Below are 70877 nucleotides of genomic sequence, written 5' to 3'. Positions count from 1 at the left end.
CAAGGGGTATGAAGATTCATTCTGCATTGCCAAAGACATTCTAGGCAGATTGCTATACATACAGCAACCTACTTGATCAATAGAGGGTCACAATACCCTTGGGGTTCAAATTGCCAGAAAAGGTAGGGATAGAAAAAGAACTCAAGTACTCTCACTTGAGAACTTTTGGTTACACGGCGTATGTTCGTGTTAATCCAGAGAAGGGTGACAAGCTTGACACTGAGGCTGTGAATTGCTACTTCATAGGATATGATTCTGACATGTTTGAGTACACGTTTTGGGATGTTAAGAACAAAAAAATTCTAAGACATTGTGACAAGACTTTTGATAAAAAAAAATCATGTACAAGGACAAAGAGAAGAAAGTTTCAAGATAACGAAGCAATTGGAAGTTGTGGTTGAGCTGTGGAACAATTCACATAGTGATGTTGTAGTAAATACTCGAGAAACATTTGAGGTTGTTGCTAAGGAACCAAATGTGGAGCAAGTGACACCTGAGCGGGTATTGGGAGGATCATCCAGAACTATTAGAGTACCATATAGATGTACCTTTATTACACTATCTATTGCTGGCTAATGAAGGGGAAACCAGAGCCCTTTGAGATGGCCTACAGTGGGAGGATACAACCAAGTAGGAGCAAGCTATGGATGATGAGATGAGTTGGATGTCTAGGCTTCAGAATTATGTTGCTTCTTCATCTACTAAGGCTAAGTACATGGCAATTGCTGAACCTGGAAAGAAAATGATATGGATTACTACTATCTTGAAGAATTAGGCAAGAAGCCGTGCGAGAAGATTCTTCATATAGATAGTCCGGGTGTCATACATTTGGTGAAGAACACGGTCTATCAAAGACAAAACACATCAAAAGGCGATACCATTTCACTCGTAGGTTAGTGGAAGATGGTGATGTGTTTGGAGAAGATAGAGGGTGCAAAGAATTTAGCAAACATGTTGACAACATGTGTTGATGTTGGAAAAATGAGGTTGTGCAAAGCTCAATTGGTATGGTTCAGTGAAGATGCTGTGTTACGGAGCCTGCTTATTTATATCTCACTCAATGGTTATACATAGTGAAGCTATATGATAAATGACATATGGTCATATATAGTAAACAACTATGTATAATAAAAGACTATATCTCGTAAAGCTATATATGGTATATAGTTACATATAGTAATAGTTATATATGGTAAAGTTATATATACTCAACTGAACCATATATACCCGTTTAAGCCGTGCATGAAAATACACTATCTGCATTCTCTGTATTATCTCTTATTGTACATACCTGAAGTCACCAATATAAACCTTTAGTCAATATTCTCCTTGCATTTTCTCTCTCATGTTTTTTGTGTTCATCTATATGAGTGTGTGCATTGTTGTATGATCCTAACAGAACACTGAGAAAAGGTTGTTGTCACATGCTGATCATCTTCATGGTGACATGACATCGTGAAACACTTGAAAGAGGTCGCTAGAAAGTCATCGGGTAAACCTCTGGAATGGCAGTATAGGGATGTTGAAGAAGAAGTAGAAAGTCAGGTTGAATCGAGCCAACCCAATGATGTACGGATTATTGGGATTTATGTCCAACATTTTTAAGTCTATCTCCCTTCGATTTCTTCTACAAAGTTGTAAATTCTTCTCCTTTGAACGCATAAAAATCAAATTCAAGTCGCTACTATATGCATGATATGATGGTTAGTGCAGAAATGTTCATTTAAAATATTTCAAAAAACGATGTCACGGAATTAAACACTTGTAATAGAAGTTCTAAAATAAAATATGTAACGACTCTAAATTTCACGTACTCAGATGGTTACTAACGTCTCATGCTCATCTATAATGCGGAAATATAACTCTTACATGAACATCATTTGTAACGTAAACTTTGAAAAATGCTTAAAACAACTTCTTCTCTAGAAAACACAGTCATGGTTTTACGTGATTAAATACGAAATACTGAACTTTAGAGAAAATAAAAATAAATACAAAATAGTTTAAAACAATGAAATGCAATACAACCTATTCTACCTTAAGACTAGAAATTTAAATATGAGTCTACCCTATGCATGTGCCACAGTCTATGCTCGCGATGTCGCCGTCCTCCGTACAAGTGCGCCTTGCTTTTACCTGAAAAATGATGTGGCACACGGCTGAGTATTTCAAAGAATACTCAGTAAGTGGCCCCACTATAGGGGTCATGCAAATGCAAACACATGCAATCATGATATAGGGACCTATCTCTAATCATCATAAGGGTGGCCTCCAGTCTCGGACAAATTGGATGTGTAGTACTTCCCTACACATGACTCACACGTGCAAGTGTGAATCTCCAGGGCGCTCGCACACTCCATGGACCCTCTGGCCAAGCTAATCTGTAGCGACGTCCAGAGGTCAGCGGAACCCCATAGTGTCATGCGCCTCATGAACACCCTCATCTGTGCGCATTCGCACTCGTGCACATTCGAACTCATTATCGTACTGTGCATGTCCGCATTCATCATCTCCAGAGGAAGTAGCCCTATGCTTATGAACATTCAATATGCATGAGGTCCCTCTAAATCCATCATAACGTCTCTTCTGACACAACCCCCTAGTCTCATCTCTTTGTTAGTCTAGGTAACACGTACTCGTGGATATTTATATTAATATCATTTTCATGCTCTTAGGGTTGTGTCCTATGTCGACCTAACGACATGATGCAATATGGCACTCATCATCATATAGCATGCTCAATATGGAAAACATCATCATATTAAGGTAAATGTCACGCAATAATCATACTCATAAAGTGCATCAAGGATACCAAGTACGTCATTCAGATAACATCATCACATCATTATCTAAAGTCATCATATCACATCATCACATTATCATCTAACGTCATCACGTCATCACATAACATTATCATATCCTCATATAACATCATCACATCATCATCTAACGTCATCACGTCATCACATAACAATATCACATCATCATATAACATCACTGCATCACTATCTAACGTCATCACATCATCATACAACAGCAACACATCATCATCTAACGGCATCACGTCATCACATCATCAGATAACATAAAGCATAATGACACGTGCAAGGGCCACTGAGCACGTGTCCTCATACATAAGACAAGTCTTTCGATCGAGCCGATAGTAAGGCCACTTACCTGATTAACTTAAGTTGTTGTCACGAATTTATCCTCAATGAAAGTTCGATTTTGTTATTTGAAATCCAAGTCAACCTATCTGAGTTCATGACATCAGTTTCAAGTTCGAACTTCTATAAAATTATTTCTCTAATTTACATTGGCTCATGTGTTAAACATCATTCGAACATTAGAGGCTTTGCATGAATAAAGTTTTAAATGTTTATTTATGTTTATTATAATTTCATTTTCATGCCATCCATTTAAAACTCTTTAACATTTACCATATATTTTCTTTTCTCTTACTGCCTGCACAGATAATTACTTCCTATCTTCTTTTTTTTTCTCGGTTATATATTTACTTTTTTTTCTTTTAATTTTGTTGACAAATATTGGCCTCGTTAATTCTAGGTATTTCTATAGTCTAACATGCTAATAAAAATCTAAATAAGTCATAGATCAAATCTGATTCCTAACTTGATTGGATATATGAAAAAGATATCTAAAAAATGACTTACTCTAATAACAAAGCAAGATCTCTCTCCAATTAAATCTACAAGATCTGTCTCTCTAATTAAATCTCTAAGAAAGAAATCTTCATCTCTCTCTATAAATCTTGTTGTTGGCTCTATAAATCTTGTTGTTGGTATTTTTTTTTTTTTTTTTAATTGTTGCAGGAACTACTTATGCATCCTGTATTATGAATTTGTTCTTAGGGGTGCCTTACCTTTGCCTTAAAAACAAGAGTAGTACGTGGCTTGAGTATTTCAAGAAATACTTAGTAAATAACCGTACTGTTGGGGTCGAAAAATGCAAGCACATGCAATATGATGAGACTTATAATTTTTAAAACATCATAGCATGGTCTTAGGCAGCTTTCCCGTCCAGGCAATGTTTGATGTGTAGTACTTCTCTACACGTGTCCCACGCATGCAAACATAGGCCCACTATGCGGCCTTGCATACCTCATAGGCCTTGCTCGTCGGGCCAACACTCGCAATGGACTACCGAACACACAAGAATGCATGAGACCCCCATAGTTTAAAGTCATGGCATAAATTGATGATGCAAGTCAAACCTCCATTCATCTATAACATAATGTGTTTATGAATTATGAGTACACAATTCCGATCAATTCTTTCGTACGTAGCATAGTATACATGGTATGTTCTGTGGAGGTTTATGCATCATAGATTATCATCAACATAACATATTGCCACAATAAGGCATAACACAACATAGTATAAGATGACGTGACATGGCATAGCATAGCATGACATAACATAATATAGTACAACTTAGCATAACATGGCATAATACAACTTGGCAGACAATGGCATAACATAGCACAACACAGTACAACACAGCACGGCAATCATAATTATGATGCGTGAAAGAGACATGGGGCACGCGTCATCATACATAATACAATGCATCCAACTAAGCCAACAATACAGCCACTTACTTGATTGGCTAGATCTAGAGTTACCAAATAATCCTAAAACTGGCTCAAAATCGTTCCTTGAAGTTCAATTCCACCTATGTAATCCCACGTCCTCGAGTTAGGGCATAATATACAATTTAGTTCATCCAACGGTGTCAACTACTTCAACCTTTTAGCCAAAAAGTATCTTAAATTGACCAAAACGAGGTCATACTGACTGTAATTGCTCTCGAAAACATCGATAGCAGCTCATGAATGGTCCAAAATATTAGGAAAAAGTCTAGGAACAGTTCACCGTATTTCTCCCTCATCTCATCCTCTCACTCCCATGCGACTTCCTCTGTTTGTTGGTTTTGTCATAGTACTTTAAAAAAGGTGATGCCCCTAGTGTGTAGAGCTTTCACCTCACAAGCCATGATCCGTACTGTCCTCTTTTCATAACTCAGATCCTCATCTAACTTAGTGGTTTGTAATGCTATCATGTGGGTTGCGTCAATCGTATATTAACAAAGCGTTGATACATGGAATACGTTGTGCACTATTAAAAAGGATGGTAGAAGGACTAGTCTGTAATCGAGGAAATCATCCTACTGACAGTTCGAACTTTCAAGTCCCCTCCTCTCGTTTTAGGGCTTCCTTGTCTTCTCTCCTCTCGATTCCTCATACAAAAATGTGTTGAAATCCCTTGTGCATAGATCTTAAGCATTCAGTACAAACTCAAACTTCTCAATCAAGCTTACATTATTTTGATTTTTTTTTTTTTTTATTTATTTATTGAGGCAAAAGAATCAACTTATTGATTAGCTCGATCTTGAGCTCCTAACTCTTGTCTCTTTACTAAACTTGTTCATTTTCTTCTTGACTCTTTACTAAACTTATTCATTTTCTTCCAATGAAGTTGTTTCATCCAACGAGATTAGATGTGGAAGGTGTTGGATGAAAGTCTCACATCGGCTAATTTAGGAAATGATCATGGGTTTATAATCAAAGAATACTATCTCTATTGGAACGAGGTCTTTTGGGGAAGCCCAAAGCAAAGTCATGAGAGCTTATTCTCAAAGTGGAAAATATCATACCATTATGGAGAGTCGTGTTCATCCAACATAGTATCAGAGTCATGCCCTAAACTTAGTCATGTTAATAGAATCCTCAAATGTCGAACTAATTTAGGGAATGATCATAGATTTAGAAATTGAAATCAAAATTCAAAATTTTTAAATTTTTTACCTCCCGAGCTCAAATGATGATATGAACCAAGAGACATCAATCATACAATATACTTCAATGAAGATGTGAAAATATTGTTGAAATTTCATGCTATAAATTTTGGGTGGATTACAATTTAGAGTTATTGTATTTCATTGATGTATTTTAAGACTTTTTATTTACCTTAGGTTACAATAACATAACGGTTAATTATGGCCATTACATATTGTGAATGTTTGCTGAATCACCACACCTAAATTGGGGTGAGAGTTCTCTTATTTATAATCATTTACATGATAATACAGAAATATGGTAAATTACAAATAATATGGAAATAGTAATATAAGGAAAGAATAATAAATGAATGCAATATATTTGCCTTTAATAAAAGAGCAAATATGGTAACCCGTAATGTAAGGCAAATATCTAGATATTTGTCTTATAATGAACGGTCAACTATCCTTAACACCCCCCCGCAAGCTGAGCGTCGGATTTGAACGAACGTGAAGCTTGGATCTGAAAAATTCAAAGAGAGGTCGAGAAATACTCTTTGTGAAGATGTCAGCAACTTGGAGATGAGAGGGTACATATTGTGTGCGAAGTTTGCCAGCGATAACAAGTTCTCGAAGGAAATGATAATCTAGTTCAACATTTTTGGCCCGCTTGTGAGAAACGGGATTAGAGCTCAAAAAAATAGCACTTTTGTTGTCACATAAGAGTAAGGGCTGGTGTGAACTAGGGAGCTTGAGATCATGCAAAAGATGCGTAACCCAAAGAAGTTCAGCAGCGGTTGTGGCAAGAGCACGATACTCAGATTCACAGCTGGAGCGTGAGACAGTAGGTTGCTTTTTGGCACTCCAAGAAACCAGATTGTTACCAAGATAAATAGAATAGCCGGATGTAGAACGACGAGTATCGGGACAACCAGCCCAGTCAGCATCCGAATAAGCGACTAGCGTACTAAGAACAGTGGATGGACGAAAGGTAAGACCAAAGTGGAGTGTTCCTTTGACATAGCGAAGAATACGTTTGACAGCAAGAAAGTGATCTGCAGTAGGGGCATGCAAGAATTGACTGACAGAATTGACAGCATAGGCAATATCTAGACGCGTAATAGTCAAGTACTGAAGGGCGCCAACAAGAGATCTGTAGAGAGTAGGATCAGAGAAAGGAGAACCATCAGCAGTCAGGTGTTGAGAAACAACCATGGGAGTGTGAACTGGTTTGCTATCGAGCAACTGAGCACGAGTAAGAATATCTCGAGCATATTTTAACTGACTAATAAAGAGACCATCAGGAGTGGGTGAAGCTTCAAGACCAAGAAAGTAACTGAGAGAACCCAAATCTTTGGTAGCAAACTCAGAATGAAGCTTGCGAGTAAAGCTGTCAATAAGAGATGAGTTGTTGCCGGTAACAATAATGTCATCAACATAAAGAAGCAAATAGATAATGTTAGATTGCTGATGAAAGACAAAAAGGGACGTGTCAGCGCGACTGCAAGAAAACCCAAGTGTGAGAAGAAATGAGCTAAAACGTTGAAACCAAGCACGAGTAGCTTGCTTTAAACCATAGAGGGCTTTCTTTAATAGACAAACATGAGTGGGAAATCGAGGATCAATATACCCAGGAGGTTGTTCCATATGAACACGTTCAATAAGAGTTCCATTGAGAAAAGCATTCTTGACATCAAGTTGTCGAAGAGGTCATTTATTTGTGACTGCAATAGAAAGCACAACACGGACAGTGGTAGCTTTGACAACCGGACTGAAAGTGTCAGTGTAGTCAAGACCAGGAACCTGAGTATAACATTTGGCAACAAGACGAGCCTTGAAACGCTCGACGGATCCATCAGGCAAATATTTAATACGAAACACCCATTTAGAGCCCACGATGTTGGTGTTGGCAGGGCGAGGAACCAAAGTCCAAGTATCATTTTGTTGTAATGCTCGAATTTCTTCATCTATGGCAGCCACCCAAGCAGGATTCTTAGCCGCAAATTTGAATCCTTTTGGCTCAGTGGATGCAAGAAGAGCAGAAAGAAGTCCAGATTAGCCCAAAATACCAAGATTTGCTGGATGACGAGTCTTGAATATACCAGCTTTGGCTCGTGTGATCATAGGATGAGTGCCCAAAGAAGAGAAATCAACAGGAGGTTCAATAGAGGTCGAATTAGAAGTCGAGGGTGGCAAAGTGGAACCTGCAAGAGAAGTATCAACCTGCACAGACTCATCTACAAGGTCAGAACAAATATCACACGGGGATGCACTGGATCGAGGAGTTTGCGGTGATGAAGTGGTAGGGGGGATGAATCAATATGATGAAGATGTGGTTCTAAGAAATTTGAAATAGGAATAGAGGAAAGAGGTTGGGTCTGGGAGCTAGGGATAGCAGGAAAGTGAGTTTCATCAAATTGAGCATGACAGGTGATATATAGCTTAGTGGTGGCGGGATCAAGACAACGGAACCCTTTATGAGCAGGACTATAACCCAAAAAAATACAAGGAATGCTGCGGGGAGAAAGCTTGTTAGGCATATAATCACGCAAATAAGGATAAACACGACAACCAAAGGGATGAAAATTGTCATAATGTGGAGTGTAGCCATAAAGGAGTTCAAAGGGTGACTTACCTCCAAGAGGTGGAGTAGGCAACCGGTTGATAATATAAGCTGTAGTGCTGAAGGCGTCAACCCAAAAACGAGGAGAAAGATGAGAGTGAAAGAGAAGGGTCAAGCCAGTCTCAGTCACATGACGATGTTTTCTCTCAGCACGACCATTTTGAGCAGGTGTATATGGACAAGAGAGTTGATGGTGGATGCCAGAATTACGTAAATGAGTTTTGAAACAAGTACTAGTAAATTCGGTACCACCATCGCTTTGAAATACCTTGATACGAGAAGAATATTGATTTTCCACAAATTTTTGAAATTGAAGAAAAATATCAAAAAAATCAGATTTAAATTTTAAAGGGTAAAACCAAGTGAATTCAGAATAATCATAAAAAAAAAATAACATAATAAAGAAAACCCGAATTTGATTTGACGGGAGAAGGACCCCAAAGATCACAATGAATAAGATCTAACACATGAGACGACCTACGTTCATTGCGGGAATAAGGCAATCGATTACTTTTCGCAAGCTGACAAGTATTACATAATGATGGAGAAGGCAATAAAGACGTAAGAGAAAGATGACCTTTTTTATTTAAAAAAGAAATAACAGAATGATTCACATGACCTAGACGAGCATGCCATAAATCATATGAAGCACGTAAAGATTTGTTTCTAAGGGCTGAAATAAAGGCAGAGTTACCGCGCTCCAGCACATATAGCCCTCCATCTCTTTTACCGGTTGCCACCACCCTTCCTGTTTGACGATTCTTGATAGTAATAAGATTATTAGTAAATGTAACGGAGAGAGAAAAATCAGACGTTAATTTGCTTATGGAAAGAAGATTTTTAGTAAGGTGAGGGACAACCAAAACATCTAACAAGTGAATATTTGGAACAGGAGAAAGAGTACCGGTGTGGGTAATGGGTAGGGATGCACCGTTTCCTACAATCACAGAGTCCTTACCCGTGTAATTTTTAGACTGATCTAGAATAGATGGGTCGGCAGTCATATGAGCCGAAGCTCCAATGTCCAGAAACCAATCAGCAGCATCGGGTCCAGCAATAGAACATGACGTGTTAAAGGCTTCAGCAAGGTGAGCATGAGAAGAATCAGGTCGAACATACCGTTGGTTGCAGCGGTCAGCATAATGGCCCTCTTTGCGGCATATTTGGCAGTGAGGTGGTCGACGACCTTGACTTGAGTGGGTTCGTCCTCGATTAGAAGAGTTGTTTTTGTGAGAGTAAGAACGACCTCGCTGGTTGGTAAAGGAAGCAGGGTGGCTTCCATGGGTGCGACCACGATTAGTGACTGTGAATGCTGTAGGAGTGGAGTTAGAGGACTCAAGGGAGAGCTGGAACAACTCAAAACTTTCAGCTTTAGAGACTAAATCTGCAAAACAGGGGATAGAGGTGAGAGCCATCTGAGCAGTAGAAAAAGCTGAAAATTCGGTGCCGAGTCCACGAAGGAACCAGTGCACTTTATCAATGTCCTCGACCGGTCTGCCAATGGCATGAAGTTGGTCACAAATTTTTTTGAAGGCAAGGGCATACTCAGCAACAGGTTTGGTACCACGTTTCATCAACTGCAAGTCATCCTTGAGTCTCAGTTCACGAGCTTTCGACTGATGGCTGAACGTAGTTTCCAACGCAAGCCAAACATCACGTACAGTAGAGAGACCAACGACAACAGCCATGGCTTCCTCAGTGAGAGAGGAGAGTAGGAGACAGAGAAGTCATTGATCGGCTGCTCTCCATGCCAAATATTTGGGGTTGAGTGTTGAAGAGGTTTCTGGTTCAAAGCGAGGTGGTGAAGCCATAGTTCCATCGACATAGCCCAGCATGTCTTGACTCTCAAGGAGAGGGAGAAGTTGGCTTTTCCAAAGAAGATAATTGAAGGAAGAAAGTTTGATGGTGATCATATGGATTAGAGTATTGAAAGGAAGAAGATGATAAGAAGATTCGGAAGCCATAGAGAAGAAAAGATCGGGGTTGTTAAACCGAAAGGACTCTGATACCATGTGAATGTTTGCTGAATCACCACACCTAAATGGGGGTGAGAGTTCTCTTATTTATAATCATTTACAGGATATAGAAATATGGTAAATTACAAATAATATGGAAATAGTAATAAAATGAAAGAATAATAAATGAATGCAATATATTTGCCTTTAATAAAAGGGCAAATATGGTAACCCGTAATGTAAGGCAAATATCTAGATATTTGCCTTATAATGAACGGTCAACTATCCTTAACACATATGAATGTTACGACTCTTAGAATGCCTTTAATAGTTTCATTTTGAGGCTATATAAAGCCATATATGTTGTATTTGTAAGTAGACTTGGAAAATATAGTAAAAGAAGCATTTGTATTTTTCTTTAGCCAATGGCTAAGTTTCTTTGCAATTCTATGTAGTTTAGGTAGCATGTACAATTATTCAAGCTCGACATGATCAATCTTGCTTGTGGAATGATTTGAATCTCAAGCAAGTGTTCTTGCCTTGAGATATTTGATCAACAAGAATCATTCAAGCTAGACATGATCGATCTTGCTTGTGGAGTGATTCGAATCTCAAACAATGTTCTTGTCTTGAGATATTCGATCAACAAGGTAATCCGAATCTTACTCCCCTTGTAGTGATTCCCACATATCATTTGGTATCAGAGCTTCAACCTCAAGATCGGATATATGTTTCCTTTGCATTTCTTCTCAATTTAATTTTTATTTATTTTTATCTTTTTAGTTTTTAATCGACCCATCTTTGCTCTATTTTAAATTTTGAGAGGTGAGAATGAGAGCTGCACTCATGAGAGAGTTTCGTGACGTCATTCGTATTTCCATAACTTATTTTTTTGCAACAAAGTTTCATAAATAGTTCGATGACGAATCCTCTTGAAGAAGTGGAGAATGTGAGGCTATATAAAGGCATTCCAAGAAACATTCATATGTAATAGTCATAATTAACGATTATGTAATTGTAACCTAAAGTAAATAAAAAATCTTAAAATACATTAATGAAATACAATAACTCTAAATTGTTATCCTTCACCCAAAATTTATAACGTGAAACTTCATTCTTCTTCAATGTAGCATGAATTGAAATATTTTTGATAATTTTAACACTATTTTCTTCACATCTTCATTCAAGTATATTGTATGATTGATGTCTCTTGGTTCAAAAGAGATCAGAACCTTGTTCTATGTTGAAAGCTTGTTCTTGAGTTTACTAACTCCATTTCCAAATTGGCCAAAGCAATATTGTGTAGGAGATGTTCTTTGGCCAATTTGGATGTACATAAGATTCGTAGTCTATATTAGAAGATTGATCCGAGACACGTTTCACCATACTTGAAATCTAAGTTCATACTATAATAACAAACTATAGCTTTATCAAATTGAACACTTAAACTTGAAATATTATGAATGGATAATTATTTTACATAAAGAGTGTAGAAAAACCAATTACGTTATGTAGATCCATTGTCAAAGATAGATCTCAAATAGTGCGCTATGATCATGTTAGACTGTTATATCTACTAACTTTCGGTCTATGATCATGTTAAACTGTTATGTCTACTAACTTTCGGTCTTTAAATGTGATTGGAGAAATGTTTATCTGAGAGCCCTCCTTTTTTCTCTGCTTTCTCTTTTTAATTTTAAATTGTCAAATTTGATTGAGAACCTTAGAATGTAAATTTAAGATATATATATATATATATATATATATATATATATATATATATATATATATATAATCTTAGAAGACCTATGAAAAATATTTTTAAAAAGATTCACTATGTCCCCTTTTCTGCGAGGGTCGAGTTATGAGGTATATTAGACATTGTATCATTTTTTTCGTTTCATTGTTTATTTTCGACCATAATTATAAATGTTTAAAGTACATGGTATCATGAAATATTTTAAATGAATGTTTCGGCATATAATAAAACTCAGTATGTTTTATGTCATGCATGCCAACAACCCATGTTTTTAAAATGAAAATAGAATACCTAACCCAACATATAATCGCCTCAATTATTTGGATTGAGTTCGGTCAACAATTTTAAACAATTTTACTTAATTGTGTCAGTTAAGGTGCGTTATGGCAAAAATCGCTTGTTGATTTAACTCGGATTCCAAATAATGCATTCTCAAATGATGGTAATTACCAAGGTGTGTAAATGAAACTTTTCATGTTCTCATTTTTTGTAATGAGTCAAATAAGTTGAAGCATGCATAATTTAGTGAGAACAAAATTGTGAAAACAACCCAAATTATAGTCCCTAAATGTTAAATAAGATTCCATGCCCAAACTATGAATGTGCATCAATGTTACATTTTACAGACCCGAAGCACTAGAAGAGGTTACGTAACATTAAGATGGACACATATCGTGATCTTCAAGTCTATCGAACCTTCAATGAATAACGAATAAATAAACAATGGTTGATCGTATTCCGAATTGAAGACATTGACACTGAAATTGTACTGTTGGTTTAAAGATAATATTTGGGGTAATGGGACTAACTTCTGAGTTCTATGGTCGGTTCAGAATATTCCATTAGGTTTCTATCAATCAGTCGATTCAGAAGATTCCAATGGGCTCACCAAAATATTCCTCAACATCTATATCCATCTTTACCTGATATGACTATCAAAGTTCCTCCTTATCATCTAACATTATTCTTCTTTCTCAACCCTTTTCTAATTCATTTTCTATAACAGCCCAAGCCCGACCCGGCCGATTGATCTTCCAATATGCTAGTTTCAACAACTCTCGTTCTTTACACTTCTTTCTAGCTGCTTGGCCTATAGTAGGTATCTGGTTCACCGCTTTAGGTATTAGCACTATTGACTTTCAACTTAAATGGTTTCAATTTCAACCAATTTGTAGTTGATAGTCAAGGTCGTGTACGTAATACCTGGGTGATATTATTAACCGTGCTAACCTTGGTATTGAAGTTATGCATGAACGTAATGCTCACAACTTCCCTCTAGATCTAGAAGCTGTTGAAGTTTCATCTATGAGCTTTGGCAGATAGTGTCCTATTAAGGCTTTTCCTCAAAGTTTTAGAACGTGTTTACTAGGGAGAGGTTGCTTCATTCCACTCTCCAACTAATACAGCATCTCACAATCCACCCCTAGGAGCTCAGCGTCCTCGCTGGCACATTACACAATGTCTTGCTCTAATACCATTTGTAACAGTCTAAACTCACAGCTAGGAGCTCAGGTTTTAAAATGCATCTAGTAGAGAGATTTCCACACCTTTTAGTCCCAACCAATATAGGATCTTTCATTCGTTCTCTATATTCTTTCACTTCCTATCAAATAAAATCGACAAATCATCCCTAGTGTTCTATTTGCAGGAAAAGGAAGGTAAAGGTGATAAGGTGGACCCATCTTACAAACAAAACAAGTTTGGAATCTAATCTGGTTCTTCAAGATAGGAATCACCGTAGTGTTCTTGTAATCTGTGAGGCCTTCTAGTTTGTTTCGAATTTTTATGATTTTGACTTAAAAAGAAGACACTAAAATTCCAGATATATATTAATAAAACAGCAGACAAGAACAGATAAGTAAAAGATCTATCATCACAAACAGAACAAAACAATCCAATGCCTTGCTTTTATTCAATAAAAAGAGTTTAGGACTCTTCCTGGAAACATTAGAGCACTTGGATTCGATTCGGCAACGAATTTCAACCTTGCAACCCAATAATGCCTGAAAATAAATAAAAAAAAAAAAAAGACAAGAAATGATGTCAACGGTTCAGAAATATGGTGAACGGCATATAACCTTAATAGGGCAAGGCCGGATGGAAGAACAGTATAAAAATTTCATGGTTTGAATTCGCATACCACAGGCTACTCTAGCACCAGCATTTCCAGTAGATAAGCTGAGTTCATGTCCACCTACATATCAAAAATTACCCAATTGATAAGATAATACATAAAAAGGCATGTTTGGGAACGCTTCAAGATACATTTGGCACACATTTTCGTTATTCTTGTGAGAGAACTATCCGACTTTACTACATTTCGGTTATAAGAGTAACACATACAATATTAAATCCTAAGTAGGTGGCCCATCAACAACCCATGGTAGATAATACTTCATGATACTTTAAGCAAAAAGACACTAGTAAGAAGTGTAATAGCAAATATTTTACAATCTTAAAAGCACATTTGAGTGCAATCAATCACTCTACAAAAGCTTTTTCACAAAGCATTTTTAGATGTTTTGAAGTTTTTCCAAAGCACCTAGCAATACTTAGAAACATGAAGAAAATTCAGTGAAAAATACCCTACTTATTTTCCTCTTACCTATCAGCTTATGCTTTTGAGAGTTTAGTGATAGTTAACATGGTTTTCAAGCACCGAGTCCTAAAATTGATCCCTACCATGTTATTTCCCCTTTGAATATTGATAGACAGTTGGTTTTGTGCTAATATCCAAACCCAACAACTGAGTTCTAACCGCCCCCAAATAATCATTTGAACTCTATTATATAATTGATCCAGTTCATACTTCTGTTCTATAAGCCTGTTCATGAGCCCCGCAGATGAAAGAAACTAAACAAAACATGGGAGATTATCACTATGGATTTTTTTGAAGAAAATAAATAATTTTCTGTGGAATAGCCTTACTAATTGACAATAATCTTCTTGAGTTAGGATATGGAAGATATAGGACGAGATACTATCAAGAATAGCTCAAAGGACTATCGAACAACAAATGCTTAGAGAAATTACCCTTGCCAAGATCGTCGGGGTCAGCATGGACCACAACAGCCCTTCCGATAATGGAGTTAGGTCCAGAGAGAGGAATCTGCATGTAAAATCTAATGTTAACACAAAAAGGAGGAAGAACCATATTGTTTTTCCCTAACAAAATTAATTAAACAGGGGCAGCATCAGGAAATACCTGGTTATCAGTAATGGTAAAGCTAGCCTTTCCTGTACACAACGTTGAAAGTGTTAGTATTCAACAACTAAATAAATAGAACAAGATATGAGAGCCAACATCAGATTAGGTACATATCAAAGAAAATCTAAGATAAGAACATATTCTTACAAATATAGCCTCAACAAGTATAATATAAGGGGGTTATGCCAAAAAGGAAATAGAACATAACACAGCAAGAATTGAACTTATTCTATGTGAAGCGTACCATCTTCACCAACAGTAATGTTCCCTAAATCACCAGCATGGCGATTCTCGTCCTCGGGAGCACCATGCTGTTTTCCAGCAGGGTTGAAATGTGGTCCTGTAAGTATATTGAGAAATTTTACTGCCGAGATCTAATAAAAAAAAAATTCATGCTGGATAAAGGAAGGCATCTATTTTCAATTGTTTGACAAACATCTAAATTACTTCAAAGTAGAGAGGTCATGAAAATATCCTATATGTCAATAGCAATACCAGTTGACATGCAGCCGTTGGTTGTGTCACCCATGGCATGAACATGGAATCCATGAAGCCCAGCCTTGAGACCAGAAACATCGCCCGTAACCGTGGTTGGACCTGAAACAATTTCAGTCTTAAGTACAAGACAGAGAAGAAATGAACATGAGAAGCACATATGAAACCAATCACCATATTACCATCTCCTTCTTGGGAGAAAAAGATAGTTCCAATAACACACTCGCTATTTCCAAGAACAGCCACAGCCTTCACCATCTTTCCTGTGATCTAACACACTAACGAAATTAGACAACTAAGAAAAACACGAAATCAACGAAAGAAATCAGAAACTTAAAAAATATGACACCAGATCACGATCTATTTGCAAAACATGCATTTTGACATTTCATAACTCTAACTCATGTACGGAAATGACTCAAATAATTTTTGGTAAAAAAAAACTGCAACTTCATCGAGAGAAGTAAAAGAATGAAATCCAGCCTTACCTTAGAAAAGGACTCCAATTCAAAATAAGAAGAACAAGCTCATAATTATGCGAGCTGTACATAAAATCTGGACCGATTATGATGAATACCACAAGTTTCGTACTATCTCAAATCAGGTAAAGTAGCAATCTAAAGTTCCAAATAGTCAACGTTACGGAATCATTAAGGTAAAATTCGGTACAACTATCATAGTTTTGATCGGCATCAAAGAGTACAAAAAATCACACTGTTACAAGCGATGAATCAAATCATTTCGAAATTTGAGATGAAACTAGATATCATATCATCCAAAAGAAGATCATCACAATAACAACTGAATCAAGGTAAAATTTCGGAAGAATTACAGCCAAGACATCATCACAACAAAGGAGCTAATACAGCAAAAATCAGATCAGATTTCAGTAAAGCGATGGATCTGAGAAACAAAGAATCATGGAAGAAACGAGAGAAAGAGAGGAAGGCTCACCTCAGAACACCCCTTGGACGGCTGAAAGAAAGGTCGGGAGATATTGAAGCAGTAGAAGACTCTAGAAGTTGAAAAGCCTTAGGGCTCTTGCAGTTTATATATAGAGGACAAGCGGTGGTGTGGTTGTTCGCTCCATTACTATTCTTCAGGGGTACTTTCGTAATTTCCTATTCAGAGTAGTTACCAACCCCTCTCCGTAACCGCCCCCATAAGTGTGGTATACTCACGTGAGTCACGTGAGCAGCCATGGCTTATCTCTAATTTTACATTACCATCTTTAGAGATTACCATTTTTGTCCCCAGCGTGTAAAATTAGAGATGTCTGGAAGTTTTGTCGTCTCGTTCTTGCCACGTGTCTCATTTTTTTTTTGTTTCTGCCAAATTTTTTATTTATTTTTATTCTAGAAGGTAATTAATATTATTATTTTTTAAAAAAATAATTATTTTAAATTTTTTATTTTTTAATATAATTTTTATTAATAAATACTAAAAAAAAATTCTAATAAATCCATATATTTCCTAAGAAAATATTAGTATCTCGAAATTAATTAATTTATTTTTTAATATATATATATATATATATATATATATATCAAATTTTGAGTTGATTTGGACAGTTCAGTTGAACTGGCCGTATCATCGTTTTCTTCCTCTGAACAGGAAGAAGATGCGTATTTTTCGCATCGCCACCATCTAAAACTCGACCTGTACAGCCACATTACAGCGTTTCTCTCCTCGATTTCTTCGTGAAACTTAAAGATGGATGTTACAAGAAAGGGCTAGGGATTTATTTGATAACTTCTCGTGGATCGTAGCCTAAGATATTCGCTACCATAGTTCATCCAAAATCTGATTTATCGCGTGTATATATATATATATATATATATATATTGAAAATATATTTATATTAAATGGGGTGGGAATATAATCTCATCTTCAGTCCCATTTATCTGACTGTAAGAAAGTGTTTCTTACTCCTCCGTCAAATGGGTCGGGTCTTATCTCTTGGTTGATCCGAATTTTGTATCAGGAGGTGTTAATTTATTATAAGAGTTCTTGTTTCAACAAAAGCTTGGATCGTTCAGCTGAGGATTTAGAGTTGTCTTATTAATGTTCGTTAAAATAATTAAAATAATGTAGAATCCTTACATTTATCTAACGGTAAGAAAGTGTTTCTTATTCCGTCAAATGGGTCGGGTCTTATCTCTTGGTTGATCCGAATTTTGTATGAGGAGGTGTTAATTTATTAGAAGAGTTCTTGTTTCAACAAAAGCTTGGATCGTTGAGCTAAGGATTTAGAGTTACCTTATCAATCTCCGTTAAAATAATGAAAATAACTTAGAATCCTTAAAATAAAATAGGTGAAAAATGGATTACTTTTAGTTTCTCAATTCTCAAAATTTTCCCTTTTTAGCTGAATCTTATCACTACTATCATTGTTGCTCGTTATTGTCTTTCTATCAATCATTAGTCATTGCTTTATCATCATTGTTGTACCCATTCGGTAAACGAATGATTCGCTCATGCCCCAAATTTGGAACCATTGTTCAATGCTCCTGTAGTGTTCATGAAATTGATGAATCGAGTATTCAATAACTGTTCAAAAACGTTTCTTATTGTGTTTATAGATGATACTCTGGTATACTCCAAGACAGACCCGTAACACAAGTTACACCTCAACAAAGTTCTAACGATTTTAAGGGAGAATAAACTGTAACGCCCCAGATCTATCGTTAGCAGATATTGTCCTCTTTGGGTTTTCCCTTTCAGGCTTCCCCTCAAAGCTTTAAAACGCGTCTGCTAGGGGAAGGTTTCCACACCGATGATTTTTTCTCCTCCCCAACCAATGTGGGACATCACATAAACGATATCCCAAGTTCTCCAAGTGTGAATTTTGGTTACAAGAGGTATCGTTCCTAGGATATATGGTGGCCAAGTATGGAGTTTTAGTAAACGTTGCGAATGTTGAGGCAGTAACACAGTGGGACTATCCTACTACTGATGTCGAGGTATGCAGCTTCTTGGGACTAGCAAGTTATTATCGATGTTTTGTACGATTTCTCCAAAATAGCCTTGTTACTCGTGAATTTGTTATGCTCAATAATAATAATAATAAATAAATAAATATTCAACCGGAAAAGTGTTTAGAATAAAGAGGAGAACATATAATAAATAAATAATAAAATAGTATTAAATTTGGGATATTTTAAAATTGAGTTTATCTCCTCGTAACTATCCAAGCTAGATCATAATCTCTCGACTTTATCTATTGAGGGCAATCTATATAAGGAAAGGGAGAATATCTTTATTAGGGGTGTACATTTAACCCAACAACCCGACAATTCGGACCAACTCAACCCCAACTATAAGGGTTAGGTTGGATTAGCATTTCGAGTAGGGTTGGGTTCATTTTTTTGAACCCGAACTGAATTGGTTCGATTTCAGGCTCGTGGATAAAACCTTCGGATTGACCCGAACCAAATAAAAATATATAAATTATGTTATGAATGTTTTCGTATTAATAAGCTTACTAGAGTGGTATCTTGCCAGAGTCGTATTAATAGGTTTGGTCACACCCTATTGCAATTAAAATATTTTATAGTATGTTTATTTTTGTTGTATACAATATTTTTAAACTAATCATTTTTATTGTTTATTTAATTTGATAATTCTTACATTTTTTTTTTACTTTAATCCATTCTCAAGAAATGTCGGTATTTAGCTGTCTTTAGTTTTATGACAATGTTGAACTATGTTAATATGTTACCATTTTCGCCTGTTGTTTTTTTTTTTTATGTGAATAATTACATATCGTTTTGTGTTTGTTTTGTTTGTGAACTTTTAATATATTTTATCTAAGATTGTATCCGAATAATTATAAATTGTGGATAAATAAAACTTTAAAAAAAATGTTTGACAACTCGACAACCCAACCTGAATCCAACCAACCCGAACTTTTGGGTTTGGTAAAAAAAAATCTCTTAACCCAACCCAACTCGGACCATATACACTCCTAATCTTTATATCTCGCAACTAAAATATATTTCATAACTAACTTTATATCTCACTCGAGTGGTAGGGTGTATGTAAATCATACCCAACTTGTCTATCAGAAAAACAAATTGCTTAGACGGTGTATGTCAATCATACCTAATTTATCTATCAGAAAATCAAATTGTTGTCTTCCAAAGCTTAGCAAAAACTTGATCACGACACATTTGTTTGCTTTGTAGACTTCCAATAAATAAATTAATTTTTCAGGAATATGCAAAACTGGAAACCTGAATTTCCCGGGAATGCAAAACTGGAAACATTGGTTTACATTTTAGACTATTTGCATAAATGATTTACTCCGGGATCGGTAATTTTATCTCATTTAATTTGATTGAAATAAGTAAATATCTTGGCTGATCATTCTTGTTCATGCATAAATGATTTACTGGATTGGTAATTTGTCCCATTTAATTCGATTGTAACAAGTGAATATCCTGCCCGATTAAAATGATGAATATAATAAGGATGTGTTAAATCAACATTCGAAAATTTTGATCCAAAATCGATGTTCCCTCTTAATCACTTGGAGGTTTTGGACACTGTCCTTCCATATTATATCGTTTCTGAGCAATTTTTGACGTGATTTGAAGCGTTTTAGGTCAGTATGGCTACTGTTTAACAAATTTAAAATATTATGAGCAAAAGTTTGGATTAACTGATGTCATTCAGTGAATTAAATCCTTAATATGTCCTAACACGATGTCATGGGACTCCACACGTGGGTTGGGTTCTAGGAATAGGATCACACTAGCATTAAGGATATTTAGTGACGTTGGCCCAGACTAACTAGGTGAGTAGACTCACTGTTGGAACGCCTTCAGGTTTGGTTGGATGACTTAAGTGATGTATGAAAGACACGTACTTTGTGGGCCATTTACGTGTCATTTTCTGATGCCATGATATGGTTATGTGATGCATGTACTTCCAGTATGTTATGTCGTGTTCGTGTTATGCCTATGAGACATCGTTAAACCATGTATAGATAAGTACTATGCATCAAAGCTTAGGGGTGTACATGGTCCGGGTTGAGTTGGGTTGAGAGATTTTTTTGACCCAACCCTCTATTCAGGTTGGGTGTCGAGTTGTCAAATTTTTTTAAAGTTTTATTTATCCACAATTTATAATTATTCGGATACAATATTAGATAAAATATATTAAAAGTTCACAAACAAACACAAATGAATCTATAATTATTCACAAAAAAAAAAAAAAAAAAAAAAATCAATAAACGAAAATTTTAACATATTAACATAGTTCAACATTGTCACCCATATTTCTTGAGAATTGGTTAAATAAGAAAATATAAGAATAGATAATCAAATTAAATAAACAATAAACAATAAAAATGATTAGTTTAAAAATATTATATATATATAGCAAAAATAAAAATACTATAAAATAAAATACATATTTGAGTGTCGTTAGAGGAGTTGAGGTACCACTCTGGCAAACCTATTAATACGAAAAAATTATATATTTTATTTAGCTCGAGTCAACCCGAAGGTTTTATCTACGAACCTGAAATCGAACCAATTCAGTTTGGGTTCAGAAAAATGAACTCAACCCTACCCAAAATGCTAATCTAACCCAATCCAATCCTTATAGTTCGGGTTGGGTTGGTCCGGGTTGGGTTGGTCCGGGTTGTTAAATTGTCGGGTTGAATGTACACCCCTATCAAAGCTTACCCAAAAAAAAAAGTAGAGCCCAAGAAATAACCACTAAAACATAGATTCGAGCTTAAACTATGATTGCATGTGTCTGTATTTCCTGACGCCAACAATAAAATTATTATTTTTTTTAGATTTAAATTAGTTATTTTTTTATTTGGGCCGATTGTAAGCCCATATTATAAATTAGTTTACAGACTTTTCATTGAAATTGGGCCGATATCTTGTTTATGAAGCCCATACTATAAATACCAAAACCCTAGTTCTTAGTGAAGGCTAGCTATAAACCATCGCTAAATTCATTCCGCGTGTCTCGTCTCTTTTCTTCTGCAGCGGCATCTTCTTCAGCACATCCAACTCCGGCGGTGCAACTTCGATACGATGGTAAAATTCTGGTCTAATTTTTCTATTTTTGGTATCTGGAATTACAGTTTGGTGTTTTATGTTTTTCGTTTTGATTAATCTAGGCGCCAAAGAAGGATAAGGCTCCTCCACCGTCTTCCAAGCCTGCTAAATCTGGCGGAGGGAAGCAGAAGAAGAAGGTCACATTCTTCGAACTATATCTTTTACTTTATTTAAATTCATAGCTGTATTTTAGTAGGTGAACTGTATTTTGAATCATGCCGGAGTTATTGTTAGGAATGAGGTTATTTCAACTCTTGATTTTAGTATTTTGTTCTCCGAATATTTCTCTGTTACAAGTGGTGTAGATCTTGTTTTTTTTTTTTTTTTTTTTTTTTTTTAATGTTTGGATATTGCTGAGGCTATTTTTGGGAATGAGATTGTTTCTCAGATTTCGAAGTTTAATAGCATGTCTAATCCCTCCTCAAGGTGGCCTCGGGGCATAAATCTCAAACGATTTTGAAAATATTACAGATTGTTGTTTAGATGCATCTATGATACTATGATGTCTTAGGTGGAGAAGGCTTCTATCAGTTTTACTAAATTTTTGTTTTGTATTAAACTTTATGTGGACAATCATGATACTTCGAAGCAACTAAAGATGAGGAAAATTAGTGCTCTGGAGCTCATGAACTTGTAATTTTGGTTTTCGGTTCGTTTTTGAAAATCAAAATCGCGATTGTGATTTCAGGGTAGAATATCTCGTGCTATTTAGATTTCTTGTGAACTGTAATATTTTGATTCTAAATGCTGAGATTTTGCAGTTTTCTCATTTTTAATCCTGTTTGTTCATACAACAGAAGTGGAGCAAGGGAAAGCAAAAGGAGAAGGTCAACAACATGGTTTTGTTCGATCAAGGAACATATGACAAGCTTCTCGTTGAAGTTCCCAAGTACAAGCTTGTCACTCCTTCAATCTTGTCCGATAGGTTGAGGGTACGTTTCTAAACCTCGTCTCTTCCATAATATAAAATTTTTTTCAATGATTTTTCTTGCTTGCATACTCCTTCACTATGATCTAATTCTAGTTATTTGTCACTTATGATCTCGATACGATCATTATCTATCCTTTTTCATTCAAACCTATGTTTATAACATTCAATCCATTCATTCTAAGATGCACACTTTAAAAACATCGTGCTAGCACTTGTTCGACACAGATCAAACACTTTTTAGCCCAATGGATATGTGTTACAACACTGGTTTAACCAAATCATTATGCGTCCAACATTTATTAGATAATTGAACATTTGTTAAGTATATAACAAATAATAAATTTGTAACATATAAATGAACAAACCTATCAACTTCTAATTTTCTTCTGATATATTTTTAGAAAGTGTGTATTTTATTAAACATGTCATAGCCATGTCCTATATTTTCCGAAAATGGTGACATTGTGTACATGTCGCATCTGTGTCTCGGTCTCATATCCGTATCTGTGTCTCTTAGCATCCAATTAACTAGTGAACTCTGTTTATTCTGAACTCCCTATATCGGAAACCCCATGATTCTTTTTACGAGTGTTGGATGATGGAAGTCCCACATCGGCTAATTTAGGGAATGATCATGAGTTTATAAGTGAGGAATACTAACTCCATTGGTATGAGGCCTTTTGGGGAAACCCAAAGCAAAGCCATGAGAGCTTATGCTCAAAGTAGACAATATCATACCATTGTGGAGAGTCGTGTTCGTCTAACTACGAGTTCGCAGTCTTGAAATAAAAAAGAACTTCAGAGTTCTTCTGTATTCGTTTCGTGTTGTATTTGAACCTGTTGGCTGCCGCCTAACTCCGAGTTCAATTTTCAGATCAATGGATCTCTTGCACGAAGAGCAATCAAGGATTTGATGGCCAGAGGTCTCATCAGAATGGTCTCTGCACATGGCAGTCAGGAGATTTACACAAGGGCCACCAATACCTAAAATTCCTTCAATCTTTAGAGTTGCCTGCCATGAATTAGCGTCGTTACTCTAGTTTTTGCTTCTTTGTTTCAATGTCTCCTTTAGATGGATGCTATAATTTTGCAATTTGTGTCTGATGATATCTTCCCTGTTAATCACTACTTTTAATATTTTATCAAGTTTCCAAACATTCGGGAAGTTTATTGATTCCTTCATAGTTATTTTGAATCTGCACTCGGGTTGTCGGTCGGAGTCGGTTTTTGCTCTAAACGTATCATTAGACTTTGAAATATTTGAAACACAATTAAAAAGAATCATCTGTTTGGTTGTTAGAATATGTTTATAAGGGGTGGATGGCTTGATTGTTGCCTTTGCTGTTGGCTGCCCTCCGCCGACCTTTGTTGCTGTGTGTTGACTACAATTATTCGTTGACTGCTGTTGTTAGTTAAATAAATAAATAATATTTTTAATTTTTTTTGAAGATTCAATAATATTTTTAAATTAACATAAAAACTAAAAAATACCTTCAACTTACAAAAAAATAAATTTAAGTAAAATATTCCTGAACTGATAATTTGGTTTAAAAATTACTATTTCCAAGATAATTTATATCGAAATTAAGTAAAAATTACTATTTTCTCGTTTATATAGAAAATAAATTTACATCTTTGATTCTCGAACTAACTATTTAAGTGTTAAAAGTTTTCTCTTTTTTTTTTTTTTTGACTTGTTGAACAACGATTTTTTTGATGCTGTCAAAGAGTTGAACAATGAAAATAGATGCGAGTGCTCGATCGAATTGATCGCGGGTCATGTAGGAATAAGATTCAAGTCTACCGGTCTGTTAGGATGCCTCAGCTGCATACATCACTGCACTTTCACTTGACACCTATCGTGATGATAAACGGCTCATTTTTTGTCGTGACCTTCTCTTGAATTCTCAAAACTTCTGTCGCTCCATCTCCGCAACGATAGAGAACCCATCGCTGTTTTGGCTGTGCTACCGGAGGCTCTGGGGAAGTCGGAATAGGAGAGCATGGATTAATACTAATTTTTTAGTATGATATTAGAGCTTGATCGAGTTAGTGAATTATAAGCCCTAATCTAAACATTGATTATGAAAATGTATGATATGTAGCATGGTACGCGGATTACTATTTAGGTCTTTTAAAGTTCTCATCTATATGTTATGTATGAACCGCTATAGTATGACCCGTGCATTTCTAAATAGGCTTTAGATATGAGTGTGCTTGATTATATCTCTATCCGTTTATTGCTCTTTCCATTTCCTTTGTGATATATTTGATCGTATCTTATTCGGTAAATGATTATAGCAAATATTCTTATTGTTGTCCCTTGCACACTGTGTTACGATGATGTATGTTCCTTTTCACGTTATCAAATTACTATTCTCAAGTGACCTCGAGAGTTATTCACACCCAACACACATATATGTCTTAATTAGTACAAACACGAGATTGCTCTCCTCTTGTTTATGATGCTGTCAGGTTACCCTGATGAGGCGGCTAGAACGCCACTAACTAAACTCTAGTAGTGAGAAATGTTGGCTTTTTGGCCCTTGATCTCACTTTAATTAATTTCAATCAATTAATTGATGTTTTGATGATAACAAACCTACTTTTAATTATTAACTATTTTCAGTATTTTGAACTATCCAGCGTATAAGGTCAGGAATAACGATTACAATGACTTTCTAATTACTCAAATCAGAGCTAAAACGAAGAAATTAGAGTCGAGACAACATACCCGATGTGATCATGTGGCAGCAAAATCAAAATGATGGACAAATCAAAATATATCAAAGTATAACATTTATAATGTTGAAGAGTAACAAATGATGGAGTTTTTCTTATTATTATATTTCTAAATAAAATTATTTTTACAGAATATAAATTTGAATCTAACCGTTACTTACATCAATTTTTATTATTATATTATATTATTATATTATTATATTTTAAAATTTTGGTAGTTACTCACATAGTTTTTATTATTATATTATTATTATATTTATAATAAATTTTGAATTTTCATTTAACCGTTACTCACATAGTTTATTATTATTATTATATTAAAAAATTTTAAATAAATGAATTTGAAAAATTTTCTTATTTATTTACTTTTAATCTCCACCTTCCATTATTCCTAACACAATTCAATGGTCAATATTAATTCCTACATTTTACCATATTTTCTCCTCTATATAAACTCATCTTCCCCACATTTAAAAAAAACACAACTTACATACATTCTCCAATCCTCATTTGTTTAAGTCTCAATTGTTTGTTGCTCTCTCCAAACAAGTTTATTTCTCTTCATCTTATTCTTGAGAGGGATTATTATTGTATTGTGAGGAAATAGTTGTGAGTGTCCCAAATTGTAAATCTACTCTTTGAGAGAGTTGTGGTGTGTTATTATCAAACTCAAATACTTGTATCCGTTTGATCCTGCGCCGTGGAAAGGATTGAGTTTGCTCTTGAACTCGTAAAAAGAGCGGAGTAGCGGTTTGGCTCTGACCTGTGGAAAGAGTCGAGAAAGTTCTTTATTCAAATTCCCAAGAGGCGCATGAGGAGTGGAGTAGTCAAATCATTTTCTCTAACTCTTTCCTATTTAATTTCAAAATTATTACGGTGATTTATTGCATGTTCTACTCATTATTGTTTTGACTTGAATTATTTTGTTCTAGTAATTATCATCTTCTACTTATTTATAAAAAGTTTCATCATTAGAAAAATTAATCACGTTTAAACACTTTTACCGTTAAAACCCTATTCACCCCCTCTAGGGTTGCCATACCGATCCAACAAAATTTTTTTATACCCAATTCACATACGTATCTTAGTTGATGCAGACGTGAGGTTGCTTCCCTCGTGATTATGATGTTACCAGGTTACTATGATATGACTGTTAGATGGCCGCTAACTAACCTAAAGGAGCTATTTATACCCAACTCACATATGCATTTTAGTTGTTACAAGCTCGTGGTCGCTTTTCTCATGTTATAATATTGTCAGGTTATTATGATGGACTCTAGAGGGTTGAAGTAACGATAGCCAATAACCTTATTTTACGAGAGCTACTATTTGCCAATTATTTTATACTCTCTCATACTAATATTTTGACGGGATTCTATATTATTTTAAGTTATTGATATGAAACCCACTGCTAACAAATATTGTCCCTTTTAGCCCGTTACGTATCAGTCTCACAGTTTTAAAACGCGTCTGTTAGGGAGAGATTTTCACACCCTTATAAGAAATGTTACGTTCCCCTCTCCAACCGATGTGGGGTCTTACAATCCATTCCCACTAGGGTTAGCGCCGTTGTCGAGCTCTGATACCATTTGGAACGGCCCTAGCCCACTGCAACAAAATAAAAATATAAAAATATTTTTATAAAAGTAGCATTCAACGTCAAAAATACATTCCCTAAATGCTTTTCTGGATATTCCTCAATATCCCAGCTTCACGGGACGTGAGAGGCAGATGAATAATCATCCACTTTCGGAAGAAATCGAAAAATTTCTCGGGAATCCTACAAGACCCATTCGTTCTTTTTTTCTCTAACAGATGGTCAGAACTTCATATGAGTTCGAATCGTATTGATAGGTTCATTAGAGATCAGAAAATTGTTGAAGAAAGAACAAGATGTTTCTTTTGTCCCTTCCAGAGACGATCGAAAAATAAAGAAATAGTTAATATATTCAAGATAATTACGTATTTACAAAATACCGTCTCAATTCATCATATCCGGGAGGGGGAGGTGATGGATGATGAAAGTTCCACATCGGCTAATTTAGGAAATGATCATGAGTTTATAATCAAAGAATACTCTCTCCATTGTTTACGAGGCCTTTTCGGGAAGCCCAAAGCAAAGCCACGGTAGCTTATACTCAAAGTCGACAATATCATACTATTGTGGAGAGTCGTGTTCATAACCCAAAAAAAAAAAAAAAAAAACAATTAAATTATTTAGTCTAAAATAAATATTTAGATAAAATAAATGGAAGGGTTTAGGACGGAGAGACGGCGACGTATATTGCCCAAAGGCCGCTGCCCGCAACATCCATTTCTCTCCAACAATATTTTCCAATTCATCTCTTCAATTTTCAAATCTTGAATCCATAATCCTCCTTTGTTTTCCATTTCCCGCTGTTCTTCTTGTAAATTACCTTCGATTTGAACCAAAAAAGTTATGGAAATTCCAACAGATCGAGGTTCAGAACCCCTGCTTCCGATCCCTGTTTCGACGACTTCGAACTCAACCCTAGACCATGGGAATTCTACTCCCACTGCCTACAGTTGGCTATTCGAGTGCCATGGATTTTGGTACAAACTGTTTCTGATTGTCCCCAGTTTGCTATTCGTTCTGTACTTGGCATTTCGGGCGAGAAAGAGCTTGTCCAAGCTCTCCAATGGCCGCTCTTATATCATAGTTGCATATTACGGGACTCTCTGGATCGTTACCTTGCTCAACTTCGCTTGGTGCATGTTTCAGGTTCTTTCATTTTATTAACTTTTTCTTTGGGGAATAAGATCTCCAAGAACCCCTGTAGTATTTAACAATGAAATCTTAGCTTCTGTAATGGCGTCGGGGGAGTCTTTTCTTTATTAGATGTATGCATAGAATTTGGAATTCGGTTCTGCAATTGTGTGCTCCATTTTTGAGCTTTAGATAACATTATGCTGCTTCCGTGTGCTGATAAGTTTAGGTTCTATGGAAGTATGTGGTAAATGCAATAGGAAACTTTAGGGATATAATGCTTTTCCTTGAATCTTGCCCCCTTTAAGTAATTGCTTCAAATTTGGACGGTTTGGTTTTTAGTTCTTCTAGAGTGGGCGTGTGAATTGCATTTTGTGAATTTGTGAGGCTTTCGTAAGTAATGGGTTGTTGAGGATTGTTGGAAGGGAGTTCCACGTTGGCTAATTTAAGGAATGATCATGAGTTTATAAATAAGGAATATATCTCTATTGGTATGAGGCCTTTTGGGGACGCTCAAAGCAAAGCCATGAGAGCTTCTGCTCAAAGGGGACAAGATTATACCATTGTGGAGTGTCGTGATTCTTAACATGGGTATGTTATTTGAAACTTATTGTATCGTTCTAAAAACTTCAATTTCTTAATGGAAAGTTCCGTATTTGTTTCGTAAAATCTTGTTAGACCCTGAATTATAAATATGTATCAATAGAAAGATAGTGAGAGGAGCTGAAGAGGCTAAGAAATGAGCGAGCGAATCTGTGATTAGTGGTGGAACTCATGGAAAAATTTGTTGGTCAGCAGGGTTGCTTTAGTAGATTCTGTAGTAGATATATAAATGCAAAGAGTGTAGAGGGAAGCGTCGTCTTGACTATCGATTACTGGGTTCTAGAGAGGCGGGAAAGATAGCGAGAGGAGCTGAAGAGGCTAAGAAATGAGTGAGCGAATATGTGATTAGTGGTGGAACCCATGGAAATATTTGTTGGTCAGCAGGGTTGCGTTAGTAGATTCTGTAGTAGATATATATGCAAAGAGTGTAGAGGGAGGCGTCTTTTTGACTATCGATTTGTGGGTTCTAGAGACGCGGGAGCTCGCAAAATCTCCCTTAGCTTGTAAGTTCGTAACTCTCGGATTATCAATGCAGAATTAATTCCATTCTTCTGGTTCCATCAAATCTTTCCCACTTTTAATTTTGGTAATGCTATCGTGTCTCTTTTGTATGTCAATCTAAAGCTAAATTTGAATTTTCTCAAAACTATTCAAGGATTAGTATATGATAGAAAGCAAAAAAATATCTATAATATATACAGATAGCTACATAATGTGTGGTTTTGAAATGGTTACAACGTTTATTTTACATTTATTTATCCAATATCCTCTACCATTTCTATATTCATATCATTTGAGTACCTAAATTCTGGCTGCTTGACTCCTCTTCCCGTGACCGCCGTGTTTCTTGTCAATATTTTAGTGTGAATCTGTGACCCCACCCATATCTATATGTCTCTCATTTTCCTCCATAAATGCTGGTTGCTTGATTCCTGTGTTCTTGTCCTCTGTCATGTTGTTCTATACATTTTCATGTGAATCTTACTATGATGTAAGCTGTGACTGGAGCATAGTGTTTGTAATTACTGTGTCCAGATACTCATAAGCCAAGTTCCAATATCATCCATTGGATTACAATTACCAATTAATTCAATTCTGTAGTTTGATTTGTCTGATAATCATTACCAACTTGGATTAAACAGGCATGGGAATGCACCTCTGGGAAAGAATTAGCATGGAATATCTTGTCCTTATCCACGACATCGGGAATGCTATTCTTGGAAGTCAGTTTGTTGGCCTTTTTATATCAAGGAAATCATGTGGGCAGCGTAGAAGCCCTCGCACGAACTTTCATCGTGTCAGGAATTTTTGTTGGCCTGGACTTGATTCTGAAGGTATATCCGAGAAAATACTCCCTAAATGACTCCTTTTCAGGTGCCTCTAGGTCTGCCCCTGGAGAACATTCTGATAGAAAAGCAAAAGTTTGATGTTCAACATGTTTTTAATTTAAGATACATACGCTTCGTACATGTTTTTAATTTAAGATACATACGCTTCGTACGTATACAGTGACTAGTTTTAATTAAATATTCATTTACATAATTTTTAGAGATGGATTAATTGTAGTTACATTTATGTTCGGGTGCATCCGATGGAAGTTAACATAGGGTCTAGATCTTTCATTTCGAGTTCTATATATACATGGGATTTCTTTGCTGTGTTTAAAGTGTTTGGATGTTCGATTATGTTTTTCAAGTACACAAGTTTTTTGGAGGGCTGTATAACGTGTGGAACGATTCTTCGTACGTTACTGATTCGTTCTTGCCTTGCCTTCGTTTGTTCATTCCTTTTTTAGGCAATTTATTTGTTTGGTTTCGGAGTTCCATTATTCATTTTAAGTGACGACAGTAAGCATCGAACAAAGTGGAACTTGTGGGTCGTCCACCGTCTGTTGATTACTGCAGCGTATGGTTTTATATTGTTCATGTACCATTCAAGCCATAGAGAGAAATTACCAGGTATAATATCTTTTATCTGTATGCATCAATGAACTGTATTATCTTGCAGTGAGTATTCACTCTGTTACCAATTCTTCTGCAGCAAGACCTGCTTTCTACAGATATGTCGTTATCATGTCGTCTTTGAACGCATTGGCACTCTTTGCTTGCGGGATCGCTGGAAATGGAGCTGGTTTTGGCTATTGGTAAGGGCAGCATGATTAAAACATCCATTGTGCTTAGTTTGATTTTAATTTGGTCTTTACGATTTTGGTTTAATCTCCCAAAGTTGTTGGAAGGGTCGGAATTGGCTCCAAAATTTGAGAGAACTCGCATTTTTTCAGCAACTGTTCAAGTTTTTACTCGAGTTAAACTATTACATTTGGGATAATACACACACCACACGTTGCATGGTAGCTCATTGTCACTCATGGCCGCTTTCTCCCATTCAAAGAAAAGTAAACACTACTTGATTATTTAGTTTGAGCATAACTCAACTAGTTAAGACATGTATCCTCGATCAATAGGTCAGAAGTTTGAACTCGAATGTTAATTTAACCTCTTTGTAATATCTCCTAGATACGAGCTGATCAAATATCTACTAGATACGAGCTGATCAAATATCTACTAGATACGAGCTGATCAAATATCTACTAGATACGAGCTGGTCATTTTGATGGTATATCATGTTTGTTTTTGTCCCAGGTTGTATGGTGCCACTGTCGTCTGTTATCATGCCTTCTATCTTCCCTTTCTATATGAACATTTTCTTGCCGATTTCTTCCAGGTTGTTTCACAATATCATTACACCTTCGTAGTTATTTCTGCTATTTTTCGATCAAAAGGACGTTTGTAATCTCGAGATTTGTATCGCTTTTTCAGGAGGACGATTTGCATTTGGAGAACGTATACTATTCGGAGATGAAGGATGCTGGTTTCTTTGACACCGACTGGGAGTGAGGATGGCGATTCCATACGTAACGAAAGAGCGTCGTTGCTTATGTATGTAAATTTACTCGAACATATATATTAACGGTGTTGCAAGATGCAGGTATGAATTTGGAGTGGGATTTCTGTCTCTACTGATCAGATCAATCTTGTAGTCTTCACTGTTCTATGAAATCCTGCATCTTTCTTTACAAAAATGTGTGTTTGTGTTTATCTGAGGATTCTCATATGGTAGATCTGTAAATAAATTGCTATTAGCAGCAAAAATAAACAGATAGGATTGGGATATCAATTTGGTTCATTCAAGCTTAGAGTTTAAATGGGGTCTGTCCTATACTCTTAAAATCTCTATTTGTGAGATCCCACGTTGAACGGAACATTTTTTTATAAGGATGTGGAAACCTTCCCGTAGTTTTAAAAACTGAGGGGAAACTTGATAGGGAAAGTCAAAAGACGACAATATCTGCTAGCGGTGAGATCCCATGTTGAACAGAATATTTTTTTTTATAAGGATGTGGAAACCTCCCCGTAGTTTTAAAAACTGAAGGGAAGCTTGATAGGGAAAGCCAAAAGATGACAATATCTGCTAGCTAGCGGTGAGATCCCATGTTGAACGGAATTTTTTTTTATAAGGATGTGAAAACCTCTCTGTAGTTTTAAAAACTGAGGGGAAGCTTGATAGGAAAAGCTCAAAGACGACAATATCTACTAGCGGTGAGCTTGTATTGTTACACTATTGCTTTATTTGATAAGCGTTTTTTCCTTTTGTTGTTTTAGATCCCATGTTGAACGGAACATTTTTTTATAAGGATGTGGAAACCTCCTCGTAGTTTTAAAAATTGAGGGGAAGCTTGCTAGAGAAAGATCAAAGACGATAGTATCGGCTAGCGGTAATAAAGCGTTTTTTTCTTTTGTTCTATTTTAAATGGAAATTCTCTCCACAATGTTGTACCAAATGTCAAAAGGAGATTTGTTTTCGCTGATTTCTATGTCTAACCATTGAAAGTATCAATGTTTTAAGTATTATAAATATTTATAAATGAAAAGTCCCGGATACTTATATTAAATTCATTTTTTTTAGGAACCAAACCCAAATGTGTTCTTGATGTTAGGTTGAGTCGGGCCAAGTTGAGACAATTTTTAGATCCAACTCGATTATTCAAATTATCAAAATTTTCAATCAAAACAAGTAAAAAGACGGTAGGAGCTAGAATGAACAGTGCAGTAGCAATAAACGCGAGAATATCTACTTCCATAATCTCATCGTTTCATTTTTTATTCGCAATAACTCGGGATTTAATCCCATAGAGATGATAAATGTTTTGCTTGTAAATTCAATGGGCTGTATTGCATCTCGATGATATCGAATCGTATTACAATATCATGAATAACGATATCGAAACAATCAAATCGATTCATCGTCGAGAATTGAATAGTATACCTTAGGAAGATCTAATGATATCGAAGCTATCAAATCGATTCATCGTCGAGAATTGAATAGTATAACATAGGAAGATCTTTTCACCATAACGAATTCAAACAAAATGGGATTCGCGATACAATCAAGAATTTATGTATTTTTTTTTATTTCTAATTTTTTTGCCTTCTTTCTTTTCTATAATCTATGTCATCTCTGTTAAATAATGAATCTAACCCAACTCAACCTAACCATAAATTATTTGGATTGAGCTGGTTTGGGTTGTTCGGGTTATTTATTCAAAAATTTTATTTTAATAAAAAGTAAAACGTTCGTTCCTAAAACATTTATTTATTTATTTATTAAATCAATCTAGTTTTAGACAAACCCATGAACCAACGGAATATTCATTTATTTGAATCCAACCTGATCCAAATAAGTTCATAATCAAACTTAAAACAGTACAGGTTGGGCCGGATTGATCGATTTTTTTCCTCAGATCATCGGATTGTTTGAATACCTCTAAAGCTTAAAAAGTCAAAGTTAGACGGTTTCAAAGTCAAAACAAAATAGGTTTTAATGATTGTTTGTGGTAGAAGATTTTATACTTCATGTTTAAATAAAAAAAAAAAGTCAATTAGGTTTGGTTTATTGATATATGAAAGGTTGTCCATTCCACAAGTCTTTGCTTTTCATCTTTATTGCTTTCGAGTCGGAAGGAAGAACACAATGGATATGCGACTCCTTGAAGTTTATCCCAACGAATTGAAGTTTACTTGTAAGTCTTTACACAAACCCAAATAGATCAAATTCTTTTCTTGTTTGTTTATCGTAAGCTATGCGTTTCTCGATTGATTGTTTCTTTCTTTGCTCTTCAATTATTGGACGATGATCAAATTTAACGTCTCGTTATGAGTACTTGTTGTTAACTTTCGACTTCTTCGATCTCACCGACCTTAAGAGATAGAGTAGATATCAATTATATCGCTAAATTAAACTGAACTCGAGGGAAGAAGAGGTGTAGTTTCTAAGAAAAAGATTAGATATTTTAGAAATAAAGCCCCTCACCTTTAAACCATCTAAGTGTTTCATTTTAAGTATTGTTATTGACTAGGCTACAAAAGAGTTGTGTTCAACAATTTGATATCAGAGCGAAGTTAGTATAGGTTGTCTGATCTCTTAAAATTTTTAGTATGCTCTGTGATTGTAGCTTTGTCTAATCTTCCACGTCAGAAACAAATTCTTAAGATTATTAGTGAGTGAGTTTCTTTGTGTTGTGAGTAGACCGTAAAACATGTTTGGTATTACTGAGGTACTGCCAACACGATAGGAGATCTTTAAGTCGTTGGAGGAATAAAAAAACTCAACAACAACAACTATAACACGTGGGCAACATGTGTGATGTCCTATCTACAACAACAAGACCTTTGGGAGATCGTTGGCTGAAGAGAAATTACGCTGCCAGAGGAGGATTCTAATGGCACCTTGTGCAAATAGAGAATCAAAGCAAATAAAACAATGTTTGTCTTGAAGACCACAATTGAAGAAGAGATGTTGGAGCACATTCGAGATGACAAGAGATCGAAAGAAGCATGAGACACGTTTGTGATATTTTTCTCAAAGAAAAACGATACGAGGTTACAACTTCTGAAGAACGAGTTGTTATCAATCCACAATGTGACATGAAGATTACTTAGTACTTTCATAGAGTCAAGTCCATCTGTCAGGAGATTACTAAATTGGATGTGAGGCCCATCATCGGAGAAGTTCAGGAGATTACTGAATTGGATGTGAGGCCCATCATCGGAGAAGTCGAATGAAGGGGATCATTCCACAGATTGCAACTAGAATATAAAAGCTTAGTTATTGGTGTACAAGGATGACCCGCTCAATTATCAAGCTAGACAAGAAACGATGACTAAGAAAATAGGAGATATCATGCTGAAGGGTGAATAAGAAGCGCTCTACACAAGTGAAAGTCGAAGCAACAATAAACTGTCCACCAAAGGCGGATACAAAAATGTTGAGAAAGGAAAAAGTAGTCAGAAAACTGCACGACTTTGGGAAGCTAAAAAGAAAGACAACAAGAATTCTAAAGGGAAGAAATTTTAAAGCATTTGTTATAATTGCGGAAGGGAGGGCCACAAGTCCAAAGATTGCTAGTTTAAGAAAAAGTCCTATGTGCCGTAGAAGAAGATGAGCTAGTGCTCATGGCGATAATGAGATAACATACATATTATGAGAATGATTGGGTTATTGATTCAGGATGCTAAAATCACCTGACTGGCGATTAGAGTGGTGCAGCGGAAGCATGCTGGTCTTCAGAAAAGAAAGTCTTACCAGACTTGAATAACATTGAAGAAATTTAGTCAAGTGTTGATGCGTCTGAAGATCCCAGTGACACTCATGTTGGTGAGCAAGGAGTAACTCAACCAAGCGAACCTAATGAAAAGAAAATGACAACTCAACAACTTAGATGGTTAGAAACAAGCCGAAAACCAAATCTAAAATATGCTAACACAACTATTATAGAAAACAGAGTTAAAAGAGTAAGAGGTGTATGAAGAACTCGACTTGGTAGAAGACGATAGAGAAAGAGATTATAGCCTTGAAACAAAATTAAACTTGGGAACTAATGTCAAGACTAGGAGATGTCAAACCCATATCTTGCAAGTGGGCTTACAAGATAAAGCGTCTCCCAGGTGGATCAATCGAGAGATACAAGGCTCAAATTGTAGCTCGACGGTTCTCTTAACAATATGAACTCAACTATGATGAAATGTTTAGTCCAATTGTTAAGGCAACCCTAATCCTCAACCCAACGATCCAAGATTTTGTTGAAGCAAGAACCCTTGAATAAAAGAAATTAACATATCTTTATACAAAATTCGGACCAACCATGAGATAAGGCTAGAATAAGATTAGAGATCAGAGATAAGACTAGAATTAGATTAGAGATCAAAGCTCTAGGAGCACGATTGTAACCTTATTCTAAATTGAGTTACTCCACGATTGAACGCTTAAATTTCCCAGGGTAAAAGTCTCAATCTCAATGCGAGATCTCAATTTCATTCCTCCAAAATCTGCCTTTTACATCATAATTTGTGGGTATTTATAGTCTCCCACAAAATAAACTTTCAATTCATCATATGCTCTTCGTTTGAATCTACACAAACCAAGAAGTCAATTGACTAACTTTCCACCATTTTCCCATTTATAAGAATTATGAAATTAAAAATAATAAATAAAGTTTTCTAATAACTTATCAATCAAGTGCAATTTATCGCAACTTCATCCGCTACTTCAACTATGCAAATATTCACTTCTAAAGCTCCAAATGATCCTTCTTCAATCGAATCAGCTTGTAACACATGAAATAACAGAGTCTATCTAATTTTGTAGATGAAGAATGAATGCATCGTTTAATGTCTAGTTGGAACATTTGGAACACCATGATCCTTATCACCAGTGGTGAAGATCACTACCATACAAGTCTCGCTACCACTTGTAGTAAGTAAAGATTGGAAATTATGGCAGATGGATGTGAAAAATGCTTTCTTACATGAAGAGTTGGACCGAGAGATCTACATGAACCAACCTAAGGGATTTGAGAGTGTAGTTGGAGTTATGAGTTTATAGATCCAAAGTCCGAAGAAGCCTCATTTGGATGCGGCTTGACGAATCCTAATATATGTTAAATGTACAATTGATTATGGTCTTTTGTACCGAAAAAGCAAAGACTGCAAACTAGTTGGATACTGTGATGTTGACTATACAAGAGACCACGATACGCAAAGATCAACATTCCAAAATAATCTCATACAAAACAAGAAATCCAAAGTAATCTTAAGCAAAACAAATTGTAATAGTATCGTGAAGAGTGTTTTGTAATTTCATCTTGATCGGTTGAGTGTTTCTTACACAAAAGTTATGTTCAACCATCGTAAGAATCACTCGTTAAAGTTAACTATAACTTAATAAATATATGTTGTTCTATGAGATTTATATCTAATTTTTAGTTAGTTTTTAAACTTTAGAATTAATTGACATTTAAATTTAATTTCTATTTGATTATTTGAAATTTTAAAAGTGACATGTTTGATTGATTTTTAATTGGTTTCTAAGTTTGAAATAGTTTCTTAGAAGTTTTCAAGCAACATTAGCCATTAGTTGATATAATACAATGATGACGTTGGCTCTCAAAATACTCGGATTCTGATCAAAATTTTGTATCCAGATTCACCACTTAATGGTCCCGATATTCTATTGCATCCCTTGTGACATGGTCTTGTTACTTACTTTTTGTTTCTAAAAGTGAAAACTATCCTCACAGACCAACACAGATCTTTTTAGCATGCTTTGTCGAGTCAAGATAGATCTTTTTAGCATGCTTTGTCCTCCTCATATGCTTCTTAGGAGATTTCCTACAAGGTCATCCAAAGCACGCTTCACTTTGAAATTCCTATGATTGAGCCACCAAAAAAGAAAGGTGCATCGTGTTGATATAGGTAGTAACTTTCAATTCTTTTAAGTTTTTCTTAACCATCTTATCTTTAGGTCACATGTCCACCAGCTTCTGTCTTGGTTCGTCATCGAACCACATCTTACTAGGAGAGGTACCGCTCTTATACCATTTGTAATGCTTCATGCTTAGGATTCAATTTAGAATTTGAAATATGAATTCAAAACCTAATGACCCCGATATTCTCTTGCATCCCTTGTGACATGATCATGTACTTCTCATTTCTAAGAGTGGAGACTATCTTTACAGACCAACACGAGTTCTTCAACATACGTTGTCTTCACTCTCATGCTTCTTAGGAAAAATTTTAGGAAGGAGACTGGGGCTTGATTGTTTTTAGTTAGTTAAAGGGCCACTCGGGTTTATTACTAGAATGTGTGGGGGTCGAGGTAATGGGAGGGTGAGAGATACCTAGATGAGAGACAAGAGTTTAGTCGTTATGATTTTGTTTCAGTTACTTAAACTATAATGTATTTATGTGTTTAACTAGTCTCAAGATCACAAAATTATTGAGGTTACGATTTGAATCTTAATGATACGTAAACTGTAATGTCTCAACGATATACTTGTATAGAAAAACTTTACGATGTTGATATGAACGATATACTCTAAGAACGTGTCAAGTGCTACCCATAGCATCAAGATGCTAAGGATAGTGTTAAGATGCTACAAAAATAACATTATGCTCGTTCTTACTATCGTAACATTGAGTCCTTTCCTTCGAACGATACATCATTTCCTCCGAGTATTTTGGGTGCAACCATGTTACATGATACCATCTTAACGCTCTCCACTTAATCATTTTGGCTAATTTTCTCAAATATCGAACAAAGAATTGTGAGCCTCGAAGGTGTAGTCAAAAGTGACTAAAGTGTCGAACAAAGGGTGTACTTTGTTCGAGGGCTCTAAGAAAAGAGTCGAGTCTTGATTAAGGGGAGGCTATTCGAGAGCTCCATAAACCTCAGGGGAGGCTTATAGTGTACTTTGTTCGAGGGGACGATTGTTGAGGATTATTGGGTATGAGTCCCACAATGGTTAATTTAGTGGAAGATCATGGGTATCTTTTTTTTTTTTTTTTTTTTTTTTAATCTGGCTTCGAATACTACAAATGGTGTCCGAGTGTCGTCCTTTCAGATCTTCGATATAACATGCTTCACGTTAAGCATAACTTCTTAAAAACGTTCTCAAATTAATTACGATATTTTTCTTTACGTAACATCGATCTTTGCCTTGTTCTAATCCTATTAACAAATTATTCATAATCTTCTTATAGTTCAAGCAAAGAAACAAGAGTCATGCACAATTCAACTTAAAAATAACACATTTGACCATGTTGCTTTTAAGGTATGAGTTTATTTATTTATTTTTTATTTCCTAGAAAATAAATAATTAATACGAGTTTCATTTTCAGGTTAAGACCACAAACTTTAAGAAATATTGTGTACGACCAAACATGGGTATCATCAAGCCATTATCCTCTTGTGAAGTCACATGTATGAACTCCTTCCATTTAATTAACTTTTTTTAAATATTATTTTCATCGTACATAGTTCGAGTTAGGTTGGGTACAACGATTTTTTTTTACCCGACCCAAAAATTAAGGCTGGTTGGATTGGTAACCCAACCCAACCGAACCCAGCCCAACCCTCTATCTTGGGTTAGGTTGTCGGGTTGTTAAAAAAAAATTACTTTTTAATTTTTATTTATTTATTCACCGTTTATAAATAAATTAATTTATAATCACTCAAAAATAAATTCATTAATAACGGTAAACGTATCTAAACTATATTCTTAAATTTAAAACAAAACTGAGGAGGGTTAGTTTAGTTTATTCATATTATAAACAATGTATTTAAAAATAGTATAAAGGGTATGAATAGTTTTTTTTTTTTTTTTTTTTTTTTTTTTTTTTTTTGTTAATTTATTCTATTATCTATAATGTATTTAGAAATATACCGAACCCAACTAGTCAGGTTCAGAAAAATGAACCCAACCCAACCCATTCTTTATAATTTGGGTTGGGTTGGTCCAGGTTATCGAGTTGAATATACACCCCTACTTATGACACGTGTTGGATATTTAGTTTGATTTCTTTTAGGAGTGTTGATATGATCGGATAATCCGAGCAACTTAGACTATTCAATCCAAACCAAAAAGGTTAGGTTGGGTTAGAGCATTTTCCCATTTGGGTTGGGTTGAATTTTTGAAAAATCGAAAATTCAGTTCCATCTATGGGTTGATATTTTTTGGACCAATCTAAAAATAGAGTTACAACCTAACCGAACTCTACCGTACCTAGTTTAAAATATTTAACATTTGTAACAGTGACGTGGTGTGACGTGTAAATATTTGATATTTGAATTTGTTTTTTAAATAATTTTAGAAAAAGAGAAAAAACACGACACCCGAACCTAAATTGGGTTGGGTTGTGAACTCTATTCAAGTTGTTCCCGTCATGAACCCGAGCAACCCAAAATTTCAAGTTGATTTAAAAGATTTTTTCAACTTAACTGAGCCCAACCCGTATGAATATTTGAAAGTATCGACATTAAAATAGAAAATTTTCGACAAAATACACGAAATAAAACAATATTTTAAGCTTTAATTTAGTATTATCATGAAGTTTCATGTATATATGAACTAGCATATCTTGATTATGTAGTTACTATGCAAGCACAAAGCGTGGCTCCACTTGATATGGTGTGTAAAGACAAGTTCTTAATCCAGAGCACCGTGGTTCCTATTGAGACAACCATTGATGATATTACATCCACTACAATGGTAAATGTTAGCTTCATTGTCTATATACACTTTGATTTAACTCTACATCATTCTCATCTATTTGAGCATGCACTAGTTTCTTACCTCATAAGTGAAAAGTGATGATAACGGTAACGACTCGAGTCCACCGTTCAAGGTTTAGGGAGAGGTTTCCACACCTTTATAAAAGATGTTTTGTTCCCGTCTCTAACTGATGTGGGATCTCACAATCCAAGTCCAAGCTCAGTGCTAGCATATATTATCTTCTTTCGGCCTTTTCTTCTAGACTTCCCCTCAAGGTTTTTTAAAACGTGTCTGCTAGGGAGAGATTTCCACACCCTTATAAAGAATGCTCTGTTCTCCTTTCCAACAGATGTGGGATCTCGCAATCCACATCCCTTCGGGGCCTAGTGTCCTCTCTAGCACTCGTTTCCATCTTCAATCGATGTGAGATCTCACAATCCACCCCCCTTCAGGGCCTATCGTCTTCATTGGTACATCACCCAATGTCTAGCTCTGATACCATTAGTAACAGTCCAAGTCTGCTTCTAGCATATATTGTCTTCTTTCGGTTTTTCCTTCTAGGCTTCCCCTCAAGGTTTTTTAAAACGTGTCTACTAGGGAGAGGTTTCCACATCCTTATAAATAATGCTTCATTCCCCTCTCCAACTGATGTGGGATCTCACATAACTATAATGAACCATGCCGAAGATTTAGAACCTAGATTCGACACTTACTGGTTCAAATATTTTCCTACATCTCCTGCGACATGGTCATGACACTTACTCGTTACTTCTAAGAGCAGAGACTATTCCATAGACCAACATGAGTCATTTCAACATATTTTATCTTCACTCATATCCATCTAAGAGATCACAAAATATAGAGTTTTTCTATAAAACATGTGAGTGTGGACAAAACATGTTGAAAAGACCCGTATTAGCCTATGAGGATAATCTTCATTCTTAGGATCAACGAGTAAGTAACGTGACCATATTGCATGAGATGTAAAGGAATATCGTGCTAAATCTGAATTCCGAATCTTGAATATAGGCGTTACAAGAACTCATTTATATTGTGTCCAATGCTAATGATTCACATATGCTCGAAAAACGATTCTCAAACTTGAAATAGCTCCTACCAACTAATTTCATTCCGTTCGATAATAACATAGTTTGAGCTTTCGGTTTTTCGGTATTGATTTTCTTTTCTTTTGTCACCTTTAGTTTGGAAAAAGTGGTAGCAAGAACATAGAAGAGACGAAGTTGAATACAATCATTGTTATCCCAAATGTTGAACCATTGAGGAAAGAGGTTGCTATTGAAGTGTTAGATCAAAGTAATGATGAGCAAATGGAAGAGTTGAAGTTGAAGATCACTAAGCTTGAAGTAAAGCTTCATGAGGTTAGTCTTTCATAAAATTTTGAGCAAAATAATAAGAGAATAGTAATATGAATCCTTCAAATCTGTTAATTTACAGGCCATGGTTGCTATTTCAAAGCTAGAACAAGAGAGGCCAAGCAATCTTAAAGCCAAATCCTTCAAGAACAATTGTTCAATTCTTTGAAACAATCATTTAATGGCATTTTATGATTGTGTTAAGCTTTTGAATTGTAAATATTCCATGCAATAGTTACTAAATGATGAACATTTTACTTTGTGCATACATCGATGTGATAAACAAATGACATATTCGATGTTGAAATGGATCGATGAAAAATATGTCATGGTGTATTAACGGCTTTACTTTATCATTTGAAACTAATATCGATATTACATGGATGTGAAAGTATGTTAAGATTTTTTACCTTTAAAATGTTTTGACTCACTCTTCGTGGACAAATCTTGCTGAGAAACTCTTAGGATTTCGGGGCATTTGATTTCCACCACTGCTCGCGTGGGTGCTTCCCTCTAAGGTGGAATGCTTCACTTGATTGTTATTATTTACATTATTACATTGAAAACATATCAAACAATTCAAACTTATGAGAGAGCATTGATACCTTGCCATTTACAGTATGCTCAAGATGGGAATGGCACTAATCTTCAATGCTCAAATTTCATATACAGAACTTCAAGTTATATATCAATCCTTCATATGAAACTCATATAATAACACTAATTATCTGTATTACCTCAAGAAGCGTCCTAGAAAAGTGCATACAAGCGCCACCATGTAGAGATACAGAACAGGAAAGCCTACTTGAACTCTCTTCAGCTCTGTCTTCCTCAACTCTGACTGCAAATTCAGAAATACAAAACAAATCATAGTTCAACAAATTTGCAGCTATAAAACTAGAACAGATGATCATATTGCTAATCAGATGTCTAAATTAGCAAGAATCCAGCTAAGAATGGCTCCAAATTCTCGGCATCACTGAAACATAGTGTTTTTGTCAGATCCCACGTTAGTTGGAGAGGAGAATAAAACATTCCTTATGAGAGTGTGGAAATCTCTCCGTACCAAACGCGCTTCAAAACCTTGAGGGGAAAGCCTAAAGAGAACAACATCTACTTGCAGTGGGCTTGAGCTGTTACAGTTTCGAAGTTCGATCTTCCATTTTGTCCTTGAATTTTTAAATGTTTCAGTTATTTTTCTATGTTCCATTAACACCACTGACTAAATGAAGATATTGGCAAAACTATGGAACAAAAATATGGGCTGATTCGAAACAACGTGTTAGACAGATAGCAAAAGTACACATCTAGAAAAATAAGCCTAATGTACTCTCTAGTTGAAGCAATGTAACATCAAATCCCTTTAAGAGACCATGACACCTTATTTTCTTCTACTATCCACTCCCTTGATCCTTTGTCTACCATATTCTGATATAGCAACCGACTAAGGGACCAACTAGATATCACTATCAACATTCACTCACTAAACTGATAACACGGGAGGAAAGTTCATGTAGATATCTAAGGATGTTGACAGAAAAAACTATATTTGGACATCAACAGATCAACAGAAATTATAAACTGTTTTCAGATGTACTTTCATATTATAACAATAAATGATATCGGTCATGTGATGGTTATAAGAATTATACGATCAAGGGAAAATAGAAGTGTACAGAAAATTACGAAATTCTCCTGCAAGAATTTGTTTTCTTGGATGCTTATTTGCTTCTCCTCCTTTAGCTTTGAAATGGCATTTTGAGCCTGTAAAGAAAGTTTATCACTTCACAGTACTGATTAGCAGAACGTTTTCAGTTAACAGTAAAATAAGGTTTTGGGACAGTCTTTCCACTTCACCATGATGCTCAGAGTTCGTAATATTGGAGTATTATGTTATGCAAGACTGACCTCACAGAGCTTTAACTCAAGTTCACTGAGCTTTAACTTCAACTCCTCAAGATCCTTTATCATTTCCAGGTTCTCCAAATCCCCATCTACGACATCGTTAGCTAAACTTGCTGGTTCAGGCTCTTCTTCACCGACATCTCTAGGATCCGTACCATTTCCGGGAACCTGGTACAATGCATAGACCAAACTTTTGTGATTCGATAAACAAAGAAAAGTGGTTGTAGCTAGATCGGAAGAGATATGCAACTGAACATAGATTCAACAAAACATTTAGCTATTGTCATGTGCCAAGTTTGAAAGCGTTGCACAGTTTTCATGTTCTAAGCTTCCAGTGCATTCTCAAAACACTTTCCGTGGATGCTTATCTAAGCATCCTAATCAACATGGGAAAAAAGTAAATGTATCATGAAGAAAGCATACAAAAAAGGCGTGTATTGTGAAATTGTAACCATGTGTTTTGGAGGCAGGCTATCAACTCCATTAGACATAACATGGCTTTCGTGTGAAGGTTCCTGGTCTACAATCTCCTCTACTGCTGTAGATAGATTATTTGGTCCGGTAACTCCAAGAGCTTCCTCCTCCTTTAATGCTTGGGAAATGGATGGGCTAACAAGGGTTACACCCAACTTCTGTTCTTCTATGTACTTTCCTCCATCTTTGGCAAACTGAAATTAAAAAAAAAAACAAACAAACAAACAAACAAACAAAACAAATAATAATTAAATGCCAAAACAAGTAGCCAATTATACATAATAAATACTAGTAGAAGCATTTACCAAGCTAGAGGTTATGTCCTCATCATTTGTATCAGCAGGAACTACTGTGCTCTGGATTAAGAACCTGTCTTTGCATAACATATCAGGTAGGGCCAGCTTTTGTGCTTGCATCCTAACTACATTAAGAATCATTATATAAAATTTGGAAAGCAGGAAAAGTTATAGGCAAGTACAGGACTTAAAAAGAAAGGGAGAAAGGGATAAGGAAAGAATGAGAGCAGTAAGACCAGACTATGGATAGCCCATGACTATTGTAAGCACTTGAGCCAATCATTGATATCAAAATAGTTGGATTACGATAAAAATAGAAGATAGAAGAGAAGGATATAAAATATCAGTTAGAAAATTATCAACACAAAGTATTTCATCATAAACAATTAATTCCTTTTCATAATGATCAATATAACTATTGGACTAAAAATCTTACGCAGGACAAACTAAACAGGCCATGGTACCCTGAAGTTGGAAAACAAAGGGAAAAAAAGAAAAGAAAAAAAGAAATAGGTTTAGATTTTCTGCTTCTGAAAGCAAAGTACACCAAATAGACAACAACATGAAATGGAAGCACACAAAAAATTATGATAAAGCTAATAAAGCATAGAAGTTAGAAGCAGAGGAAGAATGTAGCCTCAAATGGCCTCATTAAAGCCTTTAAAAATAAAGACCACTCAAGACTAGAAATAAATATGCCACCCTACATCCCCTCTTTTCCTCCTGGAACAAAATGAGAGAAAATATAAAGCCTTGAATTAATTATCAAAAGTAAATACCCGTGAATTCACGAGTTGAGTTTGGCTCGATGATTCCGACCTTTGGTCGGACAAAATACTTATCAGGGGACGTGGTCTTAACCTGAAAAAGAAACTCTGTTCATTATCTTGCATCCAACATAACAAGTTATCTCAATATAATGCATCATAAATCAGTATATTATTTGTAACCCATATGAGACAGCGACAGAGAGAAAGATTGGTAACCCATACCTTAAAAGCAACATGGTCAAGCATATTATTTGTTAGTTGAATTGAGCACAAGCTATGCTTATTTGGTTCACCTGGAGGCAATAGAAAGAAAATATGAACGAACGAAATTAACTCGGATTTGGAAAAGGTAGTGGATGATAAAATGAAGTGAAAATAACATAGCATTGTTCATAGAAAAATAAATATCTAAAGTAAGCAATGTCCTAGTAGCAAATCAGAAAATATATTCAGAACAGCAGACATGAAACTTCATTTGAGGTAGCTTAGTGAATTAAATCCAGAGCAGACATCATACAAAATGTCATGCATCAAAACTTCAGCTTGGGATAACTTTTAAGAAACACTCTTTTAATAAGCAACTTTCAAGAAAAGCACAACGATTAGTTTAACATCTTTTTTAGAAGAGTAAAAAGTACTTCAAACTAATTAAAAATGCTTTTTAAAACTTCAGGTGACTGATTAAATTACAATTTTAAAATACTAAAAAGTGTGTGACAATACTTCAAAAGTAAGCATTTATTTAGCGCTATTTATCAAAAGTGCTTATAAAAATGTGCTCCACCTAAAAGCACTAGGACCAAAGCTCATTTCAAACTTAACTCTAAGCACTTCTCTTAAGAGTACTTATCAAGTATTTTCAAATTTATAAAAACACGTTGTCCTATCTTGTGAGATCTCACATCGGTTGGAGAACGAAACGAAACATTTCTTATAAGGGTATAGAAACCTCTCGTGAGTAGACGCGTCTTAAAAACTTTGAGGGAAAGCCAAAAAAAAGAGAATATCTGCTAGCAGTGGGTTTGGGCGGGTTTGGGCTGTAACATATCTATACAACCAAATACCAATAATAATTCCAGAAATCCCAAACTCACTCTTCAGCTGTGATCAAAACTTTAAAGTACTGAAGAACATCCAAACAAGAAAATCACTTTGCTTTCGTCATAAAAGATCAAACAGTTCATAGGAAGGAAAGAGAGCAACAGCAACTGATTGTCTGTGATGTTTCCGGAGAAAATCGGTGAACAGCTCATTGAAAACAACAAAACAAAAGTTTAAAGAGAAAAGTTGATTGATTCTGTAGACTTACAAATGAACTTCAATTCCTGAGGATGAATTTCCAAAAGCCTCATATCCATACTTCACTCAGATTGAAAAGCAATTCACTCGGCTACTAAATGAAACAACTGTCCTGCACAATAAGATTAAAACAGAGACTTCTGGGGGGATTATGCAAACAAAAGAAAAGGAACAAATCCAACTCAATCATAGAACCTCAGCAAAATGACAGAAGTCTTGCATCCATATAAGAACAAATAAGCGAATTAAATTATTCGAACTCATCGATTATAAAAAAAGACCCTATGATTTCAACAATAAACAATTACTAAAAGCTCCAAAATCGTTTTCAGACCAAACAATTATAATATTCGAAATATACTCTATAAAGTTGAATGCATAATAACTCACAAATCACAATCAACAAGAAATTTCCGACGATGATTAATTCAGTATGCTAATAGATATCACCAGAGCTCAACCGATCAGCTGAAAAGTTAAACAAGAGAAGAAAAAGGCGTATTAGTAGAGACTAACTGGATCACCATTTTGGAACGCCATACGAACAAAACACAGTCCACTGTAGAGCACAAAGCTACGGAATATTCTGATTAAAAAAGTAAAAGGAAAAGCAAGGAACGGAGTTTGATCATAGAAATCCAAAGGCGTAAAAGATTGGAACAAGGAATCAGAAACGAATACAGGAAAGTGGAGAACAAAATTCGAGAAAACGAAACCTGTTGCGTTGTGGAACGGAGAAGAGAAAGTGAAATGGCGGAATAATTGTCGTAGAAATAGCGCCAAAAGTTTCTTATTCAATTGACTGTTCATGTGAAGATGTGAGATTTAGAGTATCCACGTTCTTATTGGAATTTAAGCTAAATTATGAAAAAAACTAAGAGAAATTTACCATTTTACCCTCAAGATTGTCGCGAATTGTTCCCTCGTTGCTCGTGTATTCAAGGTTAGTTTTGTCTCATGATAGTGGACTACGTCGTGGATTCAATTGATTCAAATCATCGATAGTTCTCTCTTTCTCGAATTATCTCTTGTTTTTAAGTTCTGAATCAAATTTTCGTTGATTTCCTCGAGAATCCATCTCGTCACCGTGCATGCTATGTTTTAAGAGTTTTTCGTCTAGTCTGTCATAGGAGAAGTACTTAACAACGTAGATTAGTTACAGGAGGACTATTACTGTCATTGTGTGTTCGTAAAAGGTGAATAGGATAGCATCGCTTGGTTTACGAGTGAGGAAGAAATGATTCACGAATCGGGTCGAGTCTAAGTCCAACCCTCAAATCAAATGATTTTAGTAGCTTAGACACAAAGCCCAAGTCCAAAGACAAACTCCATTTAACCCACATTTAGTAGACCAACCGAGACGAACTCATCCCACACAACTAGGCCCAAACTCGCAACCCACAAACGCTAGGCTTAGCTCAAGTCCGTGTGCACGAAGTAAAGGGACTTTTGATGAAAATGTCGTGTACAGGGACGAAGAGAAGATAAACTCTGAGACTATGAAGCAAGTGGGAGTTGAGTTTGAGTTGTTGAAAGATTCACCTAGTGATGTTGTAGCAGATACTCAAGAAACTCTTGAGACTATTGTTGAGGAACCAGAAGCGGAGCAATTGACACTCGTTGAGAAGATCATCCAAAACTATCAAAGTAGAGGTGTACATTGAACCCAACAACCCGACAACTCGGACCAACCCAACCCGAACTATAAAGGTTGGGTTGGGTTGAATTAGCATTTTGGGTAGGGTTGGGTTCATTTTTCTGAACCCAAATGGAATCGGTTCAGTTTCGGGTTCGTGGGTAAAACCCTCAGGTTGACCCGAGCTAAATAAAATATATGATTTGCCAGAGTGATACTTATGTCAGTTTAAAAAACTCTAATGTCTGAGTTTGACGCTAAAAAATACATGTTTTTTTTTTTTTTTTTTTTTTTTTTTTTTTTTTTTTACCATACCTTTAATTCTAAATTTTAATGTATTTATTATCTTATTTATTATTTATTTTTGTTATATACAATCCTATTTATTATCTTATTATTATTTTTTTTTTGTTATATACAATACTATTTATTATTGTTATTATTATTATTATTATTATTTTTTTGTTATATACAATACTTTTTTTTATATAATACCTTTTTTTTTATATATATATACACTACCTTTAAACGGATCATTTTTATTGTTTATTTAATTTGAGGATCTATCCTTAATATTTTTGTTATTTTAACCAATTCTCAAGAAATGTTGGTATTTCGTTGTCTTTAGTTTTATAACAATGTTGAACTATGTTAATATGTTACAATTTTCACTTGTTGTTTTTTTTTTATTTTTTTTGTTTGTGTGTGAATTTTTAATATATTTTATCTACGATGTTATCCGAATAATTATAAATTATAGGGTTGGGTTGGGTTACGAATCCAACCAACCCGAACTTTTGGGTTGGGTCAAAAAAATCTCTCAACCTAACTTGGACCATGTACACCCCTATATTAGAGTACCATATAGGTATTTACCTTCATTACACTATTTGTTGCTAACTGATGAGGGGGAACTAGAATCCCTTGACGATGTCCTACATTTGGAGGATACAACCAAGTGGGGGCAAGTCATAGATGATGGGATGTCTAGGCTTCAGAAATGCGTTGCTCTTTCATCTACTGAGGCTGAGTATGTAGCAATACCTGAAGCTAGAAAGGAGATTTTATGAATGACAGACTATCTAGAAGAATTAGGCAAGAAGAAGCACGAGAAGATTCTTCATGTAGATAGTCAAAGTGTCATGCTGTTGGTGAGGAACCCAGTCTATCATTCAACGACAAAATACAGAAGGCGACACCATTTCACTTGTGGGTTAGTCGAAGATGGTGATGTGTTTGGAGAAGATAGAGGGTGCAAAGAATCTAGCAAACATGTTGACAAAATGTGTTGATGTTGGAACATTGAGGTTTTGCAAAGCTTCAATTGGTATGGTGCGAGATTGAAAAATGAAATTCTTGGTTGACTCGATCAGTCTCCAAGTGGGAGATAGTTGGGATATGAAGTCTGATGCTTAGAGAGGTCACTTTTAAAATTATGCATTTACGAACTAAACTTGTTAACATATACTTCTTGTGTCGGACCAAAGAATGTGCCGACTCGGAGGAGAGTTTCTAACAATTTACATCAAATAGTAATAGTGGTCTAGTGGTAGAATAGTACCCTGTCATGGTATAGAGTAGGCACGGTCTCAACGCCAAAGGATTAATTTTTTTAAAAAAAATATATGTAATAAACTGGACCGAGTATAAAAGCGGAAACAAAATGGATGTCAAGTTTAGACTTCCCAAGGGATTATATTGGGCCTAAGAGACCCAGCCCGCTATCCTTCCACCGACAAGAGCGAAAGGTTACGTTGCTCTGTGAAACCAGCCTCACGCGATTTCCTTCACAACTCTAAGGGCCATAGACACTGGGCCTTCGCCTAAAGTACATGCCCCAACTCCATACTTGGAATGGACAAGCTAGAGAACTACTCTACAACCCTAACCAATGGGCCGAGCCAACTTCCAACCACTTTGTTGCCCCCATATGGGTTACAAGCTCACATGACCAAGCTCAGCAATTTCCTTATGACAATGGCTACTTTATAAAGACTACGTGCAAATTTAAATCTATCAATGTGGGATTGTTGTAGCTGAGAAATCTATCCATCTCACATCTTCAAACAGTTTTAACGTCTCATATTTTAATATTTTATATGTAATTACATGATATCTTCAGAGGTATTTTGGTAATTTGCTACTTTTAAATATTTTATTCTAAAAAACTTTTTTTTTTCTCGAATCTTGAATCTTCTCCACAAGAATTAGAAAACACTTACTTGGACTCCGTGTCGTTGCTTGAGCATCTTCGTCGTACTTGGAGTCTTACACATATGGCTTGGGTCACTCCAACTAGTAACGAGGTTGTATGGGTTTACTTTGGTGAGATATATATCTTCGTGTCTCGCCATGTAAAGTTATGACGACCGTATGGGTTTACTTTGGTGAGATATAACGAGGTTGTATGGGTCACTCCAACATGTATCGAGGTTCCATTACACTATGTTATGAATGAAATGAAACGTTATATATGTCATTTCATGTCTTGTCATGTAAAGTTATGTGATGGATTATGTAATGATTGTCATGTTTACATAATGCATATATGTAATATGTCTTGGATGAAAGCATAAAGGGAATGATGTTAATGCTATGCTATGAATGTAAATCATGGGAACCTCATGCATGTATCTATGTCATGCGCATCGGGATACTTATTCATTATGTGATGTTAGTACGGATGCGTACCTTCGATATTATGTTCTCCATGATATCATGCAGGCCTTTCCTTTTCTGTGGCATTCGATGACGTGTAACGTATTGTGCCGGACCAAGTCAGACCTAGGGGTACGTATACAGGTCTGCCTAGTGGATCCAAAGTACCACACATTCAACCCTGCCTGAAACTAGAAAGAGTCCAAGGCCATGTAACGGTTTTAAATGATAGGTCCCAATCATATTATATGTGTGATTGCATTACTAACCCAAACAATGGAGTGACTCACTAAGTATTTCTGTACTCAAGCCACGTGCTACCAGTAGCACTATGACATCGACATCCAGTACCACCCTTGGAAGGCCAATGTGGTCGCCGATGCCATAAGTAGGAAGATAGCTCATTCGTCAGCATTAATCATGAGAGAGCCTCGAGTATAGAGAAATTTTCTCACAAGCTGGGATAACAGTGATAGTGGAAGGAATTAGAGCACAACTAGCCCAACTGACAGTCCAATTCACGCTCCGACAAAGGACCATGTTTGCATAAGTAGGAGACCTTGGGTTAGGAAAAACACTTAATGAGTTAACGGTAGGACCAATTGATAGCTTCTCCACGTCGTCTAATGGCAAATTACTGTGCCAATGATGTTTGTGCATACCGACAGTGGAAGAATAGAAAATGAGATACTAGGTGAGACACATAATCCCTGTTCGCCATGCACCCCGGTGGTACCAAGATGTATGAAGATTTAAAGCAACATTTTCGTGGCGTGGTATGAAGACAGACATAGCACAAATTGTGAGTAAATGCCTAGTATGCCAGTGAGTCAAAGCACCTAAACAGAAAATGGCGGGATTGTTACAACCCCTCAGTGTGCTAGAATGGAAATGAGAGAATATAGTCATGGATTTTGTAGTATGGTTGCCATGAACGTTGAAGGGTTACACAATCATATGGGTAAATTGTGGACAGATTGACAAAGTCAACACATTTTCTTCCCGGTTAAGCCACCTACATAGTGGACAATTGAGCACAGTTATACATGAAGGAAATTGTTAGATTGCATGGAGTTCCTGTGTCAATTGTATCAGATCAAGACCTACACTTTATGTCGGCGTTTTGATGTAGACTTCAAAAAGCGTTAGGTACTCGCCTAGATTTCAGTACAGCTTTTCACTTATAGACAGATGGTAAAAAAGAACGTTTAAACTTAGATCCTATAAGATATGTTACGTGCCCTTTGTATTAGACTTCGCAGGTAGCTGGGACACGAATTTACATTTAATGAAATTTTACCTACAATAACAGTTTCCAAGAAACTATTGGCATGACATCGTAAGAGGCTTTGTATGGAAAATGATGTAAGACTCCATTGTGTTGGGACGAAGTAGGGGAACGTGAATTGGTAGGTCATGAATCAGTTCATGTTACCAATGAGGCAGTGCAAAAGATCAGAGTAGGAATGCACACTGCTCAGAGTAGACAAAAAAGTTATGCGGATGTATGACAAAGGAGCCTACAATTTGAGATGGGGGACATGGTATTCTTGAAGGTGGCCCCAATGAAAGGTGTTTTAAGGTTTGGACGTAAAAGCAAGTTGAGTCCACGCTTTATTAGACTCTTTGAGATCTTAGTTCGGACTAGACCTGTTGCATACAGGTTAGCCCTGCCACAGTCTCTCTCAGCAGTGCATAACGTGTTTCATGTGTCCATACTTCGTAAGTATCTCGCAAACCCCACGCATGTAATAGACTCTGGAGGTGGCAGAAACTTGAGTTACGAAGAAAGACCAGTGAGGATCTTGGAACGTGAGGTACAAACTCTACGCGCAAGGGACATTGCTTTTGTCAAAGCGTTGTTGAGAAACGAGCAAATAATTTCATGCGATTTAAGGAAAAAAAAAATATTACTTTTAAATTTTAATTTAAAACTTCAACTATAATACCTTTGTAAGGAATGTTTCGTTTTTCTCTCCAATCGATACGAGATCTCACAATCCTCTCCCCTTGGGGTCCAACGTCTTCGCTGGCACACCACTCGATGTCTGGCTTTGATACCATTTGTAACTGTCCAAACTTAGTGTTAGCAGATATTGTTCTATTTAAGCTTCCACTCAAGGTTTTAAAACGTGACTGTTACGAAGATGTTTCTGCACCTTACAAGGAATGCTTCGTTCCCCTCTCCAACCGACGTGGGCTCTCATAGTCCATTCTCCCTTTCTGCACCTTACAAGGAATGCTTCGTTTCCCTTTCCAATCGACGTGGGATCTCATAGTCCATCCTCCCTTGGGGGGCCAACATTCTCGCTAACACACCACCCGAATTATACCTATGGCAGATATTGTCCTCTTTGGGCTTTCCCTTCCCTTTCGGGCTTCCCCCTCAAGACTTTAAAATGCGTCTACTAGGGGAAGGTTTCTAAAGGGTGTTTTGTTCTCCTCCCGAACCAATGTGGGATATTATAATCCACCCCCTTTGGGGCCAACGTCTTGACACTCTATGCTATCTCCAATCGATGTGGGACCTCTGCCAAATCCACCCCCTTTGGGGGGTGTTTTGTTCTCCTCCCCAACCAACGTGGGACATCACAATCCATCCCTCTTCAGGGCCCAACGTCCTTGCTAGCACTCTTTCCTTTCTCCAATCGATGTGGGACCCCCGCAAAATCCACTCCCTTTGGGGCCATCGTCTTTATTGGCACACAGTCTCGTGTCTACCACCTTTGGAGAAGAGCCTCCTCGCTGACACATGTCCGGTGTCTGGCTCTAATACCATTTGTAACGGCCCAGATCCACCCACTAGCAGATATTTTGTAACGGCCCAGATCCACCGCTACCCGATATTGTCCTCTTTGGGCTTCCCCTTTTGGGCTTTTCGGAAGGTTTCCACACCGTTATAAAAGGTGTTTTGTTCTCCTCCCCAACCAACTTGTGACATCACAATTTTAATGCTTTGATTCAATATTAAAATTTTATATTTTCCATATTTGTAGACTTAAAATTTAAGCTTTCACAAAAAAAAAAAAAAAAAAAAAAAAAAAAAAAAAAAAAAAAAAAATCGTTCATACGACATGTCGTCATTTAGTAGATGAATCTAGATTCAGGGCGGAATCAAGGCACTGAGTCGATCCTCTCATCCTCCACCTCGCTCTGCCTTTCCTTTCCAATTCCGTCGAAGTGAACTTCAGTTTCAACAATTCCACTTGATCGCAGAGAAGAAACACATGGGGAGAGAGGTCTCAGAGAGTTGCGTTGACAGTCTATTGACGGAAATGGTTTCCACTTATTGTAATCGGTTCTACGCCAATAAGCCGGAGCTTGCCGCTCGTCGCATCGAAGCAATCGGCTATCAGGTTGGCCATCAGCTCTCCGAACGGTATTCCTCCACCGCACTTTTTACCCTTCTTTTTGTATCTGTAAATTGTCTCGGGATCGGGCTTCTTTGTTGCTTAGATTTTGATTTCTAAAGTTGGCTGATAGATCTGTTGTTGCATTTTGACGTGGTTATTGTCGTTAGGTTTTCTATTTTATTGAATGTGTATGTTTGGGAGATTTATAATTGAGCATGTGAAGAACAATGGTTGGGCTTAGAATTGCAGGTTAGAAGTGTTCCTCTAGCTCTGATGGTCTCACGATGACATCTTTTTTAGGATAACTCGGTTTGTATCAAAGACGTGCTCTAGAAAGTGTTTTGTGAGTTCTAGAGACCCATTAGCTTAAAAGGATCCAAGATTTTAGACCCATTAGCTTAATCACTAGTGTATGTAAAATTCTGGCCAAGATCTTGGCGAATAGACTTAGGAAAGTCCTCCCTAGGACTGTCTCTGATTGGCCAGGGGCCTTCATTACTAGAAGGAAAATGTTGGATTAGGCTCTTCTAGCTGATGATGCCATTGATGATTATCGTACTCGTAAGCGCGAGGGGGTTATATTCAAGATTGATTTTGCTTACGATCACGTGGATCAGAATTTCCTAGATAGAGCCTTGGGTAAAAATGGTTTTGGGTACATATGGAGGCTTTGGATCTAGAGTTGCGTTTGGATGGTTAGGTATTCCATTTTTGTTAGTAGAAAATCTCGGGGAAGGATTCATGCCACTCAGGGTTCTAGATAAGGTGATCTTCTCTCTCCCATTCTTTTCCCCTAGGTGGTGGATATTTCGAGTAGGATTGTTTCGAGACGAGTGGAGAAGGGGGTTGTTGAGGGTTTTCATGTGGGGAAGGATGTCTCATCTCCCGTGTGATGATGCATAGTCTTTTTGCTCGAGGAAAGAGGAGTCATTTATCAATCTTAACCAGATCTTGTGGTTCTTTCAATCTATCTCAAGTTTAAAGATTAAAAAAGGCAAATGCTCTGTTATTGGTATCCTAGATAGCCCCTCCAAGTTGGAGAGATGAGCTTTTTGGGTGAGTTGTGAGGTGGGGTTGTTCCTTTCATCTTTCTTCGGTCACCCTTGGTCATTACTCAAGGAATGGGCCTCTTAGGACCCATGGTGGAAAAAGTTCTGCAACATTTATCCTTTTGGACAAAAAGATTTTTCTCTAAGGGAAGGAGACTTACCGACCCTGTCAATCCTTAGTGAAATCCTTATTTACTTGTCTTCATTTAGGAACCATGTGAAGGTTTGCGATACCCTCGAGAGACTTATGTGTAACTTTTTATGGGAAAGGGTGGAGGAAGGGAAGGGTTCTCACTTGGTTAGTTGGGAAGTTGTTGATAGAATCCAAAGAGAACTAGAATAGTATTGAAATATAAAAGATAAGAACGACAAGATAAACCAAGTGCTGAAGCCCTAATTCACTCACCAAAATAATGCCTAACCCCTCCTCTCTCTATTTATAACAAATCCTTTAATAACGCTCTTCCCTAATTGTTACTATACGCTTAATATCCTAATAATACTCTTGTAGCATTCCTATCATTACCCGCCCCTAAAAACACATTGTTGAGAAGTTGTGGCTAAACTACAAAAACCAAAATTGAGCAACCTTTTTTTATTAACGTATTCACCCCTTTAGAATTGAAACCTAGCATTCTCGAATATAAAATCCAGACGGTCCAGCACAAAAGTCAGGATGTGCAGCAGTACTAGTGAAAAGTAAAGGAAGTCAAACGACATATGCGGCGGCCAACAGCGGACAACTAGGACAGCTTAGTGGTGTGATTTTTCCCGGTAGAAGTGATGCAGCGTAGGTGAAAAACAGATCGTAGTGGCTGGTAGATTAGTTTTCTTGCATGTGGAAGATGACAAGTTGGATTTTGGGTTCAAAATAGAAGACAACACAACCCAAAGCACATATTTTGTAATAACCTCTTTTTCAGAAAACAAATGCGTTTACCCAACTTACCCAAATCCAGCCCATTAATCAGCTTACAGCCCCACTTTGTTCCAGAACCTTCTTTTTTCTCACAATGCATGTGATAACAGATAACAAACTTGATGTACCATGATTTTTATGGATCTTTCTTTTATGTTTCTTTTAAAGATCTTGTATTTTCTTTTAAGTTTTTTTTTAAGTTCTGGCTTTCTTGTTCTTTAGTTTATCGTGGGTTATTTTTGAATTACCCTTTGACCAAGTTGGGTATTGTTTTGAGGGTTCTGTGGTTAGTTGGCCAGCTTGTGACCTTATATATCTAGACCTTTGGTTGTATTTTGGCATTCAATTACACCATACAGAAGTTTTGATTCAAACCATAGTCTTTACTACATTATTTTGGTATCCGAGCATCTGACAAGGGGATCTAAATGGCTCGGCAAAAGAACCCGACACCTCCGGTGTTGATGCAGCTGAAACAGGTGAGGAGGATGAATTCCTCTCTCCCTGAACAATTTCTCACTTTATCCTCAGAATCGAAGAATCCATGGGAGAGATGAGAAATAGTCAACATGAGCTTTTACAACTGATGAAAGCTATGACCGAAAAAATGGATGGCCAAATTACAATTAGCAACAATGTAATTACGGACACAATGGAATAGAACATTGTCGGCCTGAAAAACAACCACTATATGGCACAAGAAGGTTGCAAGCACACCCAAGAAACATACCACCATCTATTTGAAATCAACCTCTAGAATATTACGAAGGAGTGGAACTCCAAGTTTACCAAAGACCACGTTAAGATATGCATGAAGACTGTAAGAAAATCCAAGAAATTTGCCTCCACTAGGTAGAAATCAACCACAGGAAATATACATAGAAGAGGTCCTATACTACCAACTCGAAAGTCAACATTGGGCAAGAAGACCTAAAGAACTTCCAAGAAATGTACTTCCACCCATTCAAATTCAAGAACTTTATACTAAACAATTTGTCTTTGCAGATGTCGATGGATATTTCAAAAAGGAAAACTCATTCAAACAACAGTGAAATTCGGGGAAGGAGAATTTTTTTCATGACTTCGATGATTATTTTAAGGATAGCCATGAACAATTAGAGTGGGTAACAATAGAATACGTGTTGGATTTTCTTTATATTTTTTGTAATATTAGATGTGTATTATGTGTGTAATGCCCGAGTAAAGGAGGAGGACATGAATGAATTGATACCACATCTAAATGAGAGTGATCCTGACGATAGGTTGGTTGAGAAAGGCTTAAAAGAATTGAAGTTACTGTCTATACCAACAGGGTGCACCTTCCTTTTCGGTGACTTGAAACTCCAAAATTAAGCATGCTCAACTTGGAGCAATTTTATATTGGGTAGCCTCCAAGTAATTTTTCTAGGATGCATATGAGTGAGGACGAAACGTGTTGAAAGGACCCGTGTTGGTCTGTGAGGATAGTCTTTACTCTTAGAAGCACTTCAAGACAAGCAAATAACGTGGTGACGACGGATGCAGAAGAATGTCAAGGTTATCATGTGTCAAATTCAGCTTTCAAATCCTAATCCAAATCCGAATCCGAATCCTGAGCATGAGACGTTACAACGCGTATTTATTCGTTATATCTTTAAGATTTTTTTTCCTTAGTTCAAGATGATCTTTCTTTAATATAAAAAGACCATGTATTTGATTCATAGAAGTAAGAAGAAATACAATAGTATTTTCTTCCAAATTCAAGTTGGTGCAAGAATCCTAACTTTTAGAAACCCTAGCCTCTGCAGTCATTGCCGTTTGAACCCAGCCATCATCATAAAATGACAATTTTACTTTTGATGGTTTCTTTGTGTTTGAGAAGTTCTTGTTGGTTCGTTGGTTTCTTCATGTGATTCTTGCATGTTCACAAACGTAGTTTTTGCTCATTCATTGATTCATTCGTGTTCGCAGTTCTTGTTCATAGATCTAAGTTTTCTTTTGTTCAACAATTGTGTTGGTTGTACATCATGGGTGTAACCACAAAAGTTTTACATCGGTCAATTGAAGCTCTATTTGCTGCTCCGCAGAGACGGTTGTCATATAGTTCCTCGTTGCAAGTGTTAAACCATTCTTCTTTGTGGTTGTTGTGGGTCTGAAACCAATATGATTTGTTTATTTTTTTTTTCTCTTTTGTCGGTTCAAGTCTGGTTCGATTCAGGCATGGTCAATTGGTTTGGTTCCATTAATATTTTGGTTCGGTTCTAAATCTTGGTTTGGGGTTTCTTTCTAACTAGACATTATTTGTTGCTAACTCAAGTTACTTCAGTATGGAACAAATTCATTGACCCCTACCAATTTGCCATTTGGTGTTCTTTGTGTTTCCTTGACAGAAATAGGTAACTATCTTCATGCCTTTTCTTGTAATAATTCATCTTCGTAGATCATTGATTTTGGAGCCACTTATCACATATCATTTTTATTTGTATTCTCATTTTACTTAATTCATTGTGATGTTTGTGGTCCTCTAAAATTTTGACTCGTAGTGGTAAAAAGTAGTTTGTTGCTTTTATTGATGATCACACACACTATTGGGTCTACTTAATGACCAAGAAATTTGAGGTGAAATATCTGTTCATTTTGGAAACATGATTGAAACTCGAAATTGAAATCAGCACTTTACACTCTTGACAATGAAAATAAGTATTTCAATAAGTGATTTTTAAAAGATAAAAGGTGTTTTACATCAATCTACTTGTCGAGATACTCTTCTACAAAATTGAATTGCTGAATGGAAAAAATTTACTTGAGTTGCATGTGCCATAATGTTTGCTATGCATGTTCTTAAGTATTTATGGGGGAGTTGTAACCATGGCTACTATTTGATAAATAAGATGGTCATTGTGAATATTACATCCTTTTTGTAAATTTCAATCATTAATGAAATTGTCTCTTACCAAAATCAATAAGATAGGCCAGTAAAGTTTTAAATTTTTGAATCCCATGAATGTCTTAAAAACTTTTTTTTTCCCAACTTCTCGCATACATTTGGATTTACCTATAAAAATTTTTGGTTGCATCGCATAGGTCCAAATACCTAGCTTTTTCTACCAAAACTTGATCATAGGGCCACAAAATGCATTTTCTTGGGTTATACTTCAAATAAAAAAGGGTATAAATGTTTTGATCCTCACAGAAATCTTTTATGTGTTCTTTTTACAAAAACAATCATATTTTACCCAAAATTCTCTTCAGGAGGTGAAGTCAAATTTAGAAGATGTTTTTTGGGAAATATTTGAGTCCCTTCCTTCTGTTATTCATCTAAACTTGTCTGTTCCAAGTCCTTTGATGTGAATTATAAAAACCTTGTCTGTTCCAAGTCCTTTGATGTGAATTATAAAAACCTTGTCTGTTCCAAGTCCTTTGATGTGAATTATAAAAACTTCTCGTTCATCTAAACTTGTCTGTTCCAAGTCCTGTGATGTGAAGTATAAAAACTTCTCATTGAGGGAGAAATACTATAAAATGACCCTAAAGGTCAAGATCCAAGTTAAAGTTTTAAGGTCAATCAAAGGAACGAAGACTAGATTTTTAATTCTACACAAAGCTAGTTTGAAATTTAGAAAATGATGCTGGAAATTCCGAAGATAAACGTAGAATCTAACTAAGGACCAAATTCACTCGAAGATCTCTTTTGACCTTTGAAGAAATTATCATTTCTCTCACCCCAGAGGCGGCAAAATAGTACACGCCACCACCTACCACAAAAACGTCCATTCTCTAGAGAATTGAATGGGGTAGGAGATCGTGATCGTCTCTTTACAATCCGGACATCTGGTCAAACAATAATCAAACACCTCAAAGAAGCAACTCCAAATAGTATTAGAAAAATTATACCCCGAAAGAAGATTAATCCCTATCCTTTGTCGACCACAATACAACAAAATGATCCGGATCACCATGGACCCCCTAGCCGATTTGGTTTAAGGTATTAACTCTTCCATGCATAACCTGCCAAACAAGAACTTGACTTTCTTGAAAATCTTTACCTTTGGCATAGAGGAAAAAAAATGGAAACGGTTGACCTAAGGAGAGGGGGAGGAGAAATACTGACTAAACACAAAAAGAAAGAACTACAAGAGAAACCTTTGGATAGATAGGGGCTCTGAAAGCAAACACCCCCATCAGGGTTAAAGTAAAAGTCTCCAACAAAGGTAACGAGTCCAAAGTAGCCCTCATTTTCCTATTGGTCAATAAACAGGAAAAATCGAGAGAAGGAGAAACCAGATTCTCAGAATGAGAAAGAATTGAAAGAACTGAGTGATAAGGACAACTGATATAACCGAGAAAACTAGGAGCATGACTACCTTAGGGGTTGTGAAGGTGGATTGAAAGAAATTATTGGAAATTTGCAGGTTGAAGAGATGATCATGTGTTTATGGGTGATACCAAGTTTTATACGTTTGCAGGTGACACTGAAATCCTTGTTCAGGCTATTAAAGGGTAGGGCCAGAGTGTTTTAGTTGAGCTGAGGGCAAAGGTAGAAGAGGAATTGTTGTGTACTTATGTATTGGAGGAAATTCAACAAGGCTTGGATAAATTTCCCTCGGGTTTCAAGCCTTTTACGGATCTACCTCCATCGCAAAACTAGTACCATACTATGCATTGTTACTACTTACTAGTTATATCTTAGATAAATCACGTTCCCTATCCTTATCCACCATTTCAAAAGGATGAAATTGAGCAGTTAGTTATCGGAACGTTATTAAATGGGATTGTTCAACTGAGCACTAGATTGTTTTCAAGCCCTTTTTCTTTTTATTGATTAAGAATTTGCGTTTTTATGTTGGTTATAAAGCTTTAAGTTGAGTAATGATTCCAATCAAATCTCCCATTTGAGTTGCGGATGAATTGTTCGATGAACTCTATGCAGGCATTATCTTTTCCAAAATCAATTGGAAGGGTACCCCCGATTAAGCTCTTACTAGATGATATCCATAGTAACGCCGTGAAGGTTGACTAATATTCCCTTGCATTTCCTATCTCTTAAGATTAATATCCTTCGGCCTTTTCATACAGGTTTTCTTGTCCTTCTTTTATAATATTCTGGTTTGTAGTGTCAATTCAAGGATCTTTTAAACTTTCTTGCAGCAGTTCTTCAGGTGCTTTGGGAGCATCAGTTAGTTGCCAATGGTAAAAAATGTCAGTTTGCATTATCCCACATCTTGTATTTGGCCACTAGTGTTAGCTTAACCGATGTAGTTATCCCTAATCCTTTCTAAAATTGCTGCAAAGGATCAATGACAAGAAAATTTGGAGGATTCTAGGTGTAGCGACCCAAGCCCACCGCTAACAGATATTGTCCACTTTGACCCATTATTGCCGTTAGCCTCATGGTTTTTAAACACGTTTGTTAGGGAGAGGTTTCCACACCCTTACAAGGAATGCTTCGTTCCCTTCTACTATGTACCTCTCATACTAATGCAAGAATCTCGCCCAACAATGTGACCGAGAAGTTGCGAATAAGAGAGGTACATAGTAGATGTGAAGATGGAGGGAGGGTATGCTTTATTAGGAAAGGAGAAACTGGGAACTCTTTGATCTTCCTCCAGTGATTTTCTTTTCCTTGTTTTGCTTGTGTTTGACTCAAATTAAATTTTCTGCCAAGATTGTCTATACATTATAACTTGGCTTCCATTTTTTCTTGCCCATTTTATGGTTTTTTTATTCATGCTATTTGATGGTTAAATATTGCAACTCAACTACCAATCTTTATTTTCACTAGGTATACGATGGAGCGACCTCGGTTCACTGATCATCTCGAAGCAATCAAATTTATCTGCAAGGACTTCTGGTCTGAACTCTTCAAAAAGCAGATAGACAACTTGAAAACAAATCATAGAGTATGATCAGAAGCCAAACTTAGGGGAAGCCCTTTCTTTTTCCTGTGTACTTTATCCTACATGAACTTGGCCTAAATGTGAAAAATTATTTTGATTCCCAGGGCACCTTTGTTTTGCAAGATAATCGATTCCGCTGGCTTACACGCATGTCGGTTGATCCTCCTCAAGGTGAATCACAGGATAATTCTGCAGATGGTGAAAACAAGGTAGCTCAGGCAACAAGCATGCATCTATATTTCCCATGTGGAATCATAAGGGGCGCTCTCTCAAATTTGGGAATTCCTTGTGCGGTTTCTGCTGATATTTCAAATCTCCCAGCATGTAAGTAAACAAACTTCATCATAATATCCACTTTTCCTTCTTTTGGGTTGAGAGAAATGAGTCTGATCTGCTGAAATCGCTTATGTTATGAAATAGGTTCATTTGTTGTTCGCATAAAGGTTTGATGCCTGTGTGGGACAATGAAGATGCGCTACGTCCTCAACGCCGCCTCCAATTGTAATGCCTTCTTTCTTTCTTTCTTCTGTTTACTTTCTTTTTTACCTTTCTCTATTTCTCTCTCCTCTCCTAAACTATTGAAACTTTTAGCACAAAAGTTTGACCAATGCTTGTGAATGTATGAAAGTCGATAGCAATTATTTTTCAGAATTTCGAGATTTTAGAAGTATGGTGACGTTTATTCCTATTATACCATTTGGGATGATGGATTTATATACATAGTGGTCACCCGTATAGGTTGTTAAAATCGTACGAGTTTCTGGATAACTAAATAGTGTAGATTTGATAGTTTATGAGAGATCAATGGAGATACGTGTTAAAACACTTTTAGATAGTAAGAAATGATACGTAGGTATCAAAACGGTAAGAAATACATCTGCATTATCATTATCCATGGTCATTTGTATGGGTGGTATATGTGATGTTCTTTAATTCTATTGATATTTCTATAAAATTGAAATCTTGATATTTTTATCGACCAGTGAGTATACCAAATTTAAATTTCAGATACTAATGTTATTGTGTTGGTAATTATTGATGTAAATAAGTCAATATGCTTAAATCTAATATGAAATTGCAGGAGATAATGCACCAAAAATGAAGATTTCGGGAGAGATTTGCAGGTTTTGGCAGAGATTTGCAAATTATTATTAGAAATCATTGGATGAAGTATTTTCATAGTTTTTTTTTTCCTCATATAGCTAATGGTACAACCATAGAAGGTGTCTATGGCATTGTGTAGCCTCTAAAAATAAGTTCTCTAATTTATTTTAGATATAAACCGACAGCCTTGGCTTGGTTCATATTAGCTGGTCACTAGAAATCACTTATTAAATTGGGCAAATAGTCGACTAGATATAAGCAGAACCAAAATTCAAAATATACTTGATATTTCGATAGTTCTGGCATTGACAACAAAATTTATGTAATAACCTCCATGACATGAATTAGTAGTGGAAATAAGTACCTTTCAGAAAGGGTCATGAATTGAAGAGATTGAAAACGTTTGTATGACAATCGTGCTACCTGATTAATCTTCTTTGTTTGCATATTTTTATATATGACTTAAGTTGGAGTCAACTCCTTGGTGATCAAGCTGGAATCGACCTTATTAATAGCATAAGTTTTGAAAGTTATATATTTTTACAGCAATGATTTTAAATAATTATTTAAATATATTTTTATGTATAAAAAATTATCCTTTTTAATCAAAATTTAAAATTTTCTTAGATGCAATAGATAAAAGGTTAGGAAGTCATAATTTATATCTTGTGTTAGTTCTCGTATGAAAGTGTTCATCTCCTGTTCCTTTGACCATTTTTTTTTTGAAAGAATAACTCACTCAATGTTCATCCGATCACCAAAGAGATTATTTTCCTGAACATATGTGAGAGGGAGTTCGTTGCATGTTTGATTCCATGTTCCCATGTGAACATGCCGCACCCCATCAAGTGATGAAACCATTCATTTATGTCTTACCCACAACCTTTTGTGTCGAGCTCAACCGTTTCATCCATGGTACTATACTTAATATCATATACATCCTTGAATACGACTCTTCATCATTGTATCTTCATCATTGTATTTTTGTGAGGTAATTTTTTTTCCCATATTAAGGGTGAGTTTTTTGGATCGCCTCCACCAATCTTTTTATTTATTTTTTTATGGCCTATCCAGGCTAGTTCGGTAGCACCTGAGTTAAATAAGATATATAAATAAATTAAAAAACCCTCAAGGTCAACATAGGGGCAAAATAAACATTTTGTACTATTACTTGAGGGGACTACTAGAAAAAGAGAGATGAGAGGGGAGAGAAAGGAGAGAGAAAGGAGAGAGAAAGGAGATTAGGGTTTTGAGGTTGGAGGAGAAGATATGATTAAAAAACCGATGCCGAAGATCTGAAAATTCTCGACCTAGACCGTCAGTAGTCAAAGGCAAGGTGCTTTCACAAATCACACCTTCCTATTTCATCAAAAACGTCCAAGAACTGAAGGTTAGTCCGCGAATGTCTAAATTGAGAAGTTTATCGAGATTTTCGTGTGCTAGTAGCGTTTTTGAGTGATTCTTGGACCTTTACCCTCAAGAGTGTGATCTTCGCAAGTTTTGGAGTGAAGCGGTTGAGATTTTCGTTCGAATCGGAGTTTCAAGAAAACGAGATTTTCAGAACTCGTGTTTTTCTCCAAATTCAAACTTGGATAATAAGACCTGTGCTTACCAATTATAAGAGAAATGTATTGTAGAAATAGAATATGAGATCTATAATATTCGTGAAGAGAACTTGTTGATTTGGATTACGGATTGGAAGATTACAGATTGGAAGATATAAAAATTGGAAGAAAATGGATCGAAAACGCGAAAAACTCACGTTTTTGAAAATTTGGAAAAACGTGGGAGGAAAGAGACAAGAACGCCGCCACGCATCGGTCGGCGTACGGAGGAGCGCGGCAGAACCGACCTACGACACATGGTGACCGCCGGCTGGGGAGACGCGTCCCACACGATTGGCAACACGCGTCAGGTGTGCGCAATCGGGTCGGCCTGAGTCCGAACTGGCGCTCCGCACTCGACCGCGTGAACCAAAATGAATCGGCCGCGGCCCTGCGATTGTGCAGGAAGTCGCGCGTGGACACGTGTGCGTAGAAGCTGTGCGTAGGAAACCCTTCAGGGCGCACGTAGGCGTGAGTAGTTGTTTTTCCTTCGTTCCGCCTCCGTTTGCTTGTTTTTCGTCCCGATTTCGATACTGACCCTATTATTATGTGAATTAGGACCTGTCAAGTAAATTCTATAATTTTTGGAATCCTTTCTGTAAAAAAACTCGAGCTTTGGAAGGCACGTGTCAAACAAGTAAGTAGCCATATGGATTCCCACGAGTAGTACTTGTAGGAACCGCTTGGATTAAGCATGCATGCTATCATACCTATAAACTTAGCAAGCCGAACCTAGCATATTAGTATGGGAATCATGGAAAAGAAATAAATAAGGAAATCTATGGAATCTAGATATGAAACCATTATGTAATTTGTCTAGATTGAGAATATGATAATGTATGTATGCATGAGGAGGAAGGGAAACTTGTGAAATCTGCGCTTTGGGTAAAGATGAACGTTATCTTCCCGTTGAGAATATTTGTTAATATGGCATGTGTAATGACCCTAAATTTCCACATATCTAGAGTCGCCACTAACGTCTCATGCTCATCTCTAATGCAGAATAAAAATCTAAGAATGCTTATCTTTATTAGCGAAAAAATTTAAAACTTCAGAATACGTTCAAACATTGAAAAACACTGCCGGACTTACGTGTTTCAAACCTCATGCTGGAGTTCAAAAAGATAAAAATGATTACAAATTAAATAATATACATGAATGAAATGCAAACGTCCTATCCTAACCAAGACTAGGAATTTTAAATATGCAACTATCCTATGCACGCGCCACAGTCTCTGACCACAGTGCCACCGTCAACCGTACATGAGAGCCTTGCCTTTACCTGAAAAACAATATGGCACACGGCCTGAGTATTTCTTCAAAATACTCAGTAAGTGACCCCCACTATAGGGGCCATGCTAATGCAAACACATGCAATCATGAATTAGGGACCTATCTCTAATCATCTTAGGGGTGGCCTCCAGTCTCGGACAAATTGGATGTGTAGTACTTCCCTACACACAACTCACACGTGCAAGTGTGAATCTCCAGGGCGCTCGTACACCCCCTGGACCCTCTGGTCAAGCTAATCTGTAGCGACGTCCGGAGGTCCGCGGAACCCTATAGTGTCATGCACCTCATGAACACCCTCATCTGTGTGCATTCGCGCTCATCATATGGTGCGCGTCCGCACTCATCATGAAGTAGCCCTATGCTTATGAACATACAATATGCATGAGGTTCCTCTAAATCCATCATAATGCCTTTTCTAACACAACCCTCTAGTCTCATCTCTTTGTTACTCTAAGTAACACATACTCGTGGATATTTATATTAATATCATTTTCACGCTCTTAGGGTTGTGTCCTATGTCGATCTAACGACATGATGCAATATGACACTCATCATCATATAACATGCTCAATATGGAAAACATCATCATATTAAGGTAAATGTCATGCAATCATCATACTCATCATATTGCCACAAAGTGCATCAAACATATCAAGTACGTCATTCATCAAAATATGTATATACTGCACACATCATCAAGTATCGTAACCCACACATCATCATAACTCATACAATTTTTAGCCTATCCTATAGTAAGGTCACTTACTTGGTTGGCCTTGGCCGAAGTACTCCCTAATTAGCTAAACGTAAGCTCCCGTTCCATGAGAGTTGCTTCCTACGTTGCCGGAGTTTGTTTCCTATCACACCGTTCACCACTTTCCATTAGTATTTCACAATTAATTTACCTATAATTCAATAAATGTGAAATACGGCTCTAAAACGGCCTCAGACACCTTAATCGGGGTCGAAAATAGATCCGAAAGGGTCGAAACAGTGGAAACCGGGCTGAAAACAGGTGAGTCGAGTCGAACAGCCGCTGGGAGCCGCCGGAGCGTCACCGGAGGGAGCCTGAGCCGTTTGCGCCAAGCCGAGCCAAGGGACCGCCTACGCTGCTATGTGACACGTGGCAGCAGCAGAGCGAGCCACATCGTGTGGTAGCGTCGGGTCGAAGCGCGGGTCGCAGTCCGGTTTGGGTCGTCGTCCGGGTCGCGGGCTGCGGAAGGCTACTGGGCCAAGACTATCGTTGGGCCTCAGCTTACTGGGCTGGGCCGCAAGTGTTTGGGTTGCAGATCGGCTCGATTGGACCTTGGGTCTGGTCTCGAGTTGGGTCAACTAAACCGTAGCTTTTGGGCTGGTTTGAGGTTTGGGCCACTGTAGTTGAGCTGGGCCGAAGGCAGAGGCTGAGGGAAAGAGTGGGCTGGCTCTCTCGGGTTTTGGGTTCGGGTTGACCCGGGTCCGTGGACCTCGTCTTCCTTACCCGACTTCGGCCGATTTTCCGACAAGTTTTCTCTCTCCTTCCCGCAGTGTTTCTGTTGCCGATTTCGGTTCTATTTCTTTCTTTTCCTCTTTATTTGTCGTTCTTCTTTCTTTTCTGGGAGTTTTGCGGCCTAAAAGTTCCTAAAACCACAGATCTAAGACGATTAGAAAAACCCAATTTTCTGACCTCGGTTACGGACGACGGCGCTTACACAGAAGCACAAAACGCACCTTGAGTTATTGTGCTTTCGTTAGGGATTCTTCTCGTGGTGGTAACTGATCGTTTCGTGTCAGTTTTCGGGTGGTTTGGGGGCTCGTCGGAGAAACTGGAAACTCGCCGACGTTTATCCGAAATCTCTCTCTCTCGTATTTTCTTTCTGTTCTCCCTTTGCAGGTATTCTAACAGGTGCTGGGAGTCGTGGGCTGAAGGCTGTGCGTGGTGTGGCCGTCGTTCCGCGTGGGGTCCGCGAAACTCGGCGGTCGCCGGAAAACTCGCGAGTTTTTCGGCGACTAAGTTTTTTTTTTTTTTTTTATCGTTTTCTTTTTCTTTTTTTTTTCTTTCCCGGGTCATTATAGCATGAACTATTGCATGTTAACTCTAGTGCATAATTGCTTGTGTTATCTTTCTTGCTGAATAGGAAAGAACTACGAGCTTAGACTAGGGCGCTTGAGACGATGTAGGCTAGACATAACCCTAGATTGGGATAGCTCTAGAGTACCGTGCATTTAGACCCGCGAAACGATTACTAGTGGATCCAAAACCCAGAATTCCAAACCACAACAGGTTTGTGAGACCTTGCACGAGAATCCTAGAAATGAATGAATCCAGGTCTAAGCCACCAAGATCTGCCCTAGAAAGACTAGTAGGACACCATGGTAACTGTAGGTAGCCTGCTAGAGTTGAGCAGTGTGGATAGTGTCACCAGAACCTCCACTTCCCTCTCTGCTTCGATACCTTATCGTCGAGACAGAGCTTCGGTACTAAGACCGTTGAGACAGGCAAATCCGGACAGGGAAGTGTGACAGGTGCCTCGACCTAGAGGTGATAACTAAGGGGTCTTCTGAACAGAACTCCTGGGTTGTAGAAACCCACCCTGAGTGGGGAAACGTGGAACCACGTAGGATAACTTAGTAGCTGACCGACATATAGGGGATCGCAACCCCAAATTTATTGGATGTATGGTCGCATGTGTGAGGGTTGTCAGCTAACCTCCACAGATGATTTTCAGAGAGAGTTACATATTTAGATATAGCCATACGATTCCCTCATATTTACTTGTGACGTCGCACCTCACCTCAGGACTCTAAGCATTCCACTGCATAAGATGGGCAAGCCTCCTAAGATACAGAAAAGTGAGTTGTAGCTTAGATCGCACTCGTTAAAACCCTAGATAAGACCGTGGATACCTACTAAGATAAAGATGCGAAAAGAGCCTACAAGTAGGCTTCTTACCGAGTATTTTTCCTTTCTACTTTTTATTTTTTTCAGGTGAACGCATGCTGAATCTTAAAGCCACATAGGAGTGTCCCGGGGCGTCTAGGAGTCTACACATGTTCTTGTTTTAGATGTCATACATTTTTGTAAACTATTTAAATACTTTTCATGAAACTCATACGCTACTTGAACACTTTATTTTGATTTTAAACTTTCTACATAATTGCTAAAGATATTTTATTTATTTATTTATTATTATTATTATTATTTTGTAATTTGTTCTTGTCCATCTTGTTTTACATGATTTCATTGCACAGTAAGTTGGTCCAACCCTTGATTTCGAGATTCAAATTTTGGCATATGACAAGTTCTTCCTTGACATCTAAACCATAGAAATTTTTTGTACACAGAACCATGAAGTCCTTGTCCTTTAGCCCCGCACAAGGTATTATTCATCGATTGGACACGCACTATGCACCCTTAAAAGATTGTTTGAATGTTCATTGTCTAATCTTCAAAGTACAATTTTTCCTCTATACACACATGTCGACCACAAAGATTGACTCAAACCCATGAACCCTTGGCTGCAACAATTTCCTACCTCATACCTATCAATGTGTTTAGCTTTTCTCTTCCAAGCCAATATTGCCATCCATGGCATCCTACATCTTGTCGGGCATAATTGTCCTCTTATCAGGACACTACTAATGTTACTAATGTTATCAACTGCACTCTTAGTGGCATTCAATCATATCTTTACTTATAGCCATTCCATATAGGGTGTTTCTCCATACTAGATGCCATTCTAGACTAGATGCCTTCTCTGACATATAGGGTGTTTCTCCATACTAGATGCCATTCTAGACTAGATGCCTTCTCTGGCTAGGTGTCATTCCAGGCTAGATTGATAGTGTAAGACAAGTTGTCATTGAGTTCTCTGGCTAGGTGTCATTCCAAACTAGATGCCTTCTCTGGCTAGGTGCCTTCTATGCCTTTCTGGCTGTTTGAAGGGAGGGCTTGTTAGGTGTTCCTAGGCCGCCTTGAGGCCCTACCTCCTCTGCTATTACATAAAGAACCTCTTCGAGTTTTAGGATCCATAATCTAACCTCAAGCAATAAAGTTCTGTTACTAGGTATTCTAACCAAAGCTTATCCTAATTAGACTATGTGTAACGACCCTAAATTTCTACTTACTCAGAGTTGTTACTAACTCTACAACTTAGCTCATGTGCGGAAAATACTCTTTCAATCGACATCATAAAATAGCATAAATTTCGAACGAATAAAAATATCTTTAACTTTAAAAACAATGCCATGGTCTTACGTGTTCTAACACATAACACTGAAAACAATTGAAAACAAATACAAAATAAATGAAATAAAATAAAAGTAACCTGAAATGCAAGACAATCTATACTAGCCTAAGACTAGGAATTTAAACACGTAACTACCTCATGCACGTGCTATGGTCTCTGCCTGCGATGTCGCTGTCATTCGTACGGTGCACTTTGCCTTTACCTGAAAAATGATGTGGCGCATGACCTCAGTATTTCGAAGAATACTCAGTAAATGACCTCATTATAGGGGCCATGCTAAATGTAATCACATACAAATATGCTCTAGGACCCATCTCTATCTCATCTCATACTAAGGGTGGCTTGCACACCGCTTGGACCCTCTCTGGTCAAGCAAGCTATCTGTAGCGACGTCCGGAGGACAGCGGATGCCCTGGTGTCATGCTCCCCATGAACACCCTCATCATCATACTATGCACGTTCGTAGTCATCATCTCTAAGGAAAGTATTCCTATGCTTATGAACATATAAC

The 70877-nt window shown here is 36.7% G+C and overlaps 6 protein-coding genes and 1 non-coding gene across 21 annotated transcripts; 4 read left to right on the top strand and 3 right to left on the bottom strand.

Annotated features, from left to right (window-relative positions):
- Window positions 1–13942: 13942 nt before the first annotated feature.
- Window positions 13943–16945, bottom strand: LOC111804775 (superoxide dismutase [Cu-Zn]). 2 transcript variants are annotated; one of them, XM_023689566.2, is made up of 8 exons: window positions 16794–16945; window positions 16022–16109; window positions 15840–15941; window positions 15589–15684; window positions 15342–15373; window positions 15170–15245; window positions 14277–14330; window positions 13943–14139 (listed from the first exon to the last, which is right to left on the bottom strand). In XM_023689566.2, exons 2-8 carry the CDS (start codon window positions 16095–16097, stop codon window positions 14117–14119), a joined length of 459 nt encoding a protein of 152 aa, XP_023545334.1. In that variant the 5' UTR covers window positions 16098–16109; window positions 16794–16945; the 3' UTR covers window positions 13943–14116. The 2 variants fall into 2 exon arrangements, with proteins under 2 accessions (XP_023545334.1, XP_023545337.1); XM_023689569.2 differs by having other exon boundaries at window positions 16022–16102; window positions 16794–16869.
- A 4823-nt stretch (window positions 16946–21768) lies between these two features.
- Window positions 21769–24024, top strand: LOC111804782 (small ribosomal subunit protein eS25y). Its single transcript, XM_023689575.2, has 4 exons — window positions 21769–21898; window positions 21982–22056; window positions 22717–22851; window positions 23725–24024. Exons 1-4 carry the CDS (start codon window positions 21896–21898, stop codon window positions 23836–23838), a joined length of 327 nt encoding a protein of 108 aa, XP_023545343.1. The 5' UTR covers window positions 21769–21895; the 3' UTR covers window positions 23839–24024.
- Window positions 24025–27843: 3819 nt separating this feature from the next.
- On the top strand, window positions 27844–32100 carry CAND2 (Protein of unknown function, transmembrane-40). The gene is made up of 6 exons (XM_023689558.2): window positions 27844–28335; window positions 30066–30257; window positions 30719–30881; window positions 30964–31066; window positions 31566–31647; window positions 31743–32100. Exons 1-6 carry the CDS (start codon window positions 28033–28035, stop codon window positions 31818–31820), a joined length of 921 nt encoding a protein of 306 aa, XP_023545326.2. The 5' UTR covers window positions 27844–28032; the 3' UTR covers window positions 31821–32100.
- A 1777-nt stretch (window positions 32101–33877) lies between these two features.
- LOC111804764 (vesicle-associated protein 3-1-like) lies at window positions 33878–42125 on the top strand. Its single transcript, XM_023689554.2, has 6 exons — window positions 33878–34003; window positions 39021–39091; window positions 39159–39240; window positions 40410–40528; window positions 41734–41910; window positions 41987–42125. The coding sequence occupies exons 1-6, from the start codon at window positions 33955–33957 to the stop codon at window positions 42071–42073; spliced, it is 585 nt and encodes a 194-aa protein (XP_023545322.2). The 5' UTR covers window positions 33878–33954; the 3' UTR covers window positions 42074–42125.
- An 88-nt stretch (window positions 42126–42213) lies between these two features.
- On the bottom strand, window positions 42214–47469 carry LOC111804753 (vesicle-associated protein 2-2). 13 transcript variants are annotated; one of them, XM_087119756.1, is made up of 11 exons: window positions 47039–47176; window positions 46659–46760; window positions 45572–45642; window positions 45359–45440; window positions 44589–44704; window positions 44262–44477; window positions 43813–43977; window positions 43581–43668; window positions 42642–42745; window positions 42510–42550; window positions 42214–42430 (listed from the first exon to the last, which is right to left on the bottom strand). In XM_087119756.1, the coding sequence occupies exons 2-10, from the start codon at window positions 46705–46707 to the stop codon at window positions 42518–42520; spliced, it is 924 nt and encodes a 307-aa protein (XP_086975882.1). In that variant the 5' UTR covers window positions 46708–46760; window positions 47039–47176; the 3' UTR covers window positions 42214–42430; window positions 42510–42517. The 13 variants fall into 13 exon arrangements, 11 of the variants coding, with proteins under 11 accessions (XP_086975882.1, XP_086975881.1, XP_023545304.2 ...); XM_087119755.1 differs by having other exon boundaries at window positions 42214–42417; XM_023689536.2 differs by having other exon boundaries at window positions 43591–43668.
- Window positions 47470–49943: 2474 nt separating this feature from the next.
- On the bottom strand, window positions 49944–50246 carry LOC147786908 (signal recognition particle RNA). Its single transcript, XR_015414005.1, has one exon.
- Window positions 50247–54026: 3780 nt separating this feature from the next.
- On the top strand, window positions 54027–63676 carry LOC111804770 (Transport protein particle (TRAPP) component). Of its 2 annotated transcripts, XR_002816568.2 has the most exons (5): window positions 54027–54321; window positions 62025–62142; window positions 62244–62463; window positions 62560–62640; window positions 63221–63676. XR_002816568.2 is itself a non-coding variant. In XM_023689560.2 (4 exons), exons 1-4 carry the CDS (start codon window positions 54170–54172, stop codon window positions 62586–62588), a joined length of 519 nt encoding a protein of 172 aa, XP_023545328.1. In that variant the 5' UTR covers window positions 54028–54169; the 3' UTR covers window positions 62589–62790. The 2 variants fall into 2 exon arrangements, 1 of the variants encoding a protein (XP_023545328.1); XM_023689560.2 differs by lacking the exon at window positions 63221–63676 and having other exon boundaries at window positions 54028–54321; window positions 62560–62790.
- The last annotated feature ends 7201 nt before the right edge of the window (window positions 63677–70877 follow it).

This window comes from Cucurbita pepo, chromosome 18 (assembly GCF_057944985.1).
Source record: "Cucurbita pepo subsp. pepo isolate OVF chromosome 18, ASM5794498v1, whole genome shotgun sequence".
Taxonomy (NCBI): Eukaryota; Viridiplantae; Streptophyta; class Magnoliopsida; order Cucurbitales; family Cucurbitaceae; genus Cucurbita; species Cucurbita pepo.
This window is presented reverse-complemented; position numbering and strand designations above follow the sequence as displayed.

Bases quoted from the DNA above. Each gene is read 5' to 3' on its own strand.
- LOC111804775 (XM_023689566.2), bottom strand. From the start codon at position 16,097: ATGGTGAAGGCTGTGGCTGTTCTTGGAAATAGCGAGTGTGTTATTGGA. The intron at 15,685-15,839 runs GTATTGCTATTG...ATATACTTACAG, and splicing joins CAACGGCTGCATGTCAACTG to GACCACATTTCAACCCTGCT. The intron at 15,374-15,588 runs GTACGCTTCACA...CGTTGTGTACAG, and splicing joins CATTACTGTTGGTGAAGATG to GAAAGGCTAGCTTTACCATT.
- CAND2 (XM_023689558.2), top strand. From the start codon at position 28,033: ATGGAAATTCCAACAGATCGAGGTTCAGAACCCCTGCTTCCGATCCCT. The intron at 30,882-30,963 runs GTATAATATCTT...ATTCTTCTGCAG, and splicing joins CCATAGAGAGAAATTACCAG to CAAGACCTGCTTTCTACAGA. The intron at 31,067-31,565 runs GTAAGGGCAGCA...TTTTTGTCCCAG, and splicing joins GGAGCTGGTTTTGGCTATTG to GTTGTATGGTGCCACTGTCG.
- LOC111804770 (XM_023689560.2), top strand. From the start codon at position 54,170: ATGGGGAGAGAGGTCTCAGAGAGTTGCGTTGACAGTCTATTGACGGAA. The intron at 62,143-62,243 runs GTATGATCAGAA...TTTGATTCCCAG, and splicing joins ACTTGAAAACAAATCATAGA to GGCACCTTTGTTTTGCAAGA. The intron at 62,464-62,559 runs GTAAGTAAACAA...GTTATGAAATAG, and splicing joins TATTTCAAATCTCCCAGCAT to GTTCATTTGTTGTTCGCATA.
- LOC111804753 (XM_087119754.1), bottom strand. From the start codon at position 46,707: ATGGATATGAGGCTTTTGGAAATTCATCCTCAGGAATTGAAGTTCATT. The intron at 45,643-46,658 runs GTAAGTCTACAG...TATTGCCTCCAG, and splicing joins TCAGGAATTGAAGTTCATTT to GTGAACCAAATAAGCATAGC. The intron at 44,705-45,358 runs GTATTTACTTTT...TTCTTAATGTAG, and splicing joins CTCAACTCGTGAATTCACGG to TTAGGATGCAAGCACAAAAG.
- LOC111804764 (XM_023689554.2), top strand. From the start codon at position 33,955: ATGGATATGCGACTCCTTGAAGTTTATCCCAACGAATTGAAGTTTACT. The intron at 39,241-40,409 runs GTATGAACTCCT...TTGATTATGTAG, and splicing joins ATCCTCTTGTGAAGTCACAT to TTACTATGCAAGCACAAAGC. The intron at 41,911-41,986 runs GTTAGTCTTTCA...GTTAATTTACAG, and splicing joins TTGAAGTAAAGCTTCATGAG to GCCATGGTTGCTATTTCAAA.
- LOC111804782 (XM_023689575.2), top strand. The intron at 22,057-22,716 runs GTCACATTCTTC...TTCATACAACAG, and splicing joins GAGGGAAGCAGAAGAAGAAG to AAGTGGAGCAAGGGAAAGCA. The intron at 22,852-23,724 runs GTACGTTTCTAA...TTCAATTTTCAG, and splicing joins TCTTGTCCGATAGGTTGAGG to ATCAATGGATCTCTTGCACG.